The 72,089-nt window shown below is 46.6% G+C and overlaps 1 protein-coding gene across 1 annotated transcript; it reads right to left on the minus strand.

Moving 5' to 3' along the window:
* Positions 1-1,555: 1,555 nt before the first annotated feature.
* On the minus strand, positions 1,556-43,087 carry LOC119972738 (uncharacterized protein C2orf73-like). The gene is made up of 5 exons (XM_038810049.1): positions 42,962-43,087; positions 23,769-23,949; positions 17,850-18,009; positions 12,727-12,842; positions 1,556-2,047 (listed from the first exon to the last, which is right to left on the minus strand). The coding sequence occupies exons 1-5, from the start codon at positions 43,018-43,020 to the stop codon at positions 1,562-1,564; spliced, it is 1,002 nt and encodes a 333-aa protein (XP_038665977.1). The 5' UTR covers positions 43,021-43,087; the 3' UTR covers positions 1,556-1,561.
* Positions 43,088-72,089: the final 29,002 nt, after the last annotated feature.

The raw sequence follows: 72,089 nt of genomic DNA on the forward strand, positions 1-72,089 counted from the left end.
GTATTTTTTTTTATTATTTACTATTTTCTTTTCTTTGGTATGTTTGGGTGTGCCCTTCTCATATATATATATGTCTCTTATCCTGTGTACATAACGGTCAATATACTTTGTTCAAAAACCCAATAAAAAACATTTATTAAAAAAAAATGTTTGCGTGTTTTGTTTTGTTAAAAAAAGAAATATATATTCACTGTCCATATTTCTTAAGTGAAAAGGTGAAAAATGAAACCATCTTGAAGTTGATGGTGGTTTGTTTTTTTTTCTTGGGGGAGGTGTCATGTGAGAATATCTTTAAGAAATGGGTGTTTACTGCAGTGGTGTCAGAATGTGGGTGGAGCTGGGCTGTCAGCTTTTAGTTTCATTTTGAGAAAAGCTTGGGTGAGTCTGTTTTTTTTTTGTTTCGTTTTTGTGTTGGAGCTGAAGCCAGCCAAAGAAGGTGTAATTTCGATCTCTCTGCAATCTAAAGACTATCTCGTGATTATTTGTTGAATTCAGAGTGATAACTGTTCTCAGTAGTGAATTTAAACCTGATTAAACCTAATTAGACACTGGTGTGGCCTTTTGATCCAGTTTAAAAGATTTTATTGTCTTATGGATGTTAAAGGGAAAGTTTAAGTATTACTTAGAATGTTGTATTCTTTGGGAGTTGTATTTGAATTGATGGGTGCTAAGGTGTTCACTGTATCTTTTAAAAAGGTTAACTGAGTTCAAGAATATACATTGTTTTGCTTTCAAAAATACTGTTCGATGTCTGCTGCACAACACCTGTAGAGTGGGCCATGTGCTCCCCATACCACAATCTATTAAAAGTTGTGGGTCAGGTGAACTCCATGATACACTTTGGGGTTCTCTGTACCCTGGCCCATAATATTGGTAACAGATGAGGAAGGTATCAGCCATGATAGAATTGTGGAGTAGACTCGATGGACCGAATGGCCTAATTCTGCTCCTATATCTTATGAACTGTGTAATGCAAACACACCTGAAAGTCACACCTGAAGTTCAGGTCGGCAGGTACTTTTCACTTATATGTGGTTGTGAATAATTAGACACTGGTGTGGCCTTTTGATCCAGTGTGGGAGCATCATTCCAGCGAGCTGCTTCATAATGATCATTCATGATATTCTAATGTACTCAAATTATGTTTCCGACATGGCATTGTGGGAACAGCATGCTGCATTGAGAGTGGAGCAGATGATCACAAGCTGTGTTTCTGTCACGGGAAATTTACATTTTCACTACTCTTAATATTCTCCCCTCCTGTCTGCCATTATGTCCACTGTTGGCAGAACTGGAATCCCAGCAATAATAACGAAAAATTCCATTTCAAATTTAAGCTAGAATTTATGAATACATTGTACTGCTAGATACTGCACTGAAAAGCACATAACCATAAGCAGAGGTGCAGTTGGTAACAATGCTTAAATAACACTGAAGCAGGTTCAAATAACTGTGTACCAACTAGGTATGAAAATTAAGTTGAACTGAAATTATAATAATGATGCTTGTAAAGATTAAACTACTGAACAACTAGACTATTTGTAAAAGGCTGTGATTTTTTTTAAGTGCTGACTGCCGTCATCTTGTGTTTGGTGTTGTCACTCACTGGAACATGTGAATGATTTGTCTGAGATATCACATGTTTTAGATGCAAAGGTGTGCTCACAGCTGTACCAACAGAGCTACTCTTCTGTTTTGTTGTTGACATGGCATCCAGAGCAACTTGCTGCTGCTCACTGAGTCCACCATGTACTTCATCTGTCTGCGATCGTAAGCTGTTTTGTCCTTCAGCACAAATTCTGGTATAAGCCTTGGCTGCTTCCTCCCGGTCTGGTTTTGATAAGCAAGTTCCAGAACACGGCATCTGTTGCAAATTCATGGAGCTGGGCTTGGGTGAGGCCAAGATGTTTCCCCCCATATTTCCTTTTTCTTCTTTTAACTGTTCCATTGAATGTGATCCTCCAGTAAGTAGGAATGTTTCTTCTCCTCTGGGAGTTATCTTTCCACTCTGTGGGTTTATCTGTGTACACACAAAGGCTCCATGACGCTAGAAAAGGAAACAAATTCAGCTTTAACAAGCGGAACACAAGCATCCAGTGGATGCAGCTGTAGGCTGCGTTCATTTATTAGCTCAAGTTCTGGCACTCATTTGCTTCTTCCACTCCACTGGCTGTCAGCCGCAGCTCAGTTATCTACAGGCAGCAGATAATGGATATTCTGTCAGCTCAACTTATTCATGAAATTAAACAACAATGGAAAGTTTGGTATTAAGAACTTGGCCCTGAAATAACTAAAATAAAAGGAGTCTTATTTTATTACAATTTGAATGCATTTGCCATTTATCACTCAAATACATGTGACAAGAATATTACACTGTGTGTGATCTCAATTAAATATGTCTTGGAGCATGGGTTCCCATGGATACTATTGCACATATTATATTATGGGTTGACAGATTTAGAGCTGAATTTTGATCACCTTTTAGTGCACTTCATATACCAGACATTGAATACATTTTTTTAGATTAACAGTACAGCACAGAACAGGCCCTTCGGCCCTCGATGTTGTGCCGAGCAATGATCACTCTACTCAAACCCACGTATCCACCCTATACCCGTAACCCAACAACCCCACCCCCCTTAACCTTACTTTTTAGGACACTACGGGCAATTTAGCATGGCCAATCTACCTAACCCGCACATCTTTGGACTGTGGGAGGAAACCGGAGCACCCGGAGGAAACCGGAGCACCCGGAGGAAACCCACGCACACACGGGGAGGACGTGCAGACTCTGCACAGACAGTGACCCAGCCGGGAACCGAACCTGGGACCCTGGAGCTGTGAAGCATTTATGCTAACCACCATGCTACCGTGCTGCCCTGTTATTTATTAGAAGGATAAAAAGCAACTTGATCAGGGGTCTCCCACGCCAGTTCCCGGGCCTATGTTGTACCCTTTCCGCTTGACGGTCCGACTTGATTGCACCGAAAGAGTTGAACCCAGAGGGACACCCAGGATGTCTGTATTTGAATTAAATTGTTTGATCTCCTGATTGGTTCTGATCATTAATTCTGATCAATTATCAATTAACTGAATTCCAGGACAGCACGGTGGCGCAGTGGTAGCACTGCAGTCTCACGGCGCCAAGGTCCCAGGTTCGATCTCGGCTCTGGGTGGAGCTTGCACATTCTCCCCGTGTTTGCGTGGGTTTTGCCCCCACAACACAAAGATGTGCAAGGTAGCTGGATTGAACACGCTAAATTTCCCCTTAATTGGAAAAAAAGAATTGAGTACTCTAAATTTTTTTTTTAATTAACTGAATTCCTATGCAAGGACAATTGCAGCAATCAATACACATTTATAAAAGGACATTACCAGTGCGGTAGATAATGGAGAGCCAATGGATGTGGTATATCTGGATTTCCAGAAAGCCTTTGACAAGGTGCCACACTAAAGGTTGCTGCATAAGATAAAGATGCATGGCATTAAGGGTAAAGTAGTAGCATGGATAGAGGATTGGTTAATTAATAGAAAGCAAAGAGTGGGGATTAATGGGTGTTTCTCTGTTTGGCAATCAATAGCTAGTGGTGCCCCTCAGGGATCAGTGTTGTGCCCACAATTGTTCACAATTTACATAGATGATTTGGAGTTGGGGACCAAGTGCAATGTGTCCAAGTTTGCAGACGACACTAAGATGAGTGGTAAAGCGAAAAGTGCAGAGGATACTGGAAGTCTGCAGAGGGATTTGGACAGGTTAAGTGAATGGGCTAGGGTCTGGCAAATGGAATACAATGTTGACAAATGTGAGGTTAAATATTTTGATAGGAATAACAGCAAAAAGGATTATTATTTAAATGATAAAATATTAAAACATGCAGCTGTGCAGAGAGACCTTGGGGTGCTAGTGCATGAGTCTCAAAAAGTTGGTTTACAGGTGCAACAGGTGATTAAGAAGGCAAATGGAGTTTTGACCTTCATTGCTAGAGGGGTGGAGTTTAAGACTAGGGAGGTTAAGATGCAATTATATACAGTGTTAGTGAGGCCACACCTGGAGTATTGTGTTCAGTTTTGGTCTCCTTACTTGAGAACAGACGTACTGGAGCTGGAGGGTGTGCAGAGGAGATTCACTAGGAGGTTAATCCCAGAGTTGAAGGGTTGGATTACGAGGAGAGGTTGAGTAGACTGGGACTGTACTCGCTGGAATTTAGAAGGATGCGGGCAGGTTGTTTCCACTGGCAGGTGAAAGCAGAACTAGGGGCATAGCCTCAAAATAAGGGGAAGTAGATTTAGGACTGGGTTCAGGAGGAACTTCTTCACCCAAAGGGTTGTGAATCTATGGAATTCCTTGCCCAGTGAAGCAATTGAGGCTCCTTCATTAAATGTTTTTAAGATAAAGATAGATAGCTTTTTGAAGAATAAAGGGATTAAGGGTTATGGTGTTCGGGCCGGAAAGTGGAGCTGAGTCTACAAAAGATCAGCCATGATCTCATTGAATGGCGGAGCAGGCTTGAGGGGCCAGATGACCGACTCCTGCTCCTAGTTCTTATGTTCTTATGTTCTTATGACGTTTAAGAAGTAGCCAGCAGCAACCAATTATACATTTTTTGTGCTGTGACCATCATGAAAGAAATTATGTAGCACAAATAATGCTCTGAATCCAGTTAGTAAATTGGTTAAAATAAATAAATATCAATATCAATCAATATGTTACCAACCACCAGAAACAAATGTTTTGACTTCCAACTCTAAAATATATAATGAATGAAAAACTAATTTGTCATTCATCATTTAAGTTTTAAAGCTATAACCATAGAACCGTAAAGGTTTAAACTACAGAAGGAGGCCATTCATCCCATCATGTTTGCATCAGTTCTTTGCTTCAACAAACAAACATGAATTCTACTTCCTTGCTTTCTCTCTCGATCCCTGTACTTCCTTCTGCTTCAAATACTTATCTACTCATCTTTTAGAAGATCTCTCTATCAACTATCTCCTGAGGAAAAACATTCCTCAGTTGAAGAGTAATCTGGGCAATTACATTTCTCCTGACCTCTTTTCTCATGCTCATGGGAACAATTTTAAATTGTTGATCCCTCAACATTGACTCCTCAACCAGAGGAATTCTTTTTCTGTTTCTTCCTCCCAAAACATTTTGAAATTTTTTTAAAAACTCACTTATGTCTTTCCTATCCTGTAATGCTGAAAATGGTACCAGTGGCTGCATTTTAACCAAAGAAATGGGCAGGTTTAGGTTGGGTAGGATGTTAAAGTCTGGAAAGCTATGCTTCCTGACCCAAACTTTGCCCCAAGGAGGTGGATTGGCACTCGGAATCTGATCATGAAATTGCAAGCCTCACTGTTGTTCAAGTTTAACTCCCATTGACTGATTTCCTTCATCATGGGTAACCCATCAGCTTTATTGAGATGAGGATGGTGTATTCAGGAGCTGAATGCCTTCACATCAACCTTCTAGATCCAGGTAACTGGCTGAGTAGCCATTGCAAAAGGGAGGCCTCTCACCCAATTACTTTCTTCCCTTAAAGTCTCCGATCTAACCTCCAGGCCCCAATTTCCCCCATCAAGACCCCTCTGACCTCAACCCCTCACACATCTCCAATTTTCCCCTCTCAACCTCTGATCTCTGATTTCCCCCTTCTCCAAGCAACCCACCAATTTCCTCCCTGGGATCCTGCTATCCTCCCTCGAGCCTGTGACACCCTGACACCATGGGCAGCACGGCAGTACAGTGGTTAGCACTGTTGCCTCACAGCACCAGAAACCCGGGTTGAATTCCGACCTTGGGTGACTGTGTGGAGTCTGCACTTTTCTCCCAGTGTATGCACGGGTTTCCTCCAGGTGCTCAGGTTTACTTCCGCAGTCCAAAGATGTACAGGTTAGGTGGATTGGTCATGCAAAATTGCCACTTAGTGTCCAACGATGTGGAGGTTAGGTGGGGTTCTGGGGTTATGGCATTATGGGATGGGCGGGGGAGTGGGCCTAGGTGGGGTGCTCTTTCAGAAGGTCTGTGCAGACTCGATGGGCTGAATGACCTCCTTCTGCACTGCAAGAATTCTATGTTTCTAACCATGAAGCTTTCAACCTCACTCACCAACCAATGCAACACCCACCAAGTCCCCCGTCCCTCCCGAGATTGGCAGTCCATGGTGTTTGGCGCAATCCCAAACTGAAGGTTCCCCATGATATTTTTTTTTCAATATTTTTAATCAAGGCTTTTCAAAATGTAAACATGCAAAATATCAAAAAACCAACCAAAGAACAACAAAAGACCATCACAACAACTCACCCATCAACTCCAATCCTCCAGCACTTTTGACACTGACCCCCTACCACGTGCTGCCTTTCCCCTTTTTAATCTTCCTGAAAGCAACCCCCCCTTGCTGACCCCTCAATCTCCTTGAATAATTCAATGAACGATTTCTACCTCCGAGTGCACCCTTCTACCAAACCCCGTAGAGCGAACCGGATCTTCTCTAAACCACTGCCAAGTTGGCAAGAGCACTGCCAGGGTGCCAGTTTGCCACCCTGCACAGGTTCCAGGGTGGCAAAGCCAAGGGTCAGAGCCTGAGGTCATGCCCATGAAAGGAGGAAGTTATGAAGGGTGGTGTGGGTACAGGGCTGGTTTGAAGGGGCTTCCAAAAGGTTTGGGGGTTGAAGAGTTGCAATCTTGGAGGGGGGGCCCTGAAAGGTGCATGGAAAGGCCTGAAAAGAGGGGACCCTTAGTGACCCCATAGTGAAGTGTCATCACTTGTGGGGTGTGGGGCCAATATGTGTGTGGGAGTTGACATTGCCCATGGGTGGGGAGTATGGGGGACCCTCAAGCCCACTTAGAGATCAGAGCACTATTTCAAAATGAGGAGCCGGTTCAGTCAGTGAGTTCAGCTTCCCAGTGATGAAAATAATTCGAAGTGTGGACTAGCCCGGTGAAAATCTCCCCAGGCCCTAAAAAGTGGCTAAGTATGATTAGATAGCAGTGGGGATCTCGCCAACAGAGCTTGGGTGAAACTCCCAGCACAACCCTCCACAAAGAACATTTAGAAACCTTTCTGTTACGCCACACCCTTAGTGTAATTTCGGGTGCCTAAATCAGTGTGAATTACACCAACTGTTCTTTTTTTATATATAAATTTAGATTACCCAATTATTTTTTCCAATTAAGGGGCAATTTAGTGTGACCAATCCACCTACTCTACACATTTTTGGGTTGTGGGGGTGAAACCCACGCAGACACGGGGAGAATGTGCAAACTCCACACGGACAGTGACCCAGAGCCGGGATCGAACCTGGGACCTCAGCGCCGTGAGGCAGCTGTGCTAACCACTAGGCCACCGTGCTGTCCTACACCAACTGTTCTGGTGCGATTTACCGCACTTAATAATGTTTTTGGAGCTTGGGGTGATTTGCATCGTAAATGATGGGCGGGATTCTCCGTCAGCCGACGCCGGAATCGGGAAACGTGATTGTGCGGAGAATCGGTTCCACCGCCGATATTGTGGCGGCCACCGATTTCACGCAAAATCGCAATTCTCCGTCGTCTCGACAGTGGCCTCAAAGTGTTCCAGAACGCACATATAGTAAACGCTGTTGGAATATCATTAGCGGGCCTGACCTGGTATTCTCTGGTTCTCTGGGGCCACCGCGATTCTCCTCCTCCAATGGGCGAATTCCCGACGGTGAGGTTCACTTAAGCTTTTAAAAGTTATGAAGCCAGCATCGTGGCTGATGAGGGAGAGAGAAGAGGTAGGACAGGGAGAGGCTCAACTGTGGCTGCTGGGCCGGACACTGGCCGGATGGCTGGGATGGGGGGGGGGGGGGGGGGGGGTAGGGGTGATGGGGGAATGGGACATGTGTCCCCACGGGGCTGGGGCGATTTTCAGGCACAAACTGCTATTGACATGGCTTGCAAGGCAGCAATCTTGCTGCCCACCCCACTGACCACCCACCTTGGCCTTGGTTCTGCAGAGTGACACTGGCCGTATGGGTGCCTCCACCCCCGCACCCCACCTTCCGCCATACCCCCCCCCCCCCACCCAGCTGCCACCTGCCGGTGGGCCATCAGGTGGCCTACTCAAGGCCAGCATCCACTGTAGCTCCTACGGGGGCACTGAACGGGTGCCGTGGGGATACTGCTGGAAAGAGCAGCCCCAGCCGACGGTATCCCTGCAAGCAGGGACGTGTGTAGGCCAGAGACCCCCATGGTTCTAAGGGGCCAGGGATGCACGGATGTGGGGCAGAGTCCGCAGTGCCTACTGGGGACAGTATGTAGCCCGTTGGACCTGGTTGGGCATGGGGGAGCATGCAGCAGCGGAAGATGGAGAGCCAGTCCGCCATACAGGCCAAGGAGGAGGAGATGCAAAGGGGGCACCGCATGAGGTCTCGTGTGTACCGGCCAGACTGGGCATGTCGAAGACTCCGGCTGAGCAGGGAGACAGTGAGACATATCTGCCAGATCATGGCAAATCTGGCACCACAGGGGAATGGGGGAGGACATCTGCTCCCGGTGGCCATCAAGTTCACTGTTGTCCTGAACATCAACGCCATGGAGATCTCAGAGCTTGATGCACAAGTGCATCCGTGCTGCCATGGAGACCCTATATGCCCAGTCAGCACAACACATCCATTTTAATGTGGACCGAGCCCACCAGGAGTCTAGGTCAGCAAAGATCGTCGTCAGTGACATGCGATCAACAGAATGAATGTTTCCCTACCAGCACCTGCAGATGACAGGCCACTCTGCATAAAACCAAAGGGGTTCGACTCGATGAATGTGCAGCTGATATGTGACCATTAGCTGTGAATTATGCACTCTCTGCACCCAATACCCAGGCAGTGTGCACGATGCCTTCATCCTGGCACACTCGACGATTCCTGACCTCTTTGAGACTCTTTCCTGGCTGGGGAATTTGGCTTCTGAGCAATAGGGCTATCTGCTGCGGTCATGTCTAATGATGCCTAGCCGAAGGTCACAGACTGACGTGGATCCCGCTACAACGATGCACAAGCAGCAACCAGGGGCATAATCCAGTGGTGCTTCGGCATCCTGTAAATGCGGTTCAGGTGCCTGGTCTGCTCTGGAAGAGCCCCCCAGTATGACACTGAGAGGGCTGTCCGCATCATGGTGGCTTGCTGCGCCATCCACAATATCATGCATCAAAGGGGCGACATGGTGGAGGAGGATGAACGCCAGGCATCCTTCAGGATGTGGGAAGGGGGAGGATGGACAGGACATGGGGCTCAGGCAGTCACGGGAGACCGCTGTGACTGGGCCAGGCTCAGAAGTGCCGCTGCAATGTCCAGGTGGATCTGGAACATGGCTGCCTGCGAGAGGGCAGCCCTGTCCTGGGCCTCAGCCAACACCTGCAGTGCCCCAAGCCTTGAACATGCTGATCCATAGCCAAAACCCTCGCCCCCAAGTCCTCCACCGTGGATGCCACCCGTGAGATGTTGGCCTGGGTGCCACGCGTGGTCGGCACCACTGTGGTGAATGTGTAACCACTATAATTCACACTGTACATTACTGTGTCCCTGTGTGCTCCATCTGTGAGCCGTTGCGCGGCTCTGCCCACAGGGGAAGATGAGGAGCATGTACAGGGCTCCACCCTTGGCTCTGCCCCCTACAGGAAATATAAGTGCTGCGGTCCTGCGAGTCTGCCTTCAGTTCAGCACAGTCGCAGGCAGGCTCAGTTGTAAGCTGATTAAAGCCACAGTTTACTCCAACTTGTGTCTCTAGTTGAATTGATGGTCGCATCAACCACCTCCTACTCCTGCTTATGATTGGACTCCTCCAACGGCATCTGCAGGTGCTGGATGCTCGCCGACAACCCTTCATGTGGTCCCTGGCTCTGCAACTGCATCTCCACGATTGATGGGATTGTCCATTCCAGAAATCTGAAACCTGTCTGGCCAGCAGCTGGTCCGTGGGGTAGGCCCGCCCCCTCAGGAGTTTCTACCTACACCTGAATTACCGGAGCAGCTGTGTGGTACACACCAGTGGGTGTCCCAGGAGCCTCTTCACTGAAGTGCCCAACCGGGTGAGTGGCTCTGGTATGGCGGAGGAGTTGGGGATAGCTGCGATGGGATATCAGTGTCTTGCTCGGACCCGAGGTGGGAGCTTAATTGTGGCACTGGCTGGGAGGCTGGGTTTGGCAGATGTACCCATCAATCACCAGCAGATCCTGCCAGACAACAAAATACAAAACGCTCGATTAGGCCATAGGCCGGGGAGATTGGGGGGGGGGGGGGGGGGGGGGGGGCAGGGTGAGGATGGCCTGCTGCTCTGCCACATGTTCGGTGGTCCCCCTCCAGTTTTCTCCCTCTCCCGGTGGTTATGGCTGGCCTTCTCATGGGAGCGGGTACAGAAAACAACAGCGTTAGACAGTCCGGCACATGCAGCCCAGCGTTTGGGTAGCTGGTGGCCTCAGTGGCCAGGGCACTGTCTATGGCGACCAGGATGTGCCACAGGTTGGGTGTTCGGCCGCCCTCCTGGTGGGGAGTCATGTGTGTGCGGGATAGGGGTTGGTGCCAGAAGAACAGTGCTGCCTATTCACCCTGGCTGCTATGAGGAGGTCATGCAGTTTTTCTTCCTGCACTGCTGGCCGGTCCGGATGGTGTTGATCGCCTCTGCAGTCTGTGCCAAGGCCCGGCAAAAGGCAGAGGCTGGCAGCCTCATTTGCGTGCCGGGGTACAGGGTGGTCCTCCTCGCCTCCACGGGTTCCAGGAGAGCCTCCAGCTCAGCATCCATGAATCGTGGAGCTGCTCTCCATGCTGCCATCTTGTTTGCTGGGATGGTGTGTGTGGGGAGTGGTGTGTATGCGTGGCTGCAGCTTACCAGCCTCCTGAGTGTTAATCACAAATCTGGCAAATCCAACACCATTTCTTATCGGAATCGATTGTGTTCCACGTAGCGCTGGTGCAGCGCCCATTTTGTTGTCGTGGAAGTCCATCAATCCTGCCCCGGTGTTAACACTTAGTCTCAGGAACAGAGAATCTAGCTGGATGTGTGTGGGACCCAAATACACTGGCAAGGCCAGATCCGAAGAGATCAGAGGGCGCCCTGATCTCAGAACAATACTCCAGAGCCCCTCCCAACTTTCTCAGCGGCAGACGCCCCTTCATGGCGGAAAAACTCCACCCCAATTGCTAGCATCAGCTTCCCCCCTCCCCCTCAAATTGCCAGTACCAGCGTCCACGTCCCCACAGGTGAACAACACCCAGTTATTGGGTCAAAGTTCCCACCACCTTTAAGCCCTGCTCCTTCTTGCCCCACCTTTTGGCACTGCCTCTGGCACTCTGGGTTGGCACTGCCAGGTTGGCATTTTTAGGCCTACCCCTTGGCAGTGACCCTTGGCAGGGATCCGGGGGCAGTGCCCTGCCATGTCCCCGGCTGCCTGGGGCTACAATGCCCTCTGAGACCCCAGTGTTGTCATCACGTTTGGTGTCTGCTTGTGGAGACCAGCAGTGATTCACGGAAGCTTCACCGGCAGGGGGGAGAATTTCCGGAGCCAGGAGAATGCAGCTGTAGTATCCACGGTGAGAGAATATGCATGAAATGGCAAGTCGGATGCAAACAGTACCATTTTATTAAATATCCACAGTACTCCTCTCACTGAAGGGTCTCCCTCCCTGACCTGCATCCAGATCGGGTTTTTATACTGTGAGGGCTCTTTCCCCTCATTAAAGGGAGAAGCCCCGCCTTGTTACCAGGGAGGTTCGTATTCTGTGCAGGTCACCAGGAAACTGAATGTTCCACGCCCCATGGCCTCCTTGGGGGTTATAAGAGTGGTTTAAAGCCAATTCTGCATATTTTGTTTTAAAAAACATTTTAAGACATTTTGCCATTTTTTAAACAACAATTAAAAAAATTCTGCATATTTATGTTTGATTTTTTTAATATGCTAATCTGGTTCACACCCAGATTACGTCCGCTGGGAGAGTCTGGGAACGTCACGCACTGTTTGGTGCCCGGCGCAAATCATGTTCAGAGCTCTCCCAGTATTTTACTGAGATTTGTACTGGGCACATCGTGGCTTGAAATTCACCCATGCTATTTCAGTGAAATGCTAATGCATGTCTGACATTATCACTCTTTCTCAGGGCATACAGGAATCACCTTTATTATTTTCAATTTGTCCTCAAGTGTATAGTGTTTCATTATGGGGTAATGGTTGACTCCATCTCCCACCACTTCCCACTCGTTCCTTCTTGTTTTCCATTTCCTCTTCCCCATTCTGCACCTTTGTTCACATTGGCCAAGATCAGCTCATTTAAGGGTGGCCCAATGTTGCAGTGGTTAGCACGGCTGCCTCAGAGTTGAGGACCCGGGTTCGATCCCAGCCCCAGGACACTGTGCGTGTGGAGTTTGCACATTCTCCTCGTGCTTGCGTGGGTCTCACCCCCAAAACCCAAAGATGTGCAGGGTAGGTGGATTGGCCACGCTAAATTGCCCCTTAATTGGGGAAAAAAAAATTGGAACTCTAAATTTTTTTTTAAAAAATCAGTCATTCAACTCAGATTGGATGTTTAATCGGGAACCTTTCTGAGCTTTATGGCTTCATTCCACATTAGACTGGGCATTGCCTACTTAGCTTGAAGGAGTCCCCTCGTGTACATTTAAAATACATAGACCATGAACTTTCATTCAGTATTTACTCACATCTTACTTAATGCACTTTGTACATTAATCTTACACAGCTATAAATCCTTCCTTACCTTTCCTCTGATGGGTTCATTTGGATACTTCCTTGCATCATATTGATGAATGAAAGATATATATTCCCGATAATCCTTTGAAGGAGATAGTAACTCACTTGGATCCACCTGTGGCACTTGGTGACAGTTCAAGAAATAGATATGTTCAAAATAATACAAAAGCAAGTATGTCACTGCTGGACATTTAATCTCAAATACTGTTAATCCGTGAATACAATTATTCTTCAAATACTGATCTCAAAATTGACAGTTCTCGGTTTACATCAACAGTGTATTTGAGGTGCTGTGCTTGTTCAATTTTATGTTAATTGTCACAATCGATACATATTTTGTGACGTAAGGCAAGCAGATCATTTTGGCTGGAGTCATGCAAACTCATGCTACTTTGTTGGTACACTGACAATTTTTTTTCATAATCTTTCAATTCAACTACCTCCTGTGCTATTCGAGGTTTCTCTCTCTCTCATACCAGGCGGGATTCTGTGATCCTGAGGCTAAGGGTTTGACGCCGTCAGAAATGCCGTCGCGTGCCAGGCCACATCGGACCTCCGATCATGGGCCAGGCCACATCGAAGGGCCGCCACTGAGGCCACTAGCTACCCATTCCCTGGGTTGCATATATTGGACAGTCTAATACTGTTGTTTTCTATTCCTCCCCCCCCCCCCCCCCCCCCCCCCCCACTCCAGGAGAAGGCTACACATAACCTCTGGGAGAAGGGAAAGAACTGGAGGGGGACCGCTGTACCTGCCACCCCTCACCACAGCAGAGCAGTGGGTCCTGCATGTGGTCGGTGGGCCCAAAGAAACTGCAGTTGCCGGGTTGGAGATCAGTGCTGGGTGAGGAAGTGAGACCCTGCTGAGTTGTGGTTCTCCGTGACACGTGTGTCACTCCCACACCACCTCACTTTCACCCCACCGTCACATTACCCTCATCCCCACAACTCCTTCACACCACCCCCACATCTACACCAACCCAGCTTCACACACCCCCACTCCCCCCAGCCCACGGTCTAAACATGCGTCTTGTCTTGCTACGCAGTGACTAGGACATACACTGGAGCCCCCCAGCAAGGTCCACCCGTGACCGGGACGCATCCCCAGCGACCGCGTCATGCTCTGGAGTGCCTCAGCAATGTCCACCTGGGACTGGAACACATCGCCCGGACAGTGTTGCTGGTGGCGCTGACCGCCTCTGCCACCTGCGCCCAAGCATGATGAATGGCGATGGATGGGTGCCTCCTTCCCGGGCTGGGGTACAGGGTGGCCCGCCTCTCTTCCACTGTGTCCAGGAGGGTCTCCAGTTTGATGTTGGTGAGGTGTGTTGACATCTTATTGGCTGGGATGGTATGTGGGGGGAGTGCAGTGTGTATATGCGGCTGCAGCTCGTCAGCCTTCTGAGTGTTAATCGTGAAACCAGTGAATCCGGCGCCATTTCTCATTGGAATCGATGGTGTTCCATGTGGCACTGGTGCTAGCCCCTTAACAGCAGCTGAATCGGTCCAGGTTTGGCACCAGTTTTGCTGTTGTGAAAGTCCACAAATCCTGCCCTGGCGTCAACGCTTAGCCTCAGAAACGGAGAATCCTGCCTTTAGTCGAGGAAATGGAGAATCCAGCCCAGAATGTTTTTCAGCACTGTGGAGCTGAACCCCGAGATCGGGCTGCCATTTTGAATGGGTGTCCCGATCTCTAAGTTAGCTTGTGGGTGCCCCACATCCCCCCTACCCATGGACTATGTCACCCCCCACACATGGGCACTACCCTACAGCCCCTCTAAGTGAGGATACCATATTATGGGGTCCCTGAGGGTCCCCTCCAGGCCCCTCTCTCCGGGGTGAGGGTCCACCAGGCCCCACCCAGAGGACCTGTCAAGCCCGTGTTGCTAATGCCATACAGACTGACCCATCCCTCCCACTGACCACATGTTCATTCTCCCACAAGACCTCCAGCCGATGGCGCCGGCCCATCCAGGGTTATTTCCCCCCTCCTCCGCATCCCACAATAACATCTTGGAGGAGCTCAAAGGGTGCAACCGCCGATGCATCACAGCTGTCATCCCCACCCTCCACCAGCGCAGAGACACGCACCTCGGTGGCAACGTTAGTGGTCAAGCTTCTGGGGCACATTTTGGTGAGCACCTCACAGTTGCAGATGCACATCAGATGGAAGCAGTAACTCCCAAGCGAGACAGCAGTCGGAGGTCTGCTGGATCCCAAGACCCAGCTGGGTCCCAGTCAGATGCTGAACCTCTGGAACAGGTGTACCTGGAGCTGATGGAGATGTTAGTGTGCGGTCATGATATTCAGAAGGAGATGTCAGCGACACTCCAGCAGGCCCATAGTCGATTGAAGGAGTCCCAAAAGCTGTGGGTGCAGGAGGTAGCGCCGGCAATGCGTGGCACCGAGGCCAACACTGATAAGGTGGCGACTGCAGTGCAGAGCCTGGTGAATGGCGGCAGCCGCATTAGTGGAGGTGTCCAAGGCGTGGCACAGTTGGTGACAGCCATGGCTGAGGGCCTCAGTAGACTGTCCGATTCGCTGGGGGATGTGACCCAGTACCAGGCGGAACATGATGAGGCGCTGCGGGACATGTCCTGGTCTCAGATGGGAATGGCCGAGGCGTTGCGGAGCTTGTCCCAATCGCAGGTGGACATTGCCGAGGCACTGCAGATTGTGTCCCAGTCACTGAGGAACATCGCCAAGGGCACCAACACCATGGTGCAGACATTGGGGCCTCCAAGGCTGGCAGAGCCAGATGACCCAGGGCAGCCGGAGCTCAATCCAGCTGCCCTTCTATCCCGAGGTCAGCCCCAGAACCTTAGGGGCACTGACCGGAAGGAATGAGTGCTGGGTGACAACCCAGACCCAACCTATTGCTGGCGATAGTGGCCACCAGCTCCCCCGAGTTCCACGCATCTGACGAAGCCGTGTCTCGCAGTCAGCACTCGGAACAGAGTGGCACGGCTGTGCATGTGCCGCCATCAAAAGCCCCGGAGGACGCTTGCCAGGGGTATCGAAGGCCACAGGACATGGTAAGCAGCTGGCTGCATCCACCTCTGACGTGCATCCTGGGGATGTAGCAGGGAAGTCCAAGCACGTTGAGAATCATTGACAGGACATTGGGGTGACGGGGCTAGGTCGGGGGTAAGGAGGGGTGTGTGCGTATGGGTTGGGGGGATGGGGGCATTGGGGGGAGAGGGAGGGTAGGAAGCGTGGGGCGCCACCATCGGGAGAGTGGGGCAGTGGTGCAAAACCCTCACCACAACCAGTATTACGCCTCTGGCTCGTTCCGCGATGCAGCTCGATCACCAACCCCACACCCCATCCCCCGAGACATGGAGACCTGGTGTGTGTCGTCCCCCCCCACCCACCACCGACATGCCCTTCCCACACACACCCAGCTGCGGCAGGAAGGCCCAACTCACCTGACCGCACACCCTGCACCCCAGACACCCGAACAGAATGTCGCCAAAGCCCACCTGCGGTCATGTGCCTGGAGCTGTGTCCCATCCACTGGGTGATTGAAGATTTGCCTCTGCATCTGTGGTGCTGCCACCCACAGTGTTCAAGCACAGTGTCCATGCATCAATGCGTGATTGGGATGCTAGGCAATGAACCCCACATGCTAAATGGTCCGCCCATTCATGGGGATCCACTTGGGATGTGTGAAGTGCTCACTTACCACGATTGCCATTTCCCTATTAACAATAACCTTCAGCTGCATAGCCAGAAGCCTCCACGGCCAGTTTAAGTTATGGGTGATCAGTGGGCAAACAGGCAGGGACTAGGGTTGCCCCCAGAATGGATATGCACAGTCCAGGGGTTGGCATGAAGGACTCGCACACGGTTGCCCCACCGGAACGCTCCCCTCCCCCAGCCCTGATACTCCCCCCCACAGCACCAGCCTTCCCATTGTGATCCACCCAAACCGGGGCTGCACCCACCGATTGTCCCTCCACCCCTCTCTGAGCACAGGGGCAGCAAGGCCACCTCGCCGGGCTCATAATTATGAGCAAAGTTGGTTACCCACCGCTTAGGGTCCCCGCAGCAACCCTTCCGCCAGGTTCACATTTTTAAAAAGGAGTACTAATCAGCACCAGCGTGGCCACCTGTTGGGGAGGCGGCTGGATCACGAGAGGCTGTTGGATATGGGGTGGCACCCGTTTATGGAAATAGGGCTGAAGTGGTGATTATTGGTTTCTTGCCACACTATGGCAGGATGCTGATTTCCCCAATGGTGCAGGCTGGTTGCATTACAAACGTTTTGGTGCTGGCGGGATTTCATTTTTGGCATTCCTCGCTATTCACCGGCCCATCATGCTCTCGCACGAGCGCAACGAGACAATTGAATCGTGCCCAATGCCTCTATTTGTGAAGCCCATGATCCCATATGCTTTGCTAACTACTCCCTCATTATGTCTTGTCACCTTCCAAGATCTATGCGCATGGAGGCCCACGTCTGTGTCCCTGAACACATTTTGGAACTATGTCAGTAAGCCTATATTGCCTCTCCCTGTTCCTTCTCCCAAAATGTATCAGATCATACTCTAATAAATTCCATCTGCCTCTTGTTTGCCGATTCTCTTAGCCCAGCTAAGTCCTGTGGCCTTTCTAAGTAATTGTCAATTAATGCCAACTGTCTTGAATTTTAGGGCAGCATACTCTGTAATAAATTCTATCTGCCACTTGTTTGCCAATTCTCCTAGCCTAGCTAAGTCCTGTGGCCTTTCCAAGTAATTGTCAATTAATGCCAAATGTCTTGAATTTTAGGCCAGCTTTCCACTGTAACTGCACACCAATATGAACTGCATCTAAACAGCACAACGTCATCTCATGAAAGATTCTTACAATACCAGACAGGGGAACTGTCCCAGAAGTCTGGCTGGAAATAAACCTAGACCTGAGAGATGAAAGGGTAATATGGTAACCAAATGTATTAGTTCCCCTTAGTAACAAAAGAATGACCTGCACAGTTTACTCATCTATAATAATCAGGTTTAAAGTGATTTTATTATGCTATATTTCCATACGACTACTAACTTGTGATCAATATTAGTTTTACGGCATTGTCAGAAGATAATTACTTTGAATAAATAGTACATTATTTCCACCAATACATTTGCTTACCTATGCCTGAGCAAGGATATTTGTTTGGATTACATCCATGTCTTGTTTGCACATGAAGTTTAGGGGTTAAGTTCTGGTAATCATGCCTCTGGGTGCTTTCCAAGCTGTAGGTTGGTACATGTTGTGTCAGAAATGGTGATTCATATTTCATCCAGTGTAACTGTTAAAACAATAACAAAGCAGTAGACAAAAAGCCTTGCAAATTAATTATTATCTTTATTCTCCTTTCTTGCTGTGTTTCTAGAATGTGATGAGATATTTCCTACATATAATTTTCATGTTTTCCATCTGCTGACTCATTTCTTCAGGAATGCAATGATTCCAGGAAATCTTACGGGAACAATTAAGCTGTTTCCCATGTTTCTTCTCTCATTTTGTTACAATTACAAGGTTTGTAAGATTGTCTATTTCAGGACGGTCTCTTTAATTGGATTTGTTTATTATCACGTGTACCAAGGTAGAGTGAAAAGTATTGTTCTGCATACAGTCCAGACTGTAGGGGCTGGTTTAGCACAGTAGGCTAAACAGCTGGCTTGTAATGCAGAACAATGCCAGCAGCACGGGTTCAATTCCTGTACTGGCCTCTCCGCACAGGTGTTGGAATGTGGTGACTAGGGGCTTTTCACAGTAACTTCATTGAAGCCTATTTGTGACAATAAGCGATTATTACAGATCGTTCCATACATGAAGAAAAAAAAGGGCAAACATAAGTACATAATGTAGACACATGCATCAGGCGAAGCATACAGGAGTGTAGTACCATTCAGTAGAAAAGATGTGAGAAGAGATCAGTTCAGTCCATAAGTGGGTCATTTAGGAGTCTGGTAACAGTGGGGAAGAAGTTGTTTTTGAATCTGTCAGACTTTTGTATCTCCTGCCCGATGAAGTTGGAAGAGCCAGGTGGGAGGGGTCTTTTGATTATGCTGCCCACTTTCCCAAGCAGCAGGAGGTGTAGATGGAGTCAACGGATAGGAGGTGGGTTCACGTGTTAGACTGGGCTGTGTTCACGATTCTCTGTAGTTATGGTGTGGTGGAACGCATTGATGCCGCTATCAAAGCACCGGAATATTTGGTGTGAACCACGGCGCCAGCCACAATTTTGCGTCAAAACTGATTCTCCGCTCAATCGCCTTTCCTGATTTTGGCATTGGCCGATGGAAAACCCCGCCTGCATTTGGAAAAAATTAAGTTCCCAATTGAGGGGTGAAGGAGTGGTTCACCTTGAGGTGGAAGCTGTATCGACTTCTTTAAACAGTATTGAGCCATCGGTGGGGGGGGGGTGTTGATTACTTTTTTTGTTGTTGGGGGAGACGACAGGTTGGAAAAGAGAGGCAGAGACCAGGGTGCCAATGAGATAAGTGGGGGCTGTTGTTTGGGGAGGTGCAGGGAGTGGTAGGGGGTGTGTTGTTACCTGTTGCCATGGTTGCCTTCTGAATTTCTGTGCTTATGTGTATATTTAAAATGGTTTCAATAAAATGTTTTTCAAAAAAACTAAGATCATGGCTGATCTAGTTGTGGTCTCAACAGATGGGCAATAAAGGCCGGCCTTGCCAGTGACACTGACATTCCATGAATGATTGAAGAAAAAGGTTGACATTATAGCTTTTAGCAGTGCTATCTGTTTCTATTTCTTCATCACCTTGTTCCATGTTCTCATCTTATTTCTTACTTGATTTCCCTTTTATTTACTTTCCCTTATTCGCTCCACAATTGGCAGTTTATCAGCTACCCAGCCACAATAAAGCACAGCTGAAATCTTATGAGAGTCGTTGAAACATATTAGAATTTTAGTAGGCATTCAAGCAGCAATGCGACAAGTCTTCTTTTCAATCTTTGCTATAAAACATGAATTTCTCCAGATCTGATGGCACTGTAATTTGACTAAAGGACAAAAATGCAGTGTAAAATTGTTAGCACAATAGACAAAATTAATTTTTGATGCCATTTGAGAAGTAACAGGTTTCAAACAAAATATCATAATTTGCAAATGGACTCTCTAAATGTCTGACCATAATAAATGTTATGCTTTCAGCTAGTAAACACAACAACACAACTAACAAAAAAATTCCTTTTCATTTTCCTTTATTGCTCCTCTATTGAAGGCAGAGATCCACACTGGAAATAAATCTATAGGCATTAATACAAGTGCCAAAATAGTCATGCATAAGCCTGGAAGTGGGTGATGCCAGATACCCGACTGTGCAAACATCACAGCTAAACCAATTCTATCTTCACTTGAGATTCAGAAACAGCAGTAAAGGGTCATGGGAACAGGTGCAGGAAGTCTGCTGATTTTTATTTCATTAGTCGGAAGGCACCAAAGCCAAATGCGTTGCTTCCACTGTTGTTTTGACTGAAATGATATCACCCCACCCCAAACAAAGACCAAAGCTTGAGCCTTTTGGAATGATTAAGAATGAATTATACTTTTCCTCATTTTAGTGACAAGGGGCAAGGTTTTTAGATGCTTCAGTTTCCTGCCCCACCGTCTGAAGGGCCAGTGGAGAATGCATGCCCACCAATACCATCTGCCCTGCAATCACTTAATGCCCCAAGGAGTGTTAATTACCTGGAGGCAGGATTTCTGCTCCTCGCTTGGGAGGAAGTCCTGCCTCAGAGAGCTGCCAGAAAATCTGACTGGCCAGCAGCTCTGTAATTCCAGGAGTTCCAGTAGCAGCAGTAGCCAGGATGGGACTACAAGCAATCCCCAGATACAAAGTCCTGGAGTCCAAGGCCAAGTAGGTGCTGGTGGTCTCATGATGGAGTAGGGAGGTGAGGCGCAAAAGACAGAAATAGGGGTCTTGATAGAGAGGCCAAGGCAGCAGCTTCAGGGGGAAGACCTTATGGGCTGGGGGGATTGGTGCTGGATATGGAAAAGGGGCTATTGAAAGAGGTGCACATCCAAGTCCTGAGCAGGGTGACTTCATCAGAGTTACAAAGCCAGAGCTCAGAGTGTGGAGAGGGGCAAACCCCCAATCCAGATCCCCGCCTGCTCCAAAAGCCAACCCAAACTGAATCCAATTCTTGGTCTCCACAAGATCCAGATCCAGGCACCACACCCGACCTCACGGTCATCCTAGCCAAAAGGCAGAGAAGTAATCCGTGGACCCTTCCTGCCAGGCTCAATATTGAGGCCAGGTGCAAATCCACCCTTAAGTGGTCTTAAATTCCAAGAGTCTCAACAGGACAAGGGTGGACGGGCTGGCCCAGGCCTTGCCCATGCCCCTCAAAATCGTGGACCAGGTTGTGGAGGGGCGTGGGTAGGCCATGCAGGGAATTTTAAGCTCCACCCCCACCCCTCCTGCAAAGCCACAGCAGGGGACTATAAAATTCTCACCACGGTGTTAACAGCCAGACGTAATGCAATCAGATTATTTCCCATTCTTACATTTTGTTTGTCGAGATCTTCCAGCTGTTCACGTCGGTAGGATTTTCTGGTCCTGGTGACGGTGCACCCCGCTGTGGGTTTCCTGGCAGTGTGGAATGGATTCAATGGGAAATCCCATTGACAGCAGCGGGATCAGAAGATCCTGCTCCCGCCGTTGGGAATAAGCCATAGAATCTTGTCCACTATCTTTGGAAGGAATTACTCAGGGTGATAGGTGAGAGTGACTTGGTGCAAAATAAGATATGGGTCGTAGAGTTTTGGAATAGCAATGTAGCACATTTTGAAAAAGGTGTAACATTAAAAAACTGCATTGTCCAACACATAACACGATGTACAAATTACTTATTTAGTGGCAACAGCTTCCATTTGGCAGGAATACATAATATAACAAACAACTCTATGCCACATGGTGAGGCATCAGTGTTTACTCAAAGTGGATAAAATATTTAATGCAGCAGGGGACACCAGATAAATAGAGAGAATCAGTATGGTATGTTTCAGTAGGTTCTGTACACGCTGTGTGAAAGATGACAGTGAGGCACGCAATTCACAATAACATAGTTAAGCATCAATCCAAGATTACAGCTCTTATGAGGGACTTGGGTGGCATTACAAATCTACATCAATAAAATTTGCGCAGTTTTTGAATAGCTGAAGCCCCCAAGAGGCTGTCATACCCAGAGAGCACAGCTCGAGACATTTTTTATTCAATATTCTGAGTCTGCATTTATTTTTTTACTTTTGTTAATTTTACTAATGGTGTTAGTATTTTCATTTTTTTTCTCCTCATAGATATACTTTTGACCATTGAGTTTGGTCATATTATGTAAAGGGGAAAACATTAAAAGGTAGTATTGTAATATTATCAGCTGACAAGAATAGTGGAAAATAACACACCTGCTAATGATTACAATTTCATTTATATGTGTGTAGCTGTACAGGAAATATCCAATACAGAACTATTATTCCTGTCTAAAGATATCATTACTAAAGCTAATTCCTATCAACTGCATTGCTGCAAAGATATGTAAATTATCCAGTATCAGTGCATGTAAATCTGAACTTTGTTGCTATGGAGCATAATTAGTAACAAAACAACTGTACAAGAATCATGTATTGATCACAGTGTGGACATGAGTACACTTCCAGCTTTAGGTTATTGCGTGAATACAAAATGTTTAACTACAATTTTTATTTGTGAAGATATGGCATACCATTCAGATTCACTGTAGCCTAACCCATCCTATTTACATGGATCAACATTGTCCATTCTTGTACTATAGGGAAAAACACAATTCCTGTTTACATTCCACAGAGTTGAATTCAAGATTGTTTTTAAAGGCAAAATTATTACTAATGTTGGGCTATTTAGATTGATCAGCTGAGAACTGTGATAGTCATCTAATAAGAAATGCAAGATTGACAAGAAACTGATCAAATTCCCAGCATCTAAAACTTCTTTTAACCCATTTTAGAAAAAATAAATACTCAAAGATTTGTTGGAATATTTTTAAAAAGCATCATAATTCCCTAGGGAGTGTATGGACAGGTAAATAACTTTCTGACAAAGCAAATTACTGTGGAAGCTGGAATCTGAAACAAAAACAAAAAATGCTGGATAATTTCAGAAGGTCTGACAGCATCTGTGGAGAGACAAGGGAGGTAACATTTCGAGCCTGGATGACTCTTTGTCAAATCAACTTTCTGACTTCCCCATTACAACTATTGGAGGGTATACAAAATCAATCCAGGTTATCCTCTAGGTAATACGATTGACAGTAAGGTATTGATTTGTTAGGAAACACTTATTTTAGCACATATTTGAGAATATGTATTTGGAATTGCATTTTTTCATTCAGGATATGATAATATTTTGTCTCTCGTTGTTCCTCTCTGTCAAAACATACCGGATTGCTATTCCAGAACTCTATTTCTGATATGTTATTCTGAGGTAAATCACCTTAACCTATCACCTATGTCTTTGCTAACTTGCACTGGCTCTCAATTCTCCAGTGCCCCAAATTCAAAATCTTCACCGTGTTTAAATTAATCTATAAAATTTGCCCTTCCTATCACTGTAACTTCTCCCAGCCCTACAAATCCACAAGAACCTTTGTTTATCTGACTTGGGCCTCTTTTTCATCCCCACCTTCTACTCATTTTTGGTAGCCATGGCTTCTTGCTGAGGCCCTATAGGGTGGAATGGCCCCTTTAAGCTGCTCCATCACTTTGATAAGATCCCCCTTAAAACCAACATGTTTGATCAAGCTTTAGATCACCTTTCCTCAACATCACTTTGCCTTGCTTAGTGTCAGTTTTTTCATTGCACCTCTGCAAAGCACCATGAGACATTTTTCTAGCTCAAAGATTGTGTGTAAATGCAAGTTTTTGTTATTGTTCAAACCATACTAATGAATACAAGAGTTGTATAATATTTTTGTAGGTTACATACTTAAATTAGATATATACTTAATATAAATTAAGTAATAATTAGACAGTAGAATGCTGGGTGTATAAACCACTAGACCTACCTGCTTTGACAGTGTAGATTCAGTTTCCATATATGTGAATGGCTCATTTATAAATCTTGTGTTACTTCTAATGCATCTTGCATAATGTGGTTGAGGTTTATTCCGATTTGGTGATCTTGGACGTTGAGGGAGGGGCTTGGAACCATCTTGGACTTTATAGAATATTCCTGAACCGTTTGGGCTGAAACCATAAAGCAAGTTACTCAGAAGCACGAATCAGAATAAGCCTCCTTATTTGTATATTGTATCATGTAGCCCCTCCACATCATAAGGTACTTTATTTTCTCTTGAATTTGATCCCATGCAGTATGTGCATTCTTAGGCAAATAGCTTGTTGCTATGCACTCTGTAGAGTCTTGAAGATGCCAATTTTGAAAGCAGGAAACAGTGCTTCAGTATAGGGAATATTTTACAATATCAGCTCAAATGAAGGTCAGAATAGGCGCAGGCTTGGAGGGCTGAATGGCCTGTTCCTGTGCTGAAATTTTTCTTTTTTCTGAGACCAGCCCCCCTCCAACCATCATTTGTCCCTCCCAACCCGCCCATCACAACCCCCCTTCAATCACCCCCCCCCCCCCCCCCCCCCCCCCCCCCCCCCCGGCAGCACTGTGAACCACGCATGTGGCTAATGCTATCCTCTATGTGTCTCCAAGGAGAAGCTCTCCCAAAACTACCGGGAGAGGACCAGACTGGCAGAGGGTTACCGGACATAAGGATCCTGATGACAGTTGAGGAAGGGGGCCTTGAGATGAAGGGGATGGCTGAGGACAGAATGCAGATGTCCGTGCACACCGTAGAGATGAGGATCCACTGAATTTAATGTGGAACTATGACCCACCAGTGTGTGTCTCTGCATTGATAAAAATACAGCTGGAGAGGGTGAAATGTTGCATTTTAATTTGCCGCCTGGACCTTCGACCCCATTAGAATACAGCAGAGTGGACAAATCAGTTCCTGACCTGCCATGTGATTTGGAGAGTGGTACATAATTAATAAATTTCCTGGTGCAAAATCGGGCACGATTTCTCACCACTCTGACCAGCAGGAAATGCGCCACCGCACTTCAAAAACATCACATTTACTTACCTTTGAAAGCTTAAGAAGCAGACTGGCTGAATAAATGTAAGAATATTCATTAAAAAACAGGCACTTATTTATTTAGCAGATTATAATAACTCAGTCAGTACAAAGCACTTTGCACGGAATGTAATTTTGCAGCAATTACTGCAACGCATGCGTGTACAGCAAGATCACGTAGACAAAGGAGACTATGAAAACTAGGTCATTTATTTTTAATTGACAGAGAGGAATATTGGCCAAGACATTAGAAGAATTTTTTTTTTCCAAATAGCACCATGAAACTTTAACATCCACCTGAACCAATGGAGCTGGCGGATGGGATCTGATGTAGTATGTCCTCCAAGGGCAGCACACCCAATCATACTGACATTTCTCAGTACTGAGTCGGAAGCTCAGACTCCTAATAAGGGCCACAGCCCCACAGCTGTTTGACCAAGAGGGAAAGCTAATATCTGAGCCAGTCAGGTCTGTTGGTAGTAAGAAAACATATATTATATTTGCAGTTTTTTTTTCAACAATTCTTTCCAGAATGTCTACTCATTTTTGAACAAGGCAGCTTCCATAAACAATTTCAATATGTTTGAAACCTGTTTCTTGGAGATGACACCTTGGGCGCGATCCTCGTTGTGCTCTCACTCAAGCGAAACAAGGCCAACAAATCATAGGAGAGGCGGAAAACGAGAACCAAGCCGGGCGACAAATCATTTGAGATGCAACCGGCCTGATCCCGCAGGCAAAATCAGGATCTTGCCGTAGCGAGGCGAGAAACCCATTCTCACCACTTAAGCCCTATTTCCATATCATTAATGGGAACCACACCGTATTCAATGGCTGCCTGTCATTCAGCGGCCTCCCCAGCAAGTGGTCATGCTGACACCAATTAGTACTCCTTTGGAAAAACGTGAGCCTGATGGATGGGCTGCTGTGGGGAGCTGCGGGTGTGAGTAGCCATCTTTCCTCACAAGCAAAGAGCATGGGGGCACTGGACTTGCCCCTGTTCTCGGGGTGGGGGGGAAGGAGGGGACAACCGGAGGGTGCAGACCTGGTTGGGGGTGGGCCGCGATGGAGGGCTAAGAGTATTGGGGCTGGGGGGACTCTGCAGGGTGGTGGGGGGGGGGGGGGGGGGCTCTGCAGGGCACTGGAGGAGGGGGCCGTACATGCGTGAGTTCACCATGCCAGCTCCAGGACCCAGGACCGTGTGTTCTCGTCCTGGGGGATGCCGAGTCCCTGCGTCTGCCACACTGACCATCCACAATTCACACTGATCACCAAGGCCTCTGGCCGTGCAGCTTAAGGCTATTGCCAGAGGCATTATACTGGTTGTGCTGAAGGTATTTTAATGTTCCTCGTCCAAGTATACACCAGCACCCCACTATCCCAATGGTGCTGCTCCACTATCCCACTCCTCCCAATGCACACTCCATCCTTCCTCCCGCACCCCCAGTGCCCTGAGTGATCCTCGATGTGCCTTGCCTTCCTTGCTCTACTGCTATGTCTAGGTGTACCTCAGCATGTACATCAGAGGTGGAGGCAGCCCACTGCTTATCTCATCCTGCGGCCTTTGATGACCCTGGCGGGTATCTTTGGGGCCGGAGGGCCCCGGTGCACTTGTAAGTGGCACATATACAGCCGCGCCACCGTGTTCTAGGTGCTGGCTGCAAGATGTGGCCTCATCAGAGCATTGGAACTCAGGGGAGCTGTTGGCCACTGTCATCAGTCTATAGGATGGGTTCAAGTTGCCACCCAGTGCCCTCTCGTCCTGGTCGGTACCCATAGGACCCTGGGGTCACCTCAGGACGGAGAGGCAGCTAGTTCGAACCCTGGCTGACCCTGCATCATTTGGCCCTGCCAGCCCTGGTGGCTCCCCAATGTTTGCACCATCGTGTCGTCGCTCTTGCCGATGCTCCTCAGCGATTGGGCCATGCTCTGCAGTGACTCGGCAATGTCCACCTGCCACTGGGACAAGCTCCGCAGCATCTCAGCCTTTCCCACTCAAGAGTGGGACATATCCTGCAGCACCTCATCAAGGTCAGCCTGGCATTGGATCATGTCCCCCAATGAGTTGGATAATCTACTGAGGCCCTCAGCCATGGTCATCACCGACTGCGCCACACCTTGGACACCTTCACTCATGCTGCCGACATCGTGCACCAGGCTTTCCATTGCGGTCACCACCCTAGTAGTGTTGGTCTCCATGCCTCCCATTGCCAGTGATATCTCCTGTGCCTGCAGCTTCTGGGACTCCTCCAATCGGTTAAGGACCTGCTGGAGTATCGCTGACATCTCCCTCTGGATGTCCGGGCCACTCTGGGTAAACTTGTTCCAGAGGTTTAGCATCTGGCTGGAACTCAGCTGGGTCTTGGGATCCAGCAGACCACTGACTGCTGTCTTGCCTGTGGGTTCCTGCCTCCATCTGATGTGCACCAGCAACTGTGTGGTGCTCACCAGACTGTGTCCCAGAAGCATGTCCACTAACGTTTCCCACCAAGGAACGGATGACAGTGGGACGGAGAATCCTGCCCCTTGTCTTTAGTCCCTGCTGCAAACTCTGCTCCTTAGCAACTAACTTCATTCCTCCCTCTAGTCTGAGGTTCAACCAGACCATTTGGAACCTTGCCGCTAAATTTGAGCCACAGATGAGCTTCTGCCCACATATCCGTGCCATCACTAAGACAGCTTATTTTCAACTCGAACATCACCTAACTCGCCGCTGTATCAGCTCAGCTGCTGCTGAAACCTTCTGAGATGGTTCTGTTGCCGCTCAACTTACTTTCCCAATACGCTCATTTTCAGATCCCTATTTTCCACCCTCCATAAACTTAAGATCATCCAAATCCCTCCTGTCCATACTTAACTTACACCAAGTCCCATTAATCCACCAAGTTCCATTAATCCACAATTCCTGTGTTTACTGACCAATATTGCCTCCCCAGTTGAGCAGCATCCTGATTTTAAAATTTTCACCCTTGTCTTCAAATTCCTCAATGGCCTTGATCCTCCCTATTTCTATAGCCTTGTCCAGGTCCACAATCCTGCGAGATATTTCCTCCAATTCCGGCCCCTTGTGCATCCTTGCTCCACTGTTGATAATTGTGCCTCAAGCTGCCAAGGAGCAAAACGTTCCCCAAAGCCACTCCAACACCTCTCCTTTAATGCATTCATTAAAACCTACCTCTTGGAACAAGCTTTTGACCATCTGCCTTAATGAATCCTTATGTAGTTTGGTGTCAAATTCAGAATGATAAGCCTCCTGTAAGGCGCTTTGTTTTTTTTTACTGCAACACTCTCAATAAGTGCAACGTGTGTAATAGAAAACACTTTTAGTCTCAAATGTTTAGCGTGGGTGACAGAAGTTGATGTGGGCTATCAGTACAGATTCTGGTAAGGATTACAATATCCACGTCCTTGTCAGCAGATATTGAACAATAGCAATGTTGGGATCGATTGCATAAATGTTTGCCGGTACCAATATTTGGGTGATACATTATTTCATTCTAGCACGATCAATAAATATGCACAGAGACGAACACTTCCTCTGGCCAAAGTCAATGTGAAAGCCCACATCAAAATCACACATTTCACAGGACTGTGATACTAGAGATGACCGGGTGGTTAAGAAACACACCGAATAGGATTGCGTTGTAGCAATAGTACAAAATTGTTGCTCCTCTCTTCAGGAATTTCTCTGTGTCTGGGCGGCAGCGACAATGCTAGCGTGGCTGCAGGAGCTGGCACGGGCACCTCCAGCAGTGGCAGAATGTCTATCTCGGTTTCCAAGTTGGAGCTAGGCAATTCTTCGTCCGGCATTTCAGTGTCCTCAAAAAGCACCGCTGAATCCTCGGCAACCGGCGGAAGCCGGTGGAATTGGTGCTAACAGGGGTAGCCAGGGCAGTGGTGAAGATGAGAGGCCTGAATCAACAGTTGGTACGCCAGGAGTATCTGAAACATGGCCCTGTGCCCGTAGTTGGTAAGAAACCGGACCCATTTTCGCCAATACGACAACCGGGATCCAAGCGGCCCCTCCGCCGAAGTTCCAGATGTGTACTGCATCTCCCGGTGCGAACCCGTGCAGTGGCCTGTGGTGTACTGTATCTGCCTTTGTTCGGTCCTAAGCGCAGCGGACCTTCCCACCAATATCCGGAAGAACGCGACTCAATTGGGTGGGAGCCATCGACCCATCAACATCTCGGCTGGCGAGATGCCCGTCATGGTATGCAGGGTGGTTCGGGAGCAGGTCTCCCAAGATCCCGATGTTTGTTTTTTCATGCCAAGCTTAAAAGTCTGCACTGCCCGCTCGGCCAACCCATTCAAAGCTGGGTGGTATGAGGCAGTCCTCATGTGACGGATGTTGGCAGACATAAATCCTGTAAATTCCGCACTCGTAAATGCCGTACCATTGTCCAATACGAGTACCCTGTGTATGTAGTGTGTGCTGAAAATGTGCCGGAGTTTCTCTATGGTTGTCCGGGCCGTTGTGTCCTGTATCTGGAGGACCTCGATCCATTTTGCCTGGGCATCGACGAGGACCATCGCCACTTGAAAGGGGGTGGCAAAGTCTATATAGAGGCGAGACCATAGACGACCTAGCCATTCCATGGGTGGAGCGGGGTTGCAGGATGCACATTCTGGTGTTCCCGACACTGGACGCAGTGCTGGGCCACCCGCTTGATGTCCGCATCAATGCCGGGCCACCATATGTAGCTTCAAGCGAACATTTTCATTTTGGACACACCAGCATGACCATTGTAGAAGTCCATCAGGAATGGGTCGTGTCCATGATCAGGGACCACCACGCTAGTCCCCCAAAGGAATAAGCAGTCCGCTATGCTAAGCTCCTGCATCATGGTACTGTGGTACAGCTCTGTGCTGAGCCCCATACTGCATCATGTGACGGGCGTGTGATAGTTGAGGTCAGTCTGAGTCCACTCGTGGATGCCTTGACCGGTAGCAAGTTCATAAAATGGTGTAGGTGGCCTGGTCAGCAGGGGCAGATGACATAACGTGCCAGCCTGGGGAATCCTGGTCCTGGAGAGGTGCTCCAACACAATCATATGCTGTGAGCAGCAATGCACATCGCTGGATGCAGCCGGACGCAATGGGGGGTTATGGGGGGAATTGCTCCATCCTCCTTGAAGAACCCTAGGAGGGGCTTGTGGTCCATGAGAACGGTGAAGTGATGCCCATTGACATATACATGGAATTTCTTGGCCCCGAATACGACAGCCAAACCCTCCTTCTCAATCTGGGCATGCTGCTTCTCTGTGTCGGTCAACGTTCTTGGGGTGAAGGCGATGGGACGTTCAGACCCGCCATAGGTTTCATGAGCCAGCACGGCTCTGACGCCGTACAGACAAGGGTCACAGGTCAATAGGATTGACCGGGATGGGTTGAAGTGGGTTAGCAGACATGACGAGGAGATTTGTTGTTTCACCTCGAAGAAAGCCGCTTGCTGCTCTCGGCCCCACTCCAAGTGTTGCCTCTTCTTGGTGGATAGGGGCTAAAGTGGTGGCCAGGTTTGGGAGGAACTTGCCATAGTAGTTTCCCATTCCCAGGAATGAAAGGAGTTCCGTTGGGCCACCTGGTACAGGAGCCTGCTGAATTGCTTCTACCTTCTCTTCCATCGGGTGCAAGCCACGGCGGTTCATGTAGTAGCCGAGGTACAGTACTTTGGCAGCGTTGAATACACATTTCTCCTGCCGGAGGGACGCCAGCATCCTCAAAAAAGTGCCAGCACCTCGGCCAGGTTTTGTAGGTGCTCCTAGTCGGACAAGCTCATTCGTTTATGGGACGTGGGCATCGCAGGCTGTGCCAGCATTTATTGCCCATCCCTAATTGCCCTCGAGGGGGCAGTTAAGAGTCAACCACATTGTCTGGAGTCACATGTAGGCCTGCCAAACAAGAATGGCAGATTTCCTTCCCTAAAGGACATGAAATGAAATCGCTTATTGTCACGAGTAGGCTTCAAATGAAGTTACTGTGAAAAGCCCCTAGTTGCCACATTCCGGCGCCTGTTCGGGGAGGCTGTTACGGGAATTGAACCGTGCTGCTGGCCTGCTTGGTCTGCTTTCAAAGCCAGCGATTTAGCCCAGTGTGCTAAACAACCCACATTAGTGAACTAGACAGGTTTTTACAACAATCGACAGTGGTTTCATGGTCATCATTAGACTTTTAATTCCAGATTTTTATTGAATTCAAATTTCACCATCTGCAGTGGCAGGATTTGTACCTGGGTCCTCAGAGCATTACTCTGGGTCACTGGTTAAGTCGTCCAGTGACAATACCACTATGCCCCCTGTGCGTGTTCACGATTACAAAGCATCTGGACTTGGGGGTCAGGACCAACTGGAGGTAAGCGTGACTCATGTCGAGTTTCGTAAAATTGCGCCCTCCACTGAGCTTTGCAGAAAAGGTCCTTGATCCAGGGAAGCGGACAACAGTCCAGTTGAGACACGCGGTTGACCATTATTTCACACAAGTGTTCTGTTCCATCCGGTTTCATGACTGGGACGACTGGCGCCGCCCAGTCAGAGAACTGTACCGGGCAGGTGATGCCCAAGTTATCCATCTTGTCCAACTCAGCGTCCACCTTGGGTCGTAAGGCATACGGGACAGGTTGGGCGTGGAAGTAGCACGGTCAAGTCATGGGATCCACACTTATTTGGGCCACAGCTCCTTTTATGGTGCCCAAACCATCCTAGAATACGGATGAAAACCTTGATAGAACTCCCTCACGGCAATGTGAGTGTATGCGGCACACCCGTTGCCAATCTAACCGCAAATGACATAGCCAGTCATGCCCCAACAAGCTCGGACCGCTCCCATGGACCACCACCAGAGGAAAGTTTGCAGACTGTTGACCACACTCGACCAGAACGATTTAAGTGCCCGCTATTGCCACCGGTTCCCCCATATAAGTGGCCAGCCTCGCATTGTTGTCTGACAGGGTCAGAAATTGAAGGCCAGAAGGCAGTCAAATGTATGCCGACTGACTACCGACATTGCTGCCTCAGTTATCTTGGTCCGTGCGCCCACTGGCTGTAAATTAGGTTTAGATCAGGATGAAAGAGAGGCCAGGGTGAAGGTTTGACTAGGGGTTGTTGAAGGATGGAGGTTTTTGTGATAAGGTGCGGGCACCGATTAAGGAGTACGTGGAGTTGAATCAGAATGGGTGTCGGCGGCCATTTTTTGGGAAACACTGAAGGCAGTGGTCCGTGAGGAAATTATTTTGTTTAAGGCTTGTGCGAATAGGGAGAGGGAGGAAACTGACTGTCGAGTGAGCGAGATAGTGGAGGTGGATAGGGAGTATTCGAGGGTGCCTACCGTGGAGGGATTGGCGAGAATGAAAAGGTTGCAGGGTAGTTCAACAGATCGAAAACAGGGAGGGCGGTAGTGCAACTGTGTAGGGCAAGAGGAGTACAGTATTCGTATGGGGAGAAGGCGAGTCGCATGCTGGCGCACCAGCTGCGGAGGCAGGCCACGTCCAGGGAAATATTGCAGATACGGCTGGGGATGTGGTGTCGGAGCCGGGGAAGATAAATGAGGCGTTTGGGGTGTACTACCAGGACGTTACGAGGCGGACCTGGGGGGGAGAGGAGGGGGTCATGGGGCAGTTTCTGGACGAGCTGGAATTTTCCTGGTGAATGAGCTGAGTTGGTGGACAAATTTAGGGGGGGATGCCATTTATGGTAGCGAGGGATAGGTTTAGGTATTTGGGGATTCAGGTTACGAGGTAATGGACAGGGCTCCATAAGTACAACTTAACGAAGGTGGTGGAGGAAGTCAGGGAGGATCTTAAGAGGTGGGATACACTGCAGTTGACATTGGTGGGGATGGTCCAAGTGGTGAAAATGAATATTCTGTCGAAGTTCTTGTTTATTTTTTAGGCTCGTCAGATCTTTATACCAACGGCCTTTTTTCGGAAATTGGACATGATTATTTCTGACTTTGGATGGGTGGGAATGGTGCAGAGGGTGGGGAGGACCCTGCTACAGAGGCAGAGGCAGTAGGGGGGGGGGTTGGCATTGCCGAACCTGCTCCATTACTATTGGGCGTCCAATGTGGATAAGGTGCAGCGATGGTGGGAAGGAGAAGGGGTAGAATGGGTTAGGATGGAGGGGGAATCTTGTAAGGGGTCTAGTTTGAGGGCTATGGTGACGGCAGCATTGCCAATGGCTCCAAGTAGTTATTCAGGGAGCCCAGTGGTGCAGTCCATGGTGAATCAGTTGAGGAGGCATTTTAGGTTTGAAGGGTGTTTACGCCGCTGTGCGAGAATCATGGGGTTGAGCCGAGGGGGGATGAATAGTGTATACAGGAGGTGGAGGGAAGCGGGGCTGATCAAAGTGAGGGATCTGTATTTGGAGGATGGGTTCGTCAGTCTGGCGGAGCGAAGGGAGAGGTTAGAGCAGCCAGAGGGTAGTGAGCTCAGGTATCTGCAGGTTAGGGACTTTGCGCGAAAGGGCTGGAGGGGGTACCCTAGATTGCCGGGATACACCCTGCTGGAGCGACTGCTGCTTCCGGAGGTTGAAGGGAAGAATTGGGGATATATATAAGTGGCTGGGGGAGCAGGGAGGCGAGCAGGTGGTGAAGATAAAGGAGAAATGGGACAGGGAGTTGGGAGGGGAGATCAATTGGAGAGTACGGAGTGAGGCACTGCGAAGGGTAAACGGGACATCCTCTTATGCTAGGATGAGCCTGATACAGTTTAAGGTGGTGCACAGGGTCCATATGACTCGGGCAAGAATGAGTGGGTTCTTTCAGGGGGTAGCAGATGAGTGTGAGAGATGTGGGTGGGGGCCAGCAAATAACTCGTACATGTTTTAGGGTTGTGAAAAATTGGGAAGATTCTGGGCGGGAGTGTTGGCAGTCTTAGCCAGGTTAGTGGAGGAGGAGGTGGACCCGGACCCTTCGGTGCCGATATTTGGGGTCTCAGAGAAACCGAAGCTCATGGAGAGGAGGAAGGCCGATGTTGTGGTCTTCGCCTTTCTGATTGCACGGTGGCGAATGTTATTGGAGTGGCAGTCGGCATCGCCACTGGGAGTAGTGGTGTGGTTGGGTGACCTGTACGACTTCCTGCGGTTGGAGAAGGTAAAATATGAGTTATGGGGCTCTACAGAGGGGTTTGAGAAAAGGTGTGGGATTTTCTGACCATGCTTGAGGAGCTGTTCATCGCCGGGGGCAGGGGAGGGGAGGAACATTTGTACATGCATAGTTGATTGCTGGGAAGTATGTTTCCTGGGGTGTTTATGTATTGTAACCTGTTTTGATACAATGATATATTGTTTTTAAAAACCTGCTGCCTCAGTGTAGACTTCCATGCAGATTGGGTGTCCATTTATCTGCAGGGAGATCAGGATGGGGATACTCTTGGTGCAGCCACGCAGATGGGTAGATCCTCGCGAGTCCTCCTGTCTCTCTGCTTTCAGTGGCCTGTTGCAGCCTACACTGTCTGGTGGTCATATTCCTGTTCCTCCTGGTCGGGGGAGAACGTCCGGCAGCGCCCCGGCCTCTGACAAGGTGGTCTGTGTTCCTACGGTAAGTGTCCCGTTGACAGGTGCCAGCCTCCTCAGGTCTAGCTGAGTGTGATGGGTGCTTGTGATTGCGTCCCAGACTGAGCACTGTCAGTCCTTGGAGTTCCTGGACCCCTTATTTGGCATTTACTCTAGAAATAGCTATCGCCACAGTGCATTGCAGGCCCAGATGGGCCCCAGCTAGTAATTTCCATTGCGTGGCCTCATCGTGGATTCCACACACCAAGCGGTCCACGAGTGTCTCTTTCAGTGTCTCTCCAAATTCGCACGTCTCAGTCAGTTTTTGGAGGTGGGCCAGGAAGTCGCTCACCAACACGGCTTGGGCCTGAACAGCCGTGTGGAACTGAAAATGGCATACGATGAGAGATGGTTTGGGGTTGAAATGCAGGAGAACGACCTGGGATCTGGGCGCCCGAGTGAGTCAAGCTCTTTAACACAGTGTATGAGGGCCCTCGCAAGCCGTCAGTAATATAACAGTTTTTTGCGCATTGCTTCGTCATTCGTTCGAAAAAAATAGTCCATGCATTCAACATATTGTTCCCAATCATCTATACCTGCATCAAAAGGTTCTAGCTTTCCAATGAGTGGAATTTTGGTGGTTAGTAGTGGGGCCTGCCGAAGCCTAGACGAGGTGGGTTGGACGCATAGCAACCCGTGTCAATGGCAGCCCCACTGAATCCTTATCGCCAGTGTTGAATCTGCGGAAGGCAGATCACATAGATGGAAGTCGAAATTACAGAAGAAGGTTTATTTTGATTACAATACTCCTCCACTCCCCTAAGGGTCTCCTTCCCCGACCTGCAGCTAGGTTGGGGTTTTTATACAACTGGGGCTCTCTTTGTAAAGGGGAAACCCTGCCCCCTTAAAGGGGAAGGCCTGCCTGTCTTAAAGGGGAAGTTCATATTATGGGGAGATCACGGGAAATTGTATAGTCCTGATCCTGGGACCTCCATTGGGGTTATAACACTCTGCAATGAATGCTTCAGTCACTTTTTCAGTACAAGTGAGCACATTTCCTGTACAAACACTTAATTCAATGTACTTAATTACCAGGCAAATAATGACTGCTGTTCCTCTCTTGGGAGAAATATAGGAGTTGCAAATTTCCCAGCAGACAGGCCATGTAAAGAGAAAGCAAAATTAAGAAATAGGGAATACATGCACAGAAAGAGAAATGAAGTAAAAGGAAAATAAAGACTGAGAAAGACAAGGAAAGATGATTCATGTATTTTGACCCATCATGGAGGTTCTTATTTTTAGTCATGTTTCTGCTTTTGGCATAAATGGATCCCTCAGGTATACAGTCTGGGACTGAAAACTACACACCAACATTTTTTCCCAATTTGGCTTTTACAACGTTCTGAAACTGTAGTCGGAAGATGAATTATCTTTAAGTTGATTTACTGCGTCATATACCTCCTGGGAACTCTGCACCTCAGTGCAAGTTGATCCTATTCAACTCTTCAAGAGGCATCAATGTATCATTTTTCTTTCCTTATCTTTTTCAATCTTTATTTTTCTTTTAAATTCCTTTTCTATGCATTTCTTTATATTTCCTGTTTCTTAATTTTTCTTCCTCTTTTAATGGCCTGTCTGACATGGAAATTTACAAGTCCTTTATTTCTCCCATGAGAGGAACAGCACTCATTATTTGCCCTGTAATTAGATTGTTCAACGTACATTGAATGAAGTGTTTGTCCAGGATATGTATTCATTTGTATTAAAAATGTAACTGAAGCACTTATTGCAGAGAAATTGCTGGAGAGAGGAACGATTTTGTACTCGTGCTTCAACTAATTTCTGTTGCTATTAGCACCCCGTTTCCTTGGGTTTCTGTGGCTGACTCATCTTTCATTCACATCCCACAGTATAAATATTTCCCACTTTCTCTGTCTTATAGCTTTGACAAAGGGTCATCTGGACTCGAAATGTTAGCTCTTTTCTCTCCCGACAGATGCTGCCAGACCTGCTGAGATTTTCCAGCATTTTCTCTTTGGTTTGAGATTCCGGCATCTGCAGTAATTTGCTTTTATTCAGACCTATTGGGTGTACTTGATTATGCATTTTCACTATTCTATCACACCCATTGATGAGGTCTGTTACATTTGGCTCTCCCTTTTCACTGGAGTAAGATCATTTTCTCAATTTTCTAAGTTTACATCTTCTTCCCTTACTTTTTTCTTCCTCAAATTGCATTATTACTCTCGCTAGTACAAACAAAATGCCATGCCCTCTGCCTTGAAGCAAGACCCTTTCATCAAATCAAAGCAAGGGGGTAGCCAGGGAAAGGGTTGGCCCACTGAAGGACAGGCGAGGGAATCTATGTGTGGAGCCAGAGGAAATGGGCGAGGTACTAAATGAATACTTTTCATCAGTATTCACCAAAGAGAGGGAATTGGTGGATGATGTTAAGTCTGGAGAAGCATGTGTAGATAGCTTGGGTCACATTGAGATCCAAAAAGACGAGGTGTTGGGCGTCTTGAAAAATATTAAGGTAGATAAGTCCCCAGGGCCTGATGGGATCTACCCCAGAATACTGAAGGAGGCTGGAGAGGAAATTGCTGAGACCTTGATAGAAATCTTTGGATCCTCACTGTCTTCAGGTGATGTCCCGGAGGACTGGAGAATAGCCAATGTTGTTCCTTTGTATAAGAAGGGTAGCAAGGATACTCCAGGGAACTACAGGCCAGTGTGCCTTATGTCAGTAGTAGGGAAATTACTGGAGAGAATTCTTCGAGACAGGATCTACTCCCATTTGGAAGCAAATGGACGTATTAGTGAGAGGCAGCACGGTTTTGTGAAGGGGAGGTCGTGTCTCACTAACTTAATAGAGTTTTGCGAGGAGGTCACAAAGATGATTGATGCAGGTCAGGCAGTGTATGTTGTCTATATGGGCTTCAGTAAGGCCTTGAACAAGGTCCCTCATGGCAGACTGGTACAAAAGTTGAAGTCACACGGGATCAGGGGTGAGCTGGCAAGATGGATACAGAACTGGCTAGGTCATAGAAGGCAGAGAGTAGCAATGGAAGGGTGCTTTTCTGATTGGAGGGCAGTGACTAGTGGTGTTCCGCAGGGATCAGTGCTGGGACCTTTGCTGGTCGTAGTATATATAAATGATTTGGAGGAAAATGTGAGTGGTCTGATTAGTAAGTTTGCAGACGACACAAAGGTTGGTGGAATTGCGGACAGCGATGAGGACTGTCAGAGGATACAGCAGGATTTAGATCGTTTGGAGACTTGGGCGGAGAGACTTTAGAGAGGGTGCAGAAGAGATTTACCAGGATGTTGCCAGGTATGGAGGGCATTAGCTATGAGGAGAGGTTGAATAAACTCGGTTTGTTCTCACTGGAACGACGGAGGTTGATGGGCGACCTGATAGAGGTCTACAAAATTATGAGGGGAATAGACAGAGTGGATAGTCAGAGGCTTTTTCCCAGGGTAGAGGGGTCAATTACTAGGGGGCATAGGTTTAAGGTGTGAGGCGCAAGGTTTACAGGAGATGTACGAGGCAAGCTCCTTTACACAGAGGGGAGTGGGTGCCTGGAACCCGCTGCCGTAGGAGGTGGTGGAAGCAGGGACGATAGTGACATTTAAGGGGCATCTTTACAAATACATGAATAGGATGGGAATAGAGGGATACAGACCCCGGAAGTGCAGAAGATTTTAGTTTAGACGGGCAGCACGGTCGGCACAGGCTTGGAGGGTCGAAGGGCCTGTTCCTGTGCTGTACTTTTCTTTGTTCTTTGTTCTTTGAATCCCTCAGAATCTCTACAGTGCAGAAGGAGTGCATTCAGCCTATCGAATCTGCACCGGCCTTTCAGATGAGCATTCTACCCAAACCTACTTACCCCCCTACTCTCATAACACGTAAGCTAAGCTGCACATCTCTGGACACTAAGGGACAAATCTACCTAACCTGTACATCTTTGGACTATGGGAGGAAACTGGAGCACCCGGAAGAAACTCACGCAGGCAGTAACCCAAGCCAGAATTGAACCCGAGATCTTGGCGTTGTGAGGCAGCAGTGCTAACCACTGTTCCACCAGGCAGCCCAGCAACGGACTCGGCCGGGATTTGAACTAGGACCCTCTCTCAAGCTCTATGTTTATAACGCCCAAACTGCAAACCATACCTGTAGACCAATGAGCCTTGTAAACCTTCCCTTGCAGCCACAGTATTTATATAGCTGGCCCAGTTCAGTTTCTGGTCAATGGTAACCCTCAGGATATTGATACTGTGGGATTCAATGCCATTGAATTTCAAGGGCAGATGGATGGATTTTATTTTATTAGAGATGGTCTTTGCCTGACACTTATATGTGTGAATGTTACTTGCCACTTATTAATCCAAGCCTCAATGCTATCCAGGTCTTGCTACATAGAGCACAGACTGCTTCAGTGTCTGAAGAGTTGTGAATGGTGCTGAACATGTGCAATCAACAGCGAACATCCCACTTCTGACTTTATGATGGAGAGAAGGTTGAAGATGAAGCAGCTGAAAGTGGTTGGGCCTAGGCCACCTCCCTGAGGAACACTGGTAGCGATGCCATGGGATGGAGATAATTGACATCTAACAACCACAACCTTTGTGCTAGGTATGACTCCAAACAGACTCAATGGGCTGAACGGCCTCTTCAACACTATTATTCTGTGATTCTGTGAGAGATTTCCCCTTAATTCTCACTGATTCTAGTTTTGCTAGGGCTCCTTGATTTCACAATTGGTCAAATACAGCCTTGATGTCAAGGGCAGCCTTGATGTCAAAGGCAGCCTTGATGTCAAAGGCAGTCACTCTCAGCTCACCTTTTGAGTTCAGCTTTTTTTGTACATATTTGGACCAAAGCTGGAATGAGGTCAAGAGCCAAATGGCCCTGGCAGAATGCAAACTGGGTATCAGTAAACAGGTTGTTTCTGCATAAGTGCTGCTTGATAATGTTGTCAGCAACCCTTCCATCACTTTGCTGATAATCAAGAGTAGGCTGACATGGCAGTAATTGGCCAGATTGAATTTGCCCTTCTTTTTATGGACATACCTGGGCAGTTTTCCAGATTGCTGGATAGATGCAGGTGCTGTAGTTGTACTGGGACACCTTGGCTCAAAGAGTTCAGTTAGTCTTTGACTTTTGCACTGGTGTGTTGGGCTCTCCCATCATTGAGAAGGGGATATTGTGGAGCCTCCTTCTCCAGTTAGTTGTTCGCCACTATTCGCGGCTGGGTGTGGCAGGATTTCAGAGCCTTGGTCTGATCCTTTTATTTTGGCACCTCTTGGCTCTGTCCTGCCTTGTGGTTTCACCAGATTTACACCTCATTTTTGGGTCTGCTTGGTGATGCCCCTGTCATACCCTCCTGCAATGAACCAGGGTTGGATTGGATTGGATTGGATTTGTTTATTGTCACATGTACCGAGGTACAGTGAAAAGTATTTTCCTGCAAGCAGCTCAACAGATCATTCAGTACATGGGAAGAAAAGGGAATTGAACAGAATTCAAGAAAATACATGAGAATACATAATAGGGCAACACAATATATACAATGTACTACATAAGCATTGGCATCGGATGAAGCAGACAAGGGTGATCTCTCCATTTGATGGTAATGGTAGAGTGGGGCGGTATACAGGGCCATGAGGATACAGATTGTGGTTGTATATAATTCAGCTGCTGCTGAGCACATGCAGCACCTCATGGATGCCCAGCTTTGAGTTGCTAGATTCGATCACAATCTATCCCAGTTAGTACGGTGGTAGTGCCACACAGTACCAATGGAATATATCCTTAATGTGAAGGCAGGACTCCACAAGGACTTGCAGTGGTCACTCCTTTCAATGTTATCATGGACAGATGCACCTGCAAAAGTCCAAAGATATGCAGCTTAGGTGGATTGGCCATGCTAAATGAAATGAATGAAATGAAAATTGCTTATTGTCACAAGTAGGCTTCAAAATGAAGTTACTGTGAAAAGCCCCTAGTCGCCACATTCCGGCGCCTATTCGGGGAGGCTGTTACGGCTGCTGGCCTGCTTGATCTGCTTTCAAAGCCAGCGATTTAGCCCTGTGCTAAACAGCCCCTTAGTGTCCCAAGATGTGCAGGTTGGGGGGGGGGGTTATGGGAGGTGGGTTCTCTTTCGGAGGGTCGGTGCTACTCGATGGGCCAAGTGGTTGCCTTCTGCATTGTAGAGATTCTATGATTTTGAGGACGAGGCCAAATAGGTTTTCTCGCTTGCTTCCTTCACCACCTGCCGCTAACCCAGTCTAGAAGCTCTGTCCTTTGGGACTCCACCAGTTCGGTCAGTATTAGTGCTCCTGAGCCACTCATGGTGATGGGCATTGACATCCCTCCATCCATAGTACATTCTGTGCCCTTGACATCCTCAGTGCCTCCTCCAAGTAGTCTTCAACAAGGAGTAGTATTGATTCATCCATCAGCTGATGGTGAATGGAAGTGATAATCAACAGGAGGTTTCCTTGTTGACCTTCTGCCATGAGACTTCATGGGATTGAGAGGAACTGTTAACTACAATAATATACTGCCTTGATGAGGCCATATCTGGAGTAGTGTGTGCAGGTTTGGTCTCCTTACCGTGGAAGGATATACTTGACTCAGAGGGAGTGCAACTGAGGTTCACTAGACTGATTCTTTGTTTGAGGGGATTGTCTGACAAGGAAAAAGAGTGAGAAGACTAGGACTAGGGTCTAGGAGAATAAGAATACTTCACTGACGTATTTTTAAAATATCTATTTTCTACCAAAATGGATAGCTTCACACTTCTCCACATTATATGTCATCTGCCACGTTCTTGCCCATTCACTTAGCATTTCCATCTAAAATTCTTCTGTGGTAGATACTGGGAGGATGTTTGTATTGGGTGGGAAGTGTAGAAAAAGAGGCCATTGTTTTGGAATAAAGGGTCAGCCATTTAGAACTCAGAAGAGGAGGAACTACTTCATTCAAGGAGTTACGAATCTTCGGAATTCTCTACCGAGAGGTTTGAATGCTCATTTGTTGAATATATTCAAGTTGGATATTGTTTGACCGTTGGAAACTAAGAAAATCAAGGCATATAGGAATAGTGTGGGAAAGTGAAGTTGAGCTCGAAGATCAGCCAAGGTCTTATTAATTAGTGCAGCAGGCTCAAGGGCTGGGTCACCATCTCCTATTTCTTATGTATCTAACTTGCATCAAAAAAGTGCAGTGGCCAAATATTGTAAAGCTGGTTTGTATCAGATATAAATTAGATTGGACACAAACCAACCACAACTGAATGCTTGATAGACAGTATGTGCAGGTTAGGTGGATTGACTATGCTAAATTGCCCCTTAGTCTCCAAAGAGGTGCAAGTGAGTTAGAGTGACCATCATAAATGTGTAGAGTTATGGGGATAGGGCAGGGTAGTGGGACTAGGTGGGGTGCTCTTTCATGGAGTTGGTGCAGACTTGATGGGCCAAATGGCCTCCTTCTGCACTGTAGGGATGCTATGGATTTTTCCATGGATTATCATGAGCAACAATTAGGGCCACAATTATACTATATTTTACACATTATAATTACAATTATGTTTTTAAGCAAAGTAGATTATTTTGATCTGACTTTTATTCCAAATTAATATTTAAAATCTTTCTGTTTTAAATTGTAATTTGGTGAAAAACAATGATTTAGAAATCACTGCAATTGGGATTATTTTTGCCAGGCCTTATAAAATTATTGGCCACAAAATTATTTAACTTTATAAGTTACAGAAAAATTTTTTTTTAAACTGTCCTTTGGGAGAAACTTTCATCCGTTTTTGTGGAAATACTAAAAGACACAACTCTTCTCTCAAAATTACAATCTTGCCTTTTTAACAGATCATTCTGGTGATCATTGATAATGGGTCGACTTTTTACGTGCAACAGAGCTGTAGTAACACTTTTATTAGCTATAATTCATGACAGTAATAGTCACGAAATAGCATATGGCTAAATGGGATGCCTGTTTTATAGAGGATGACAAGGCAATTTCGAAGAACTTTCAATATGACTATTAAAATAAACAAACTGCTTGACCAAGTTGAACCTCCATGAGCAAATACCTCAGTGTTTAAACTATATCTGAATATTCCTAAAATTGCTATACCTAGTTTTCCAACTAAAAGCAACGAAGATATATATTAAAATGTAAAGTTACCTTTGTTTTTGGTGGTGGGGTTTAATCACCGTGTAGGTGAATTCTGGTGGCAAGAGTGAAGTTACAAAAACATCCTTTTACAGGGCTGCTAAATTAATTTTAAAGTAGTGTTTACTTAAAAAGCTCTACAAGCACACGGCCGGATGATTTAACTCGCATCTCAGTACGCTTATTGCGTGGGAAGAATGACTGATCTTGTCCCATCATAAATATCATTACTGTGTTCCCATCCCAAATAAATACGAGGCGCGATTTTTTGTTTGCATTAAGCTTTGAATTTGTTGGTGGTCTAACAACTGTCCCCTTTTGATTTCCTCCTCAAAAATGTGCCAGGGAGATCGAGTACAGAGAGGACATTGTTCTTCCTTTCAAATTGGCTTGCTAACCTTCAAGTTGGTTGGAATGTTTGTTAAGATCATACTTACTACAACTGACTGGCGACCATTTGTTCCCTGCAAGTATGTTCCTGTGGAGTCTGATACATTTCGGTGCAGTAAGTGATAACAGACGCATTCAGTTTTGCCCGAGGTCTGCTCGCAAGGACTGTTTTGTCAAAGTGCACCTGGTGATTTTCATGTTAGCTGTCAGTTGCTAGGTTACACAGTCGCGCGCGCGTCTCCAACAGGCAGGTCAGTGGAACGAGCACTGCACCAGGTGCAATAAATAACTAGCAAGATATTGCTTTCCATTATTGTAGCATTATGTTTTAATACTCAAATTGAAGATGACAAATGTTTACTTTTCTACTTTATACCCCCCTTACATTGTGTTCAGCACCTTATTTCTAATTTTAAAAGTTTCACATATTTTAAAGAGCTCTCAAAACCAGTGGCTCTACCATGCTGACACAACCTGCAAATCTCACATGTGGTCCTGTTTATAGTTTATCATTTTGCCGATAGGCGCCTCAGATTATATTCCAGCCGTTTTTACGACTTCACATTGTGCACCGGACAATGGCGAAATTAGTTTTTCCTTCACATCGTTTGTTTTTCCTTCACATCGTCTGAATTCTAACAGAATTATCTGCGACGTGACAGGTAAATTTGAGATTTGAAGCGGAGGACCAGACCTTTTTCAGATCTGGGGAACTGACTCCATCTAAATCATGCATCTGGAATGAGCAGAAGGGTTTCTTTTTCAAATAATCTGGGTCATATCAAATTCCAGTAACAAGTAATATTCATTTTTTTAAAGTAATCACAGGCATCCCTCTATAATGTTCAGCCACATGTTTACTACTTGAAACAAGCTGCCCAGATTGAAAGCTTGATAACTATTAGAGAGCAGGAAATTGGACACAGTTCATGGCCCCCAGGACTGAAAAAATATACATACAGTTTCCACCAATTTAGACATGTTTCAGTATGACTACCCAACAAAGGACAAAATGGTCCCACCTAGATTAAGGGATGCATAAATAAAATCTCGCATCTCTTTGCTCTTTCTACAAATCTTACTTCCTGTTGTCATACTTTGCACACATTTTTGTGTCAACATTTTCATGATAAATTTTGATAACCACATTTATAATTGAAGTGGCATATGTAAACCTCTTATGCTACAATTACATATCTTGCCAGTGGTGATAGTAAAAACTCATATGCTCCTTCCACCCTGTACCCTACTACTGAAATTGCTATAACTGTTCCCATTTAATTGTAAATAATACAATATCTGAGAATACCAAAGTAAGCACGGAATATATGGGCTGAATGTTACATGCCTCCAGCGGACATATCTTCAGCAGAGGGTTGGGGTGGAGGGCATGTAAAATGGGGTGGGTGCCCAGCCTATCATCTTCCCACTCACCCCAGAGCTCATCCCCATAATATAGGCGGCAGCACACTGAAATCGGCAGCCCACTCACCACATTAAAATGGCCAATTAAGCCTTAATTGACTCTAATAATACATTACCCATGCCATAATATGTTTGGCATGGGCAGCAGGGCGGGGTGGGAAACCCAACCTTTAATCTCAAATGGTTAAAGGGTGTGAAAGAAGGCTGCTCTTTGCCATCGCAGGATCGCCCCCTTTTACTGAACCCTCCCTTTTCTTTCCTACCCGCTCCCTCTCATAAACCCACTCTCTCCATTGTCCCTATCTGTAACGTTCCCATACCCTGTTGGCCCAAATCCCTGGATTTACCTGCTCTGGGATCCTCTGCCTTGTGTTGCTCACTTCAGCTGCAGTCCCAGCAGCAGTCCCAGCAGCTGTCTCCATAGTGCTGCCAGGACTGATGGAGCTGCCGACCAATCCAAAGAACAGGATTTCCACCCCAATGAGGTCCCGCAGCACATGCGGCCAAACCCTCAGATTATTCAGTCCTCTGTCTAAAATTTCAGTGATAAACCTTGGTGGCCTTTTTTTAGGTTAGTTTGTCGTTGTGTTGTATGTAATCTTTGCCACAAAACCATGTTAAAATGGGCTACTTCTGAACAGGACAATTCAGGCAAGTCTATCTGGGCAGAATTAAATTTAAAAAGAAGCCATTAACAGTTGGAAGTTGTTGCAGACAGGGAAAATGTGAGATACATTCCCTCTTTTCCCACTTCTCGACTGCCTGGTAACAAGATGTATTTCAGAGAAGTATTTTAACTCCTTGAGCGCTGTGACTTTCCAGAACAGAATCAAGACAGACTAAAAGAAGGAATAAGCCTTTATTTTCTCAACAATTGAAATGTAAAATGCAACAACTTCCACTCATTCATTCATACAAGACACACACAAACATACAAGAAAAGATGATTACAAAGGAGGTTGTATGCACTGATTTGTTTAGAAGAGTCCAAATAAATCACTATTACTCTCGTTCTTCAAGATAATAATTGGGAATCTTGCAGTATTTTCTTTTGGTTAATTGAAGAAAAAAATGGTAGTTGGAGGGTTCTGACCTGACAGTGGTATACTCCATGCAACATCTGGCTTATGGCTTTTCCAGTCGGAGTTGTGTGGAGCCCTTTTAGTGAGGATGTAATTCTGCAGGTAAAACAAATTAGCCTCACTTCTCCACCTATGTGTGAGTTTACAGGCAGGGTTCTTCCATTTCCTGAGCACAATGTCTTCCCTCTGTGGTCTTTGCATCCCAGGCTGTACCTGGCTGACCTTGTGAGTTAAAGGTACTTCTATCACACGCTTGTTTCCATCATGCGACCACAGTATTGATATTCATATTGTCCAAACAATTGGTCTGATGGGCTAGGCAATTGTCACATAATATCCCCATTAACACTTTAGTTATGTATAACTTCTGAATATCTTTATTTGCAGTTTCATCTTCTTGACTCCGGCAAGTCTATCAAGTATTGTTACTCTAAATCGATTTAATTGAAATGGAAAGGAGTAGTCATCAGTCCCTCGTAAAGGTAGTTTGCATTTTATTGTCTTCCCATAGACATGTCCAAAACTCCTTCCGCACTGCCCCCCCCCCCCCCCCCACACTCCACCATGTCAAGTAAAATTGCTTTATAGAAATAAAATGGCTTTTTCCTTCATAAATTCAGATGCAAATGACACATGTATAACAGATTGCATTACAGACCACAGAATAGTATGAAAGGAATCAAGGATGCATTCATAAGCCTTTAAGAAAACATTGTATGGTGGTGGATTCACAATTCGGGGGATAGTTTATCCAAAAATAGATTGATATGGTCTTGAGAGCAAGTGCATGTGCAGTGACCTTCAGGGACTGCACCATTAAATTAGCATATTACTGCCATGCCTCTTGTAATGAGTACTGGATTTGCATAATCACAATCTATGTGCGAGCAGACTTAATGATACTAATAAGAAGACTGGACCATCAGAGATCATTGTCTGAATTTCTGTACCAATTACTTAGACATCAGCAGAAATGGTTCCAAAGTAAGTATATCCTTTCTTAAGTAAGGAGAGCAAAACTGCATATAGTACTCCAGATGCAATCTCATCAAAGCCCAATACAAGTGGAGCAAGACGTCCTTACTTTGATTATCCACTTCCCTTGCAATAAAGGCCAACATTCTAATTGCTTTCCTCATTATTTGCATACTTGTATGCCAACTGTTTGTGAATCACGGACAAGGACACCCAGATCCCTCTGTACAGCTGCATTCCAGTCTCTCTCCATTTAAATAATATTTTGCTCTTCTATTCTTCACATTTTTCCACATTACGCTCTGTCTACCAAATCTTTTCCCATTCACTTAACCTGTCCACGTCCCTTTTCAGACTCTTTGGGCGGGATTACCGACCACCTCGCTGCGTGTTTTCCACCAATCCACCAATTCCACCAATGTGATTTCCCATTGACTGCATCCCTCATCACCGAGAAACCCGTGAGCCAGCGTGGGACTGGAAATTCGCACCGGCATGACCACCGATAAATCCCACCCATTGTATCATCCTCACAACATGTTTCCCTGCCTATCTGAATCATCAGCAAATTTTCCAGTGAGAGATGTTAGACTATTTGGCTGACAGTTTCCTGCTTTCTCTCTCCTTCCTTTTTGAATAATGGTGTTATATTTGAGGCTTTCCAATCTGCTAGCATCTTTCCATAATCTAAGTAATTTTGGAAGATCACAGCCAATGCTTCTTTTAAGACCCTAGGTTGCAGACCATCAGGTCCAGGGGACTTAGCAGCCAATTGTCCCTTTAGTTTTCTCTTATGACAGTGATTGTTTTAAGTTCCTCTCTTGCATTTTCTCCCATGCTTTTTATTATTCTTGGGATGCTTTTTGAGCCTTTTGCTGTAAAGACAATACACAATGCCTGTTCAAAGTGTCTGTCATTTCCTTGTGTCCCATTTCACAGTCTCATCCTTGAAGAGACCAATACTCACTGTCGCTACTGTTTTCCTTTTTTATATACACATCAAAGCTTTTACTGTCTGTTTTTATATATCTTGCTCGTTTTCTCTCATACTCCAATTTTTCCCTTGTTATTTTTTAGTTATCCTTTGTTGGTTTATAAAATGTTTCCAACCTTCTGACCAATAACTAATTTTTGCAGTATTGTGCATCTTTTCTTTCAATTTGATGCCATCCTTAACTTCCTTAGTTAGCCTCGGGTGATCTATCCTTCTCGCAGAGTATTTCTTTCCTATTGAAATATATTTTTGTGAGAGGCCTCAGGCTAAGGTCACACCTTTGATTGACAGCTTTCTTTGATGTCGTTGGAGAAAAATATGGGGCTTTTAATTGGGGTCCAAAATCCTGCATTACTTGCCAGATTCACAACTGCCCTTTCTCACCTGATTGAACAGCACTCTGCAATTTACAAGCGCTGGTGAGGATCACACAACCAGCTGGAGGGTCAGGGCCAAAACACACTTAACCACCCTGCCAGAGCCCCCTGCACATGCAATTTTCCCTTTGCAGTGTCCCCTTGGCAGTGCTGGGGGGCAATGCTCAGCCTTGTCCCTTAACCCCCAGCATGGTCATCACAACTGGGTTTTATTTTTGAAAACCGGTAGTGATTTGCTTGGGCGTGACATCACGGTACTAGGGAGGAAGGATGTGGTCAGATGCTAGGCATCAAGTCTTTTACTAATACGTTAAAATATGATAATGTATGGAAATCAGGTTCATGTCGTTTCTGGGCATGAACCTGAAATCGTCACTGGTGGGGACAGGGAAGATCTTAAACTGAGATCTCATCAGTGCAAATCCCGTTTTTGGCCGCTCGTGAGATTTAGCAGCCATTACATGATTTGCACCCACGGCTAATGGGGCAGCGAGATCGTGGCCAAAGATTGAATGGTTTAAGTTGTTCTGCCAACCTAGTCAAAGTTAAAGCGAGAATTAGATTATAGTAAGTAAATGCCTAATTAAACTATAGCTTTAGAGAGTGAGTGACATATTCATTATTTTTGTGTATTTGAAATGTTTTTCACTAAAATTGGTACATGTGGCAAAACATGTGTCACCATAACCACATCTGTGGTGAGGCAGAAACCGCAAATGGTTCACCCTTCTAAGAGTCAGGAATTGAGGGGAGCTCTTCAAGGAAAGGCAGGCAGCCAGTGTTCATTGGAGGGAACATTTTGAATGGGTCCCGACATGAGATTCTGCGTTTGACTTGAGTGTCCTGAATTCCATTCCTCAATACCCCATCCGACTTGATCTCGATGCTAACTGGATTCGAAATGAGATGGAAAAATGATTCGACAGTTGAAAAACAACAAGACCTCTGGAGCAGATGGAATCCCTGTTTAAATTCTGAAATGCGGCAGAGATACAATCCTAGTATAGCTGCACATCCTTGTATCCTTCATCTGAGAATGAGAGGGCATGCTGGGAGATCTCAGCGATGCTGTGATCATATTTATATTCAAGAAGGTAGATAAGTCCAATTGTAACCACAGAGGAGTCTTCTATAACCACAGAGGAGTGTCCTGCTTTCTGCCACAGGGAAGGTCATTGCATGGTTCCTCCTCAACTCCCTCCTCCCTATGGCTGAGGAACTTCTTCCACAGCCATTGTACGGTTTTTGCCACCTGCACCAATTTTAGTGAAAATCATCTCAAATACAGGATCATCACTGCATGGCAAATGTAACATAAGTACAAGAATCTGCACCAACTGCCGTAGGTTGCCTTTTCCGACCTCACAAAAGCCGTTGTCTCTGCCACCGGGGACGCTAATGGTGTATCCATCTCAAATTTGGCTGCCCTCAGAAATTTGGCACACCCTCCAACGCCTCCACAATGACATGCAAGCTGTGATCCTCACCGGAATTCCCACATGGAACAGGCTGTAAAAGTGGGCAGTTTGGGAAGGGTGTAGAAGTGGACAGTTCAATGATGCAGGGGTGTTTGGGGGTTATAAGGTTGGAGGCTGTGAGGAAAGATCTCCTCAGGAGATGATGCCAGACTCAATTTAAATTTAACTTGTACTTTTTAAACAGTACAGACAGGATTGCATTTTTCAATTGGATATTCCGAAATAAATCTATTATAAGAGCTAATCTTAACCTATTTTTAATTATTTCATATTATAATTTTGACTTATCTACAAATGCAGCATATAATATTATAGAGAAATGGAGGGAGTGGCAATATTGTGGCCCCATGTGGATTAAAATCTGGATTATGTATAATGGTATAGTAAAGAACTGTACTTTAATTTTTAAAAGATGGATTCTCCGTCCTGCCAGCCCCGTTTTCTGGCATGGCATGGCACCCCCCCCCCCCCCCGCAGTGGGATTTTCCGTTCCTGCAGCTGGCCAATTGGATTTCCCATTGTGGGCCACCCCATGCTGTCGGTTGCACTGCCGGCGGGGCGGAAAATCCCGCCGATGGAGAATCCCGCTATATATTTATGATGAATTACGTTGCTTTCTTTCAAATGCTGGGGGAATGCTGGGGGCAAACAGACCCATCAAAATGAATATATTTTGCTATCTATAAACATTTTGCTTACATACTTGAATTAAATATTGGGCAGAATTGTTACAAATCAAGGATAAGAAAACTATTATGAATACAGTTTTTTTTGTAAGCAGTCCTGCAAGTGAGAAGTGGCTTCTTGTTATAAATTAGATCAAAATTTAAACTAAAGAATTGCAATTCAAATGGAACTTTGCATGCTCCTCCCTGTTTTTGTTTAAGGACAAAATGTAATTCTGAGGTATCTTTGTCTCCCCATTCACATCATCAAACACAGAGCCTACCCTTTAGCAACAGCCAGTGTTTCCTGAAGTTTGGATGTGAGTTAAGCAAGAGCAGATAGGTTGACTCACCCTTTAATTTCCTTCCCTCTTTGTTGCACAAATTCCACATCTGGAATTTTTTTAAACCTGTTATCAATGTCTTGTGTATGCCATCATCAGTCGCAGACTGACCCAAAATAACAATACTGGAGATGTCACTGCACAGGTCATTGACTAAAACAAACAAAAAATAATTACCTTTCCTAAAAGGTTTCCTGCATATTTCTTTTGTTGTGAAACATAACCTGAACACTTTGAAACTATTCTGTTATCACACAACACAAATTATCTACTGCTTACTACAGACTACATCTTGTTATTAGTTCTAACAGACTGCGTTAAAACCATCTGCCAAAATTTATACAAGTTTGGAGTTGTTTGAAATTTTCTACAAAACAGACTGTAACATTGAAAATTGCCATAGTGATTGATATTTCAATTTTGGGTCCATAACAATGTTAGGAAATCATAGCTAAACACAGTGACAGCAATTCTCAGTTGATTTCTGTTTTAGATGTGTGGGTGGAAACTTGTGGTTCTATTCAAACATGCTTTAAAGACATCCTGGGCAGATCAAAGATAAAGTTTGTATCACACCTAGGTTGCATTGTTTTTTAAAAAATATTTTTTTATTCTCCTCCTTCTTCACATTTTCTCCCAAATTTACACCCAACAATCAACAATAATCAGTAACGAATGTAATGTCAATCCCCATATCAATAACAATGATCCCAACCTCCCACCAAACCCCCAAACATTGGCCCGCATGTTAACATAAACAAATGACAAAAAGGAATCAGGAATCACCCATAGTCACCATTAACACATACAGTCCTTCTCACCCCAACCCTCCCAGCCCCCAACCCCCCTAATGTTCGATGTGATCCAATTCTCTAAAGTGCATAATGAATTACGCCCATGAATTGTCGAACCCCTCCGTCCTTCCCCCCCAGTTCAAATTTGACCTTTTCAAGCATCAAGAACTCCAGCAGGGCCCCCCGCCACGCCAGGGCACAGGATGGAGAGGTTGATCTCCATCCTAACAGGATCTGCCTTCGGGCGATCAACGAGGCAAAGGCTACCACATCTGCCTCTGCTTCTGTTTCCAACCCAGGCTGGTCCGACACCCCAAATATGGCCTCCTGAGGGCCCGGGTCCAGTTTCAAGTGCACCACTTTAGAGATCACCCTAAACGCCTCCTTCCAATAATCCTCCAGCTTTGGACAGCACCAAAACATATGAATGTGGTTTGCCCCCCCCCCTCCCCACCCCAATCTCAACGTTTACATACATCTTCTACCCCCTCAAAGAGCTGGCTCATCCTCGCCCTTGTAAGGTGCGCTATATACACCACCTTCAGCTGTACCGGCCCCAACCTCGCACACGAGGTGGAGGCGTTCACCCTCCGGAGCACCTCACATCAGAACCTCTCAACCATACCCTCTCCCAACTCTTCCTCCCATTTTGCCTTGATCCCTTCCAGCAGTGCCGCCTTCTCCTCCAAAATAGCTCCGTATACCGCCGATACTACGTGACATAGTATCCACTCATGTATATCATGAGATGCAGACAGGCAGTGATTGACACACAGGATAACCAATGACACACACAACACAGAACAACCAATCACCAGACAGGACACCACCACTATAAAGCCCACAGGGCATTAAGACTCTCCCTCTCTCACAGGACACAGCTACTGAGATAGTTAGAGTGCACAAGCCAGTGAACATCATGTGGTAGAGTGCTAGTCTGGTCAAGCCAGTAGGAGGTTATCAGTTAGGTTAATAAAGTGTCAACCCACAGCAGATTATGTTTTGCAATCAGCAAGTTCAATAAAGCAGCGTTGGACCATCTCCTGTGTCAGAAGCCTGTTTCTAGTTTCACTGCATCCAGTTGCAGTCGATGTTTGACAAATTTAGATAACACATCATGGTACCAGGGAGCATTTAATTCTAACAAACCTACCTCAAGTGAATCTGCAATGACCAGCACGCAGCCATTCAGCTGCATGGAAAAGATCCAACCTCCTCCGCAACTGCGGATCTTCGGCAACCTCGGCGCCTTGAAAGTCTTCAAACAGAAATTCCTCCTGTATATTAAGGCCTCCGACCTCGATGCAGCATCGGATGCCAGAAAGATCACGCTGTTCCTGTCGACTGTGGGGGATCACGCCATCCACATCCATAACTCGCTCACGTTTGCCGATAGCGAAGACAAGAAGAAGTTCAAGACGGTTCTGCTGAAATTCAACAGCCACTGCGACATTGAGGTGAATGAGAGCTTTGAACGGTACATCTTCTAACAGAGGCTTCAGGGTAAGGATGAACCTTTTCAGTCCTTCTTGACCCATCTCCGCATCCTAGCGCAGTCCTGTAATTATGACTCGACAGCTGATTCCATGATCCGGGATCAGATCGTTTTCGGGGTCCAGACCGACTCCCCGCGGGAGCAGTTCCTCAAAATCAAACAGTTGACCCTCTCCGTCGCCATCGAAACATGCGTTGTCTATGAGCATGCCAGAAATCATTACTCCCGCATCAGGGCGGCAGAAAATGCAAAACTGGCCTCCCACAGGCAGAAAGGGTGCAGACCATCGCAAAAGTGCAAGGCCTGAGCATCGAAGAGAGTGGCCGTTTCGTGCACTTTTCCCGGGTCCCTACGCATGTGTGCCACGACCAGGTGGACGAAGAGGCCAAAGACCCTAATGCGCATGTGCGAACATCTGCCGACCGTACTGCGCATGTGCGATGGCGCACAGAATGCGCTGACGTCAGCATCATGACGTGTCCAAATTGTGGCTCCGCCCATTTAAAGCGGCAATGTCCAGCCAAAGGAAGGCGATGTCTACAGTGTGGAAAGCCTGGGCATTACGCGGCCTTCTGCAGGTCCGCTCCACCGAGCAACAGCCAGCGATCCCAGCTGCAGCGCAGACGTGTCCGCTGCGTACAACAAGGCATGCAGGATTCTGATCCCGACAGCCCAACTGACCCCAATGCTGACTGCCTCGAGTCTCCATATCGGGTGGGCATCATCACCACACGCGAGCTGGCCTCCACCGCACTTGCAAACCACCTTTCAATCCTCAGTGTGGATCCTGACGAGGAGTGGTGTGCTGTCATCATGGGCAACCAGTCTTGCATCCAATTTAAATTGGACACTGGAGCGTCTGCAGACCTCATATCACAGTCGAACCTCGACAGCATCCGAGACCAACCTAGCATTCTTTCACCAGCCTGCCAGCTCCTTGACTACAATGGCAATGCCATAGCTGCAAGTGGATCGTGTCAGCTAGGAATATTTCACAAGGCAATCAAAGCGACGTTACGATTCAAGATCGTCCGGCCTGACAAGGCATCCCTGCTCGGTGCTCACGCATGCAAACTCCTAAATCTGGTCCAGCGTGTCCATGCCATGTCCTCGGCACCAGCGACTGCCTCACCCAATGCGAATCTCCAGGCTGAGATAGATGACATTCTCACGCAATACCACAATGTGTTTGATGGGATGGGCACACTCCCATATCGCTACAAGATATTGCTCAAACCGAATGCCATCCAAGTCATCCACGCCGGGTGCCGGCTCCTCTCAAGGATCAGCTGAAAATGCAGTTATGAGAGCTCCAAGACCAGGGCATCATCTCAAAGGTCACGGAACCAACAGACTGGGTCAGCTCCATGGTCTGTATCAAGAAGCCCTCTGGTGAACTCCGCATTTGCATTGATCCCAAAGACCTGAATCGCAACATAATGCGAGAGCACTACCCGATCCCGAAACATGAAGAGTTAACATGTGAGATGGCTCATGCCAAATTCTTTACCAATCTGGACGCCTCCCATGGGTTCTGGCAGATATAGCTGGACGAGTCCAGTCAGAAGCTGTGCATGTTTAACACTCCGTTCGGCAGGAATTGCCGCAACCCCATGCCTTTTGGTATCGTCTAAGCTTCCGAAGAATTTCATCGCATAATGGAGCAAATGATGGAGGGCATCGAGGGGGTGCGATTCTATGTGGACGACATGATCATCTGGTCCACGTCGCCCAAGGATCACATCACTTGCCTGAAATAGGTTTTCCAGAGGATTCATGAAAACGGCATTCAGCTCAACAGGGCCAAATGCTCATTTGGTCGATCCGCTATCAAGTTTCTGGGTGACCACATTTCACAGCAGGGTGTGCAACATAACGCTGACAAGGTGCTGGCAATCAATGCCATGAAGACCCCAGAGGACAAAAGGTGATCCTCCGTTTCCTTGGGATGGTAAATTTTCTCGGGAAATTCATTCCCAATATGGCATCCCACACCACGGCCCTCCGGCATCTCGTAAAAAAGTCGACTGTGTTCCAGTGGCTTCCCACACATCGAGCAGAGTGGCTTGAGCTGAAGGCGAAGCTCACCACAGCCCCAGTACTGGCGTTCTTTGACACAACCAAGGATACCAAGATATCCAGAGGCACAAGCCAGGACGGCATTGCGGCGGTGGTCCACCAGCGAGACAACTCCTCTTCCTGGGCTCCAGTGGCATATGCCTCGAGGGCCATGACTCCAACCAAACAACGGTATGCCCAGATCGAAAAGGAGTGCTTGGGTCTCCTGACAGGAATAGTCAAGTTTCATGACTATGTATACGGCCTGCCAAAGTTCACGGTGGAAACAGACCACAGGCCTTTAGTCCACATGGTCCAGAAGGATGTAAATGACATGACACCTCGGCTGCAGCAAATTCTTCTTCGTCTCCGCCGATATGACTTTGAACTCATCTACACACTGGGTAAGGAGCTGATCGTCGCGGATGCCCTATCCCGATCCATCACCACGCCGTGTGAACAGGGCGACTTAATTCGCCACATTGAGGCACAGGTGCAGTTGTGTGCCAGCAACCTCCCAGGCACTGATGAACGAGTTGTCCAAATACGCGAAGAAACTGCCAAAATTCCTCTACTGCAGTGCGTGATGCAGCACCTCGCCCATAGCTGGCAAAAGGGGCAGTTTCCCCAGTTCTTCAATGTTAAGGACGAGCTAACGGTTGTCGAGGGGATCCTTCTTAAACTAGATGGAATCGTCATTCCCAAAAGCATGCAAACCATGGTGCTCAGACAGATCCATGTGGGTCACCTTGGGGTCGAGAAATGTCGACGCAGAGCTCGGCAGGCAGTTTACAGGCCTGGCATCAGCCAGGACATTGCCAACACGGTCCTCAACTGCACAATATGCCAGAAGTTTCAACCAGTGCAGCCCAAGGAAACGCTGCAACAGCACGAGATCGTGACCTCTCCGTGTTCCAAGGTGGGGATAGACCTCTTTCATGCAAATGGGCATGATTATGTGCTCTTCGTCGACTACTTCTCCAGCTACCCGGAAGTGGTGAAACTGTCAGTCCTCACGTCCAAGTCAGTCATCAAAGCCTGCAAAGAGACTTTTGCCAGGCACGGAATACCACTCACAGTAATGAGTGACAATGGTCCATGTTTCTACAACTAAGAGTGGTCCGACTTTGCACGATTCTACCACTTCAGTCCTATCACATCCAGTCCCCATTACCCGCAATCAAACGGGAAGGCCGAGAAAGGGGTCCAAATTGTCAAACAGTTGCTGTGCAAGGCTGTAGACTCAGCCTCGGATTTCAACCTGGCGCTGTTGGCATATAGGGAAACCCCTCTGTCGACAAGTTTGTCTCCGGCACATTTGCTCATGAACCGCAACCTGAGGACGACTGTTCCAGCCATCCATGTTCCAGACCGTGACCACCTCATGGCGCTGCAAAATGTGCAGCAATCCAGGGACCAGCAGAAGATCACGTATGATGCTCATGCCACGGATCTGCCTGCGCTGGCTCCAGAAGATGTTGTTCGCGTCCAGTTGCCTGAGGGAGGTTGGTCAGCCCCAACTGTTGTCGTCAGACAGGCTTCCCCCAGATCTTTCGTTGTTCAAATGGCTAATGGCTCCATTCTACGGCGCAACAGGAGGGCGCTGCGCAAAGTTCCCTGCCCACCACCTGACTGCACTTCTCAACGTATCATCATGCCTCCTCCGGACATCTTGCACCACAAAGCCACCAATCGGGCAGCGATCCTACCTGTCCACGAGGCCACCGAAATGGCAGCCATCCCGCCTGTCCAGGTGCTGGTGTTCCCCCCTCCACCTCTGAGGCGATCGACAAGAATTTGTCGCCCGCCACAAGATTGAATCTGTAGACTTAAATCTTGTAAATTTTGTTCAGTTTGCCCTGTATCTGCATGGTAGACACCTTCCATGTACATATGTTTATTCATTCACCACTTTTACATAGTCATGCATGTATATACAGCCACATTCCAAAATTTATTTTAAAAAGGGGAGATATCATAATATCCACTCATGTATATCATGAGATGCAGACAGGCCGTGATTGACACACAGGATAACCAATGAACACACATGACACAGAACAACCAATTACCAGACAGGACACCACCACTATAAAGCCCACAGGGCATTAAGACTCTCCCTCTCTCACAGGACACAGCCAGGGAGATAGTTAGAGTGCACAAGTCAGCGAACATCATCACCATGTGGTAGAGAGCTAGTCTGGTCAAGCCAGTAGGAGGTTATCAGTTAGGTTAATAGAGTGTCAACCCACAGCAGATTATGTATAGCAATCAGCCAGTTCAATAAAACAGCGTTGGACCATCTCCTGTGTCAGAAGCCTGTTTCTAGTTTCACTGCATCCAGTTGCAGTCGATGTTCGGCCAACTCAGATAACACATCACTACCCCCTTCTCCAGTCCCCTTGTCGTCAACACCTCCTCCAGCAATGTGGAAGCCGGCACTACTGGGAAGCTCTGTATCTCCTTTCTGGCAAAGTCACGAACCTGCTTGTATCTAAATATTTCCCCCTGCTCCAGCCCGTACTTCACTCCCAGCTCCTTCAATCCCACAAAACGACACCCACGAAACAAATCTTTTAGTGTCCTAATTCCTTTCTCCTTCTATCTCCGAAAATTTCCATCCCACTTCCCTGGCTCAAATTTATGGTTCCCCCGAATCGGCATTTCCCTTGACCCTGTCCCAAACCCGAAGTGCTGTCGAAACTGCCTCCAAATTCTCAACGAAGCTATTACTACCGGACTCCCTGAGTATCTCCCCGAGGCCGTCGGGAGCGGCGGTGTCGCTAGCGCCTTCAATCCCGACCCCCTACCCAAACTCTCCTCCATTCTGACGCATTGGGAGTCAACTCCTCTGACTCAGCTCCGTACCTTCTCTACATTTGCCGCCCAGTAATAATACATTAGGTTCGGAAGACCCAAACCCCCTGCCTGCCTTCCTCTCTGTAGTATCACCTTTTTAATTCTGGCCACCTTCCCTCCCCATATGAATGAGGTAATCGTCCCGTCAATCTCTCTAAAAAATGCCTTTGGCATTGAAAAATAATAATAATAATAACAATAATAATAATAATGATCGCTTATTGTCACAAGTAGGCTTCAATGAAGTTACTATGGAAAGCCCCTAATCGCCACATTCCGGCGCCTGTTTGGGGAGGCCGGTACGGGAAAATAAACAAGAATGGCAGCAGCATTTTTATTTTAACCGCCTGTACCCCACCCGTCAGTGACAGAGGGAGACCATCCCACCTTACCACAAAATATTCACTCTTGTCTAGATTTAATTTGTACCCTGAGAAAGACCCAAATACCCAAAGGAGCTCCAGTATTCCCCCTATTAGGGGCTGTTTAGCACAGGGCTAAGTCACTGGCTTTGAAAGCAGGCCAGCAGCATGGTTCGATTCCCGTGACAGCCTCCCTGAACAGGCGCTGGAATGTGGTGACGAGGGGCTTTTCACAGTAACTTCATTTGAAGCCTACTCGTGACAATAAGCGATTTTCATATTGACACACTTGGTTCCGACACGTATAATAGCAAGTCATCGGCATATAAGGACACCCTAAGGTCTATCCCCCCTGCACTATCCCTTTCCATACCCCCTAACCTCTTAATATGATGAGCCAATGGCTCAATCGCGAGTGCAAACAGCAGTGGGGACATAGGACATTGCTGCCTAGTCCCACGGTGGAGAGGGAAGTATTCTGAGCTGATGTTATTTGTGCGGACACTGGCCCTCGGCTCCTTATATAATAGCTTTACCCAGTCCACAAATCTGGGTCCAATTCCAAACCGCTCTGGAACTGCAATCACGTACTCCATTCTACTCGGTCAGATGCTTTCTCGGCGTCCTATGCCACAACCACCTCTGTTTCCTTCCCCTCCGTCGGTACCGAGGTTGCATTGTTGATGCTCTTTTAATTGGAACTGAACCTACAAAATAGAATATGGTTCATTAAATGAGGCACACCTTTTAACAGAGCCTTAGGTCGGTGGCACGGACAAGAGTCAGGCAGACTGAACTTCTTTCCTCTCACGAACTGTCCATAAGCAGATAGTGTTTTGAATTATTTTAAAATTATGCTGTGGTGTGTTTTCCTAAACCTCCAGTTTATGTGATCCAATTTATTGATAACATGCAGAAAACTTACGTTATGATGAACTCAGAAGGTTAGTTTATTGACATGCAAAACCTGAGGGAGGAGTGTTCGCAATGTCCCACTCCACTACATACACACACACATACACAGTAAGGGGGGGAATGAAAAAAAGTTTTACAATATGGATAGTAACAGTACAAGAACCCCAGAAGGGAATGTTAGTTCACGTGATTATTAGAATCCAGAGTCAGAGTCTAATGAAGAGTTATTTCACATCGGATCTCGGGTTCTGCTGGCTGAAGACCAGAAGCACCAATTGGAGCTGATATGACAAGGTGGTACACAGAGACTTGGTCAGTCCTACAGGTGATGGTAGAAAATCTTCCAGCAGAGACAGGCTGATGATCAGCCTGGAGTTCGGCTTCTTGGCATTCGCCAGTTCCCTGTTATTCTCAAAGGAATATAGAGATTTTGAAATAGTCACTCGAGTCATGTGACCTTCTTCTCCTCAATAATTTCAAAAGGGATGATTTTTAAAAATATTTTTATTCAACTGCTTCCTCCCTCCCCGCCCCCATCCTAACAACTAACGGTGACCAGCTCTTTAAATTACAGAATAAATGTCTGCTATCTCCAGTACGACCACTCGATTGCCCCCCTCACGGTATACTTAACTTTCTTGAGGTATAAAAACTCCATAAGATTCCCCAGCCATACTGAGGCACTAGGTGGAGAAGCTGACCTCCACCCCAGCAGCACTCACCTTTGAACAATCAGTGAGACGTAGGCCAGAACATCAGCCCCCGCTCTCGTCTGCAACTCCAGCAGGTCCGACACTCAAAATATGGCCCCTAAGAGTCAGGGCTTCAGTTCAATTTGTTGAATCGCCGACATGGTACTAAAGAAGGAAACCCAGAACCCCGTGAGCTTAGGACGTGACCAGAACATGTGCACATGATTAGCCAGGATCCTCCCACATTACTCATCCTCCACACCCATAAACAACCTGCTCATCCTGGATTTCGTCAAATAGGCCCTATGCACTATCTTCAACTGTATCAACCCTAACTTTGCACATGAAGACATTGCATTCATCCTACGCAGAACCTCACACCACACCCCATCCTCCAGCTCCAAACCCAACTCCTCCTCCCACTTAACCTTACCCCCTCCACCGACACTGCATCTTCCACCATAATCCTACCATAAATCCCTGACGTGCTTCCCTCCTCCATCACTGCCAGCGACAAAACCCTCTCCAACAACGAGGACGGCGGCACCACAGGGAATGTCGGAAAGATCTTTCTCGCAAAATTGCAAACCTGAAGATACCAAAATGTATTCACCTGCAAAAGCCTATATTTCTCCAACAACCCCTCCAAGCTTGCAAATCGCCCCGCTAAAATCAAATCCCTCATCCCTTCCATCCTCTTCTCCTCCCATCCCCTAAACTTGGCATCCAATCTTGCTGCCTCAAACAATTGATTCGCACAAATTGGCACCAGCTTTGATATCGTCCCCAATTTAAAGTGTATATCAAAGGGTGGCACGGTGGCGCAGTGGTTAGCACCTACCTCATTGCACCAAGGGTCCAGGTTTGATCCCGGCCCCAGGACACTGTTCGTGCGGAGTTTGCACATTCTCCCTGTGTCTGCATGGGTCTCACTCCCACAACCCAAAGATGTGCAGGGTAGGTGGATTAGCGATGCTAAATTGCCCCTTAATTAGAAAACAAAGAATTGGGTACTTCAAATTTATTTTAAAAACTAATAAAGTGCTGCTGAAATTCTCTCCGTGGTGTAGAGACCACCGCCAGGTTCGTTAAATATTCCCCAGCACCATGATATTCCCATTGTGGGAATTGGATCTGTCACATACAGAACATCATGCACGCAAAAGGACAATCTGGGCGCGATTCACCGATCGCGGGACTAACTGTCTGTGCGTCGTAAACGCTGTCGCATTTCACGATGGCGTGAAGCCTGCGCGGGCAGTAGCAATTGGGGGGGCCAGCACGGCGCTGGAGCAGTTCATACCGCTCCAGCCTTACATCCTGGCGCGGACTGAGGGTGGCACCAAACCACGCATGCGCTGTGGCGAAGCGCCAACCAACGCATGTGCGGTAGACTCACAGAATGCTCCGGCCCTGACGCAACATGGCGCGGGGGTTCTGGGGCGGGGACAGGGAGGGGAGGGAGAGGCCGGCCCACCAATCGGTGAGCCTCAATCGCAGGCCAGACCCCATCGGAGGCCTCCCCCCGGTGAAGGAGTGCTTTTCCCCGCCCCACGATTCTTTGCGCAGTGTTCCCCCCGGCAGTGACCAGTGGCCCGGCGCGGGGCTCAGAGAATCGCACCCCTTATATAACAACTGAACCCACAATATGAATTTAGGTCCTATCCCAAACCTTTCCAACACCCGCAAACAAATACCCCCATTCTACCCTATCAAAAACCTTCTCGGCATCCAAAGTCACAATAACCTTCTGTTCACTCCCTTCCGCCGGGGACAATACCACGTTTAAAAGCCATCTCCCATTCTAAGACAAAGGTCGACCCTTCATAAATCTCATGAGCCTCCATGAGAGAGAAACTCAGCACTAAAAAATTGGCCAAAATCTTAGCACCCACATTTAATAAGGAAATCGGGCAGTACGACCCACACTCCACCAAGTCCTTATCCTTCTTTAACAGAAGTGAGATGGGCGCTTGCATATTGTCTCCAGAAGTGAACCTTGCGCGACCGAATCCTCAAACATCTCCACCAATAACGGCACCAGTCGACCTGCAAACTTTTTATAAAATTCCACAGGGAACCTATCTGGCCCTGGTGCCTTACCAGTCTGCATTTGCCCAATAGCTGTCCGGACCTCCTCCACCCCCTACGACACCTCTAACCCATTCTAATCCTCCTCCTCCACCTTTGCACACTCCAACCCCTCCTGAAACTCCACCATATCCAACCCCTCCCCAGGCGGCGCCGACCTGTATAGGTTCTTGTAAAACGCCTCAAATGGCCCGTTAACTTTATCCGGCGTTGACACTAGTCCACCACCCAAATCTGAATAATCTCTCGGGAGGCCGCCTTCCTCCTCAACTAACCGGCCAAAAGACGACTGGCCTTCTCCCCATATTCATACATTACCCCTCTAGACTGACGCAACTGGCGTACCTCCTTATCAGTAGATAATAGATCAAACTGCATCTGCAACTTTCTACTAACCAGCAGTTCTGGAGTAGGGTCACTTAAATTACCATCTACATCCAGAAACTCATCCACCAACCATTGGCACTCTTTTCTCTCCTTACTTTCCAGCTGCACCTTTTGCAAAATTATCTCCTCTCTCACCACCGCTTTCAGAGCCTCCCACTGTACTGAGGGCAACACCTTCCCATTTTTATTAAATCCCACATATTCTTCAATCATCCTGGCCATCTACGCACAAAATCTCAAATCCGCCAACAGCCTCACATTCAAATTCCATGCCAACCCCACCTCTGAAACCACATCTACTAGATGTGGAGCATGATCCAAAATCACTAGTGCAGTACATGTTTCTCACCCCTGGCAGCAGAGACATCCTCATCACGAGAAAGTCGATATGCAAATGCACGTTATGCACCGGAGAGAAAAAGGAGAATTCCCTGCCTCCAGGATGCAAAAACCATTACAAATCATCTCCACCCATCTCCTTCGTGAAAGTCGCCCGTACCTTTGCTACACCCGAAGGGGCCAACGACTTCAGCATAGACCTATCCAATTTAAGATTCAGAACGCAATTCAAATCTCCTCCCAAACTCAATTGGTACGTATCCATGTCTGGTATAGCACACTCGCTAAAACCACCTACTTACCTTCCAACGTCCCTTAAACTATGACGTACCTGCCGCTCTGGTCCACTACTACCTTCTCTATTTGAAACCAAATTATTTTATTAATTAGTATCACCACCCGTCCCCAGGTCCTCTTGTCAAAGCCCGAGTGAAACCCCTGATTTACCCAACCCTTACAGAGCCTAATCTGGTCCCTCACGTGCAGGTGGGTCTCCTACAAAAACACCACATCAGCTCTCAAACGTTTCAAATGAGAGAAAACTCTTCCTCACTTCACTGGCCCTCCCAAACCCGCAATTCCCACATATCCAATCGAATTGGCGGTCTCTCACCCCTCCCCTCCTTCAAGTTAGCCATTTCTACCATGAGGGATTCTCCCCTCCACGTCCATATTCCTGAAACCAGAGCCCACCCAAGATGTCAGCCAGCCCCACACCCGAGATGGCAACCCCCAGTCATCATCAGCACTCCACCCCCACCCCCTCCCTATCCCAGAAATCCTCCAGCAACTTCCTCTTGAATCAACACCTCTTAACACTGCCCCTTCCCCCTTCATTTACTTTTAAAAAAAAAAAAAATTTTATTCCAAACTTATTCGAAAAGTACAAAAGCATAAATAATCCGGGGAACACATTCCCCAACTCACAGAATTACAGTCTGTACAAATTTTCACCCCTCCCCTTGTTCCATTCACACATTCTAGGCTCATCGAAATCTGCATAAACAGGTCCAGCAAGCCGCAGCTCTCCCCCATCTCGCTCCCATGCATTAGCCAACCTCAACTGCTAGCGAGGTAGATTTCCACGCTAGAGCCCACATCACAAAAATAAACAAATAAACAAAGAAATCAAAACCCAAACCAGCGCATCAAGGAGCTGAAACTCACCCACCCCCACCTTCAACCCTGAACCTACGCAACACCCTTCCCCCGCTCCGAAGCGAAATACTCCCTCTGAACCACTGACGCCAACCAAAAAGTAAAAAAACACGAAAAAGAAAAAAACCCAAACACAACGCACCAATTTCAACAACAATGCTGTACAAAAAAGAAAAAGGGAGAAGGGGAAAAGGGAGAAATAAGAGAAAAACACAGCTTTTTTTTATTCATTTATGGGATGTGGGCGTTGCTGATTAGACCAGCATTTATTGCCCATGCCGAGTTGCCCTTCAGAAGGTGGTGGTGAGTTGCCTTTTTGAACCGTTGCCGTCCATGAGGTATAGGTACACCCGTGATGCTAGCCCCGACCGGGGGGGTGAATCGGGTCCCGGGAGGGGGCGTGGAGGCTGCCGTGAAACACGGCCGGTTTCACGGCAGCCTTTACGACTCTCCGCATTTGCGGAGAATCGCGCCCGGGGCTTTTCACAGTAACTTTGTTGCAGTGTTAATGTAATCCTACTTGTGACACTAATAAAGATTATTATTATTATGCAGTCCCGGTCTAGCAGCTATGTCCTTTAGGATGGGTAGCTCGGTCTATGGTGGAACTACTGAGCCACTCTTGGTGATGGACATTGAATCCCCCACCCAGAGCATATTCTGCACCCTTGCCACCCTCAGTGTTTCTCCAAGTGGTGTTCAACATGGAGGAGTACTGATTTATCAGCTGATGGTGGCAGTACGTAGTAATCATCAGGTTTCCTTGCCCAAGTTTAACCAAGTTGAAGCCATGAGACTTCATGTGGTCCAGAGTTGATGTTGAGGACTCCCAGGGCAAGTCCCTCCCGACTGTATACCACTGTGCCACTACCTCTGCTGGATCTGTCCTGCCGGTGAGACAAGACATACCCAAGAATGGTGATAGTGGTGTCCCCAGATGTTAGAAAGGAGGACTTTGCAGGGTCAACAGGGCTGGGTTTCCCATTGTTGATTCCGGTGGACGTTGCAGGCTGTGCCAGCATTTATTGTCCATCTCTAATTGCCCTGAGGGGATAGTTAAGAGCTAATTTAATAGGTCTGGAGTCACATGTAGGCCAGACCAGGTAAGGATGGTCTATTTCCTTCCCTAAAGAACATTAATGAACCAGATGGGTTTTACGACAATTGACAATGGTTTCATGGTCACCATTAGACTTTTAATTCTAGGGGCTGGATTCTCCGCTGGCAGCCCAGGGGATTCCCGACAGTGTGGGGCTGCTCCACAATGGAAACCCCATTGACCAGCCGGCGTAACGGAGCATCCCGTCGGTGGGGTGAAATAGAAATGAGGCTAGGCAGGGCAGAGAATTCAGCCCCAGATATTTCATTGAGTTTAAATTCCATCACCTGCCATGGGAGGATTTGATCCTGGGTCCACAGATCATTACCCTGAGTCTCTGGATTACTAGTCCAGCGACAATACCATGATGCAACCTCCTTTCCTACAACGTCCCTGTACAAACCAGTCCTAACCACTGGCAAAATCCCATTCAAACTCCCTCAGTTCAGTCCAAGTCCTTGAGCTTTACTAAAAGCCTCTGCTTCCTCCACCGTCTTGACAAATGGTCTTTGGTATTATGCATAACTCTCAGCCTCGCCAGATACAACATACCAAAATGCACACCATTCTAGAAAAACGCTGACTTTGCCCTGCTGAAGTCCACAGAGCTCCTTGCCAATTCCATCGCAGTATCCTGGCAGACAAATCCTGCTGCCTTCCCATCTAACTTGCTGATTCTCCTTGGTTCACTTCAGGGTCCTCTCATTTGTCCGTTATCTCTGGTGGCTTATTCAGCGTGGGTTGTCCCCGGAGTGACCAGTGGGCCAATCCAGCTCAATGGGGGTGAGGGGGGTGGGGGGAGGGGGGGCCAGACTGATCCTCGTTCATTTAGTTAAAAACTAAAGTTAAAAAACCTTTAGTTTAGTTCATTTGGTAATTATGAGCAAGGCTCCTCAAGTACTCGATAGCATCCATGTTTTCAAATTTAAGAACAGTTTCATGTATTCTTTTATCTGCATCTCTATACTTTTTTAGTTTTTGTGGCGGTTCATGGCCGGCTAGTAACCTTTCATAATATGCATCTCTACCTTTCTGTACTTTACGCAGGCCATCAATTAGTTTCCATATGGTGGGATGATGCATGCCAAGTTCATATTTCAATCGACGGTGGGCTGCCTCCGCATTATTGTTTGTGCGGTCTTCCCCGTTTAATGTTCTCTGATAAAGGTTCCAAATCTCAGGGCGAAATAAAGGTGTTCGTCTACCATTTCCTCGTCTGTTCAGACGACCAACATATGTATCTTCAAACCAGTTGAGTAAATCTTGAAGTTCTTGCAGCAGTTGGGTCGCTAAAGCATCCAGATATTCATCGATTTTGTTCAAAGGTACAAAGGCAATGGCAATAATCATTTTAGCTTTTAACGCGAAATCTGGATCAGTGTTATACAAACTACGGAACCCCATACTAGCTAGATGTTTTTGCATATTTTGAGCTAAATGAAAAAAACATCCTTTTATTTGAACATCAGGGAATATGTCTTTCATAGCACTGTGCGCAGCTTGTTCATAATCACAGACGATTGAACTGGGTTTCAAGTTGGGTTCGATTTCTTTCAATAATGCGAACATTCTCGCATATGTGGTGCGTTGCTTGTTGGGCAAAAGAGCATAAACCGTAGGAGTAACTCCTCTGTGTTTTTTTACCATAATTACATATATCTGAGAAAAGAGGCTGGGAGCAATACTGAATGTGCCATCTGCAAACCACATATCAGATGTCAATAAGTGCTGTAGCCAGCTCTGTCTTCCGAAGATTAATATCCGGTCGTGACCTGGTCCGCTATCACAAAGTAAAAAATTTTCTTCCACTCCTGGTTGAGGGACATATATCCTGTAGCATTCTGGCACAATCAATTGTTGTAAATCACTTGGATTGGTTCAATACATAATTACGCTTTCTGCTTATCATTCTCCTCAAAGCAGATATATTAGGAATGGCTGGTAGACTAGCTTGGGATATGTCTGTCAAACATTCATTAACAACTACAGTCGGTGCCTTAAGGGTTTCCTGTGCTCTCTTTTTTCTTTTAGTTTTCACGAGTGCAACCTCTACTTGTGCAGCAGAAGCATCATGCGAATGGCCGTTCAGCTGCCTCACCACGTTTGCAGCTTTAGTATGGAGACGTGCTTTGCACCGGTTTTTTTGCTCACAACGCCAAAATTTCACTTCGCTGTCACCTTTGCTTGTTTTGTCAAAGACGTAAAGGAATCCGTTATGAACAAATTTTTCTTTACCACGTTTCGTTGATACTGCCTCAGCCATCATATGGGTATGCAAATTGGTTTAGTTAAAAAATATATAAAAAGATGGTGATAGAACGCACCAGCACCCAACTCAACGCACCCGCACCAGCAGCCAACTCACCTGAGGCTAATTCACAAATAAAGAAATGTTATTTTGGCGCCAAAACGTCCGGCGCCAAAACAGCCGGCGCCAAAACGGCTGGCGCCAAAACGGCCACGCCACAATGGCCGCGCCCAAATGGCCGCGCCAAAACGTACCTAACCCTTCATACATATAGGGCATGATTCAGCGGCCTCGCTGTGCCCTATTTGGTGTCGGGGTAAGGCCATTAACTCTTCCGAGAGGCCTCTCGCAGGATTTGCACGCTCAAAACGTCTCACGAGATTCAACAGAATCTCATGCAATGTCACAGTCTAGATCTCACACTCACAGGGAGTGGTCCAGATCAGCATATTTAAATGAGCCATATGTTTAAATATACGTTTGCTGGATTCACCTGGCGCCCGCGACTCAATTGATGTGCCTGGAAGGCCTCGCCATTTGGTACTGGTCCACACAAACTTGGACAAGGTGTAATGGTATGTGGAGGGTCTCCCAGTCCATTGAAGACCCTCCCTCTGGAGGATAGGACAGGGCAGGGTGGCATCCTGGCTCTCCCCCGACATCCAGGTATCTTGGAACTGCCACCTTGGCACCCTGGCAGTGCCAGGCCGAAATTGCCCAGATACCAGGATGGCACCGCCAGGGATCGGACAGCTAATCATGCCATTCAGGGGTGGTGCAGTGGCAAGGTGGCCGGAATGGAGGTGGAGAGTTTGTAAAATCTTGTGGACCCACTCGGTGCTGGCTCCCTGACATGTTCCTGCCACTGACCAGACTTGCCAGATGGCGGTGTCAGGATAGATCAGTGGCTGACAAGGTGGTAGGCAGATAATTAAGGTAAACAGACAGCAATTTTCGGCTATTTTCCTTTTTCTGATTTGAACAATGGCGCACTGAGACTCAGAATTCCGACTATTCAAAGGAAACAAGATCTGAGCAGCATTTGAGTTTTGTAGGGAACCGGCTGCCATACTGTGAAGCTGGCTGCAGGCTGTGTCTTCAAGAAATAGCACTCGAGATGGTATGGACAAAGTGAAGTGCTGTTCAGGGAAAGGTATTTCTCAGTTGCCCACAGCAGCCATTGGAAACCAGAAAAAGTTATTGAGCGGCTCATTGCAGTGTAATCCTTATCTGATTATGGGATCAGGATGCAGCCAAATGGAACACCTGTGAAGGATTTTACAGCCCTACCTATTGCCAGGATCGTCCGGTCCCACCAAAAGTCAATGGACTTTTGGCTGGGTCACCAAATATCCCACTGCAGGTCCCACCACAACGGGGCTAGAAAATCCCAGTCTATGTCTCTCCAGGAATGTTGTATCAGAGGTGTGTGCTATGCTGGAGCAGGATCTGATGCCAATGAGAAGGAGTGGACATCCAATGCCTGCAGCATCAAAACTGCCATTGACCCACAACCTTTTTACCTGTGGTTCATTCCAGGCATCATCTAGAAATCGATATGCCACCTCTCAGTCATCAGTCCATTGCTGCATAAAGTCATGGATGCCATCAGGCTGGCCCATATATCATGTTCACATCCAATCAGCCAGTCAGGTTGATGTGGTGATCTTTATGAGGGGTTTCCAGGATGGAAGGTGTAGTGATCACAAATACACACAAAACTCTATAGAAGAACTAAACTAATTTTGTTAACACTACTAATAAGAATAAGGGAGTGTAGGTTAACTTCTTAAGGGCAGCACGGTAGCATTGTGGATAGCACAATTGCTTCACAGCTCCAGGGTCCCAAGTTCGATTTCGACTTGGGTCACTGTCTGTGTGGAGTCTGCACATCCTCCCCGTGACTGCGTGGGTTTCCTCCGGGTACTCCGGTTTCCTCCCACAGTCCAAAGATGTGCAGGTTGGGTGGATTGGCCATGAAAAATTGTCCAAAATTCTATGATTAACCTAGGACAAAAGTTCGGCGCAACATCGTGGGCCGAAGGGCCTGTTCTGTGCTGTATTTCTCTATATCTATATCTAAATTTGAGTTTGACATTTGTTCTGAACAGCAAACATACATGTAAGAATTAAAATACACTCACTAACACTATCTTTATCTACTAACTATAACTATTATATCTTAACTAGCTCTGCAATACACTATGAATTTTGTCTTCTTCAGCTCCAAATCTAATCTCCTCCCCGAGCCCAAGAGCCAGTGCAATTTATAGTACTGTCCCTTAGCTCACTCTGGTGGCTCGGCTTAACAAAACATTAACTTTTCACATGCTGTACATTTGTATAATGTCACAGTTGAGAGGGCAGTTGGCTTTGTGACCATAGCGGAATTTGACCAAGTGTAGGGGGTCATTGACTGTACTCATGTTCGTCATCAAGGTTTTCATTTTATTGCTTAGACAAGTGACACAGATATAATTATTTTGGTTGAGGGATCCTGCAGATGCAACAGCAATATTTCACCTCTATTTAAAAGATAATGTCTAATGTCCAAATACCCTAAATGTCAGAGGAATCCTGTGTGATGCATATGATGGTTAATCAACTTGTCAAAGTATTTCCCAATGCACTGGGAAAACGACATGTTGCTAGTATCTTAAATCCTGCCTCATTACTCCCTGTTGCTCCTGCAGCAGCTTTTTCCACAATATATATTACATGGCTTTTCTAAAACAGATTGGATACTGAGGTTATGCACACTACAGATTTTGTTGCAGTTTTTAATTTCATGCCAACATTAGACTAACAAATCTTACAGAGTGCCCAGAGTGCATTACCTCACTGCTCGGCACTGTACGTTTGTCAAATTCCTGGAACTCATTTTGAATCCAACCCAAACAGATGGGATGAAGGCCTCCTCCTTCAGACAAAGTGCAAGACAACCCAACCCAGTCCCATGGGTGCACAGCACCAAACTGGCCAAATTTTGAAAATAATGGATGACTTTAGCAGTTCTTGCTCAGATGTACCATGAGTCCAAGAAAAAAGACTGGTGCCATTTTTGAGATTCACTGAAATGCATTATCTGGGCAATCAGTGGAGCCCTGAATGCAGCTGGTTAATGTTATTCCTGACTTGGGATAACTTGATACTGTTTTCAGGTGCAATAGAAAACACTAGCGGATTGTTGGCACTGCTCTCACTATTGAATTTGATTAGTCCAAAAGAGGGATGGAAAGAAAATCATTACTCAAGATCACCGCATCAAATGTATGTTTTTTAAATTGATGGTTAAAGTAAAAGCGATGGTTGCAACGGAAAAGTCCATTTTCTCCACTGATAAATCGTAATGTAATAAAATATCATGTTTGTTTCTACAATTCACCACATGTTGAAGGGCATTAAATATTTGCTGAAATTAATCGCACTATCGCACGCATCAAGGTGTAGTAGCACTGATCTGTTGCAATAGGACATTTATTCATAAATTATTATTTGAATGGTGTAACTAATTAACTTGTGTTATTCAATAGCTGTCTGCAAAGTTCTTATGCATTTAGTAAATACATGCAATGAGTTTGTTTTGCTGACATATATAGAATGGAATGATGACTACAGCAAGTGAAGCACGCTCAAAACAGTGAGTGACAATAACAAATGAATAGAACTAAAATCTGGTATTAAGTATAGCTAAGCTTATGGCTGAATACAATAATGCTGAATGGCAAAGCTCTTTGATTTGTCATTGTATTCGAGTGTTCAAGAGCAGCAGTGATAAAACTAGTTGTGTAAACATGCAGCCCTTTGTGCCATAAAATGATCATCAAAAGACAAGCATTATTAAGGGCTTGGAAACCAGTAAAAGTATTTGAATGCAACCTTTTGTTAAAGCTGCAGCTCTCTGAAATTAGCATTTTCCAAAATTTATCTATGTGTCTGTGCTAAGGATTTTTGCCCTTTCACATTTTTTTCTATCTCTATAAAGAGCAAGAGCCATAAAAGAGCGGAGGTCAGCAGCGTAGTCACAGGTTTCATGTTGCTTGAATTTACTCTGAAAACTTTAATATCTTCATAACCCAGGGGGTTAGAACAAACATCTCAAAACTAACATTTCCCTAACTCTTTCCATGTGAAGTAAACTTACTTTTACAGTGTCATCGAACTGAAACTTCTTTGTTCTTTTCATATTTTTTTTCTCCAAAAACCTTTACCTTGGTGTTGCCTCCCAAATCTATGCCTATCTTTCCTGAACTTCATGTTTGCATCCCTCCAATCAGGTTTCTTCTGCAGCTATTATGCTGGAATGACTTACCAAAGTTAGAAATGGCATTCGAGTTGACTGTAACAAATGTAAACTACCTCTTCTACCTGTCTACAGCCTTTGACATGGTTGACTATGATATTCTACTCCAATGCCTCTCCAGCGATGTTCAACCGAGTGGGACTTCACTCGCCTCGTTCCATTCTTATCTATCCAGTCACAACCAGAGAATTCCCAGCAATAGCTTGTCTTCCTGCTCCTACATCATTACTTCAGGCGTCCCCCAAGGATTTATCTTTGGTCCCCTTCAATATCTCAACAATATACTGCCCTTGATGATTTCATTCGAAAGCACAGAATCAGTTTCCACATGTTCACTAGTGACATCCTGCATTAGCCCATCTCCACCTCCCTCCACTGTCTCTGAACCATTAGATTGTTTTCTGACATCCAGTGCTGGATGAACAGAAATTTCCTCCAACTAAATGTTTGGACGGCAGAAGCTCTTGTCTTCGATCCCACTCCTTGATAACTTTCTGAGTCTATATCAGACTGTTCACAACTTTTCAATATTCAATCCTGAGTTGAACTTTTTACCACACATCTCCACCATCGCTAAAACTGCTTATTCTCACTTATGTGTTATCACCTGTTTTTCACTGTTTTTCACAGTAACTTCATGTTAATGTAAGCCTATTTGTGACAATAAGAAAGATTACGATTACCTGATTCTGCCCTTGCCTCAGCTTATCTGCTGCTAAAACCCTGATCCATGCCTTTGTTACCACCAGACTTGACTATTCCAAGGTACTTACAGCAAACCCCCTTATTTCTACCATCCAAAAAGTTTGAGGTTATTCAAAATTCTGTTGCCATGTCCTAAGTTTATCTCATCTTTCTCCCTTGTACTTGCTGGCCGACACTAACTCACAGTTAATCAGCACCTTGAAATTCTCATGATTTGTCAATCCTTTCATGACTTCTACCTATCTCTCTGATCTCCCTCAACCTGACAGACAAAATCCCAAGATTTCTGCTGCACCAGCACTAACCTCTTGAGCATCCCCGATTTAATTG

This window comes from Scyliorhinus canicula, chromosome 1 (genome assembly GCF_902713615.1).
Source record: "Scyliorhinus canicula chromosome 1, sScyCan1.1, whole genome shotgun sequence".
NCBI classification, from domain to species: Eukaryota; Metazoa; Chordata; class Chondrichthyes; order Carcharhiniformes; family Scyliorhinidae; genus Scyliorhinus; species Scyliorhinus canicula.

Coding starts and splice junctions, on each gene's coding strand:
- LOC119972738 (XM_038810049.1), bottom strand. CDS start 43,020: ATGTATCAGACTCCACAGGAACATACTTGCAGGGAACAAATGGTCGCC. Junction 23,950..42,961: donor ATGGTCGCCAGTCAGTTGTA/GTAAGTATGATC, acceptor TTATGGTTTCAG/CCCAAACGGTTCAGGAATAT. Junction 12,843..17,849: donor ATATCCTTGCTCAGGCATAG/GTAAGCAAATGT, acceptor ACTGTCACCAAG/TGCCACAGGTGGATCCAAGT.